Genomic DNA, 72,089 nt, shown 5'->3' with positions numbered 1-72,089 from the left:
TCTCTTTTAGAAGAGAGAGTAGATCGGACTTGTTCTACTCCATATTTCGCTTCATTCCAGTTACTGAAACATGATATTTTGCATATATGTCCATTCCATATTTTATCGAAATTGGCATCTGTGATACCACCCCGCTCTTCTAAAAGTATATGGAACCCTTGCAGAAATCGGGCATCATAATACAACTCCAACCTCGCAGATTTATGTTCTTTTTCCTTTATTCCAAGTAGTGCGTTGGAAGAGACAAGAATTCTCCCCACGCCCTTTATTTTTGAACGGTTATTTTTTGTATTTGTTTCTTCTGGCTTTTAATCCGTGCATGCGAATTGCGATTATGAGGAAAATTACCTTATTTATTTAGCAATTAGTATCGATCATTAGGCATCGAATCGAAATTTATCGAGCCTCTGCAGAATTTAGTGTTTCACGTGAAACTTAACAATTCTCATGATATTTTTAAGCCTGCTTGAATATACTTATATACTACTGTTACTGGAATCCAGTGAAGATTGCTACATAAATATATAGCCTCTTTCATGTGATATGCAATATATAAAGGTAAATCCTTGGTCCGAGATGGCGTCACTTAGATTATTTAGTTCTCCACAATGAGAGTGGGTTTCTGTATAGTAAAAACAGAAGTAATAAAAATTGAATGAATAGAGGAGAATTTTCTTGATTTAAGGATTCATAGGAAATAATTAGCTTAATTTCTATTTCAGGACAAAGAAAATTGCGTAACTTGTGAGTCCAGCAGAGTCTCTGAATTGAAATGATAGTTGAAAGATATTTTCTGGCTTGCGTTTAGTCCATTGGTGTACTGCCATTTAATTAGAATTCGGTTATAGCAAAATCGCTGTGTGACTTTGTTAATCCGTCATTGCAAAATCCAATATGTTACGTACCTTGCGTAACTTCGCTTATATCAGTGAGTTGGATGAGGGAACTAAGATTTATAAATGGGCTTGTGCGGGTCTTCTTCTTGTACACTTCCTTTCCAAATTGCATTTTTTAAAAGTCTACCTATTTGTAACCAGACTGTACAAATGATTAAAGATAATGATATGCCAAAGAAGTCCAGTATACATAAAAAATAAGCGTTAAATTTCTTGTTTGAAAAGTGATAGATTAGTTGATATCAAATGAAAAGCGACTGATGTTTTCTCCTACAAAATAGGCACCATGTGTTGAGAACAGATTCTTTTACAAATATAGTAAATATCTACCATGCGGTGCAGCGAGTGTTAAAAACCAATACGAGCCCAGTCAAGATTAACACGCCAGTCTCAAAGGTGGTTGTGAAAACGTGAAGAGAGGTCAATAGTGTGACAAAATATTGTGTCTGCTTGAATAATGTATATTTGTCTTTGTTTCTTCCTTAATTCCCTCCCCCACCTTTTTTTAACAATGAAGTTTTTCTAATCTAAATTTTTTTTGTAATTTTTTGCACTTTTATACTTAAAGTGCTTGTAAAATTATAGAACGACTAACATAAATGTTTATTGTGTGCGTTTCTATTTACCTTTTGACTTCTCGAATATAAATTAAATTCATTATGTTAGATGTTTGCATAATACATCCTGTATGTAAATATCTTAAATATTTATATTTGCCAAGTAAATATTTGCTATATCCGAATGTGTTCCTTGTTTAGAGTGTGCATATGAAGCGTTTCGTTTATTTCATTTCAGTTTTAATGCTTTTTGCCTTCCTGAGATTAGCATTACAAACCAAACGAGTTTCTCGCGATAAGCAAAGCTGGTTAATTTGAAAAGAGTTTGTTTTCAGTTGCAGAGTGCGAAGCGGGATGTTACCACAACTGTTTTAAATTAAGGGAGAGAAAAAAGCTTAAAGTAATTTGAATAAAAGGGGATTGCTACTTTCTAGATAGTGAAAGAAACACCGCAACATCATGTTTGATCTCCATTATTATAAATTAAAGTTTAAACTGGATTTGTGCTTTCGAATTTAAAATGAGCCAACAAACAGTAACTTGATTTTATTCTCTAGAACACTTTGATCTGTACGTGTGGTTGCCTGACTAATGAGGAAACCGCCTACTACTCTGTCTTCCTATATTACATTATATTCTTGTGAAGAACTGGTGAGCTAAATTTGAAGAAAATATCATTCTATTTCCGATTAAATGTGGCAACGTGAGAATGGCTTGCATATACTAAAGGATCGAAGTCACTGCTGTCAATTAACCTAATTAAGATCGGTATATTGTAAGTCATTAAAATAATTTTCCAATTTTTAATCTTTATCAATAAATGTATTAAAATAATAATGAAAAAGCAAATTAGGAATTTAATTATTAATTGCTTAAAAATGGAAGTCCTGCGTCCTCTGTTTATTCTCTTACTTAACGACTTCCACAGTTCCCTTTGCGTAGTTAATGTTATTTTTTTACTGCTATGTCAGCTTCTCTCGTCCGAGCTATTTTATCTCTACGACTCAAATCCACTAAAGCAATATTTTCTTTGCCCCAAATGAGCCGTATACCCCATGTGGACATCTGTGAGCAGATATCCATTTATTGTAACTGATTATCGAAGCTGACTCAAGAAATCATTAGTGGGTCTCTTTCTTATCCCTTTTAATAAACTTGCTCTGAACACCCCACTGCAGTTTCTCAAGAAATATTTATCTTGTTCTGAGGAATAGGCCAGTTTTAATGAACGTATCGCTAAAGACTCTCGGACAGCTATTCATTTGTCACACGGTCAGTGCACAAGAGAGGGATCAGGGTTGCCACTAAAGGATTTGTCTGGGACTTTGTTTCTCGCAATAGTATCGGTTATCAGAGGAGGGGGAATTTCGGAGGTGATTAATTATAGAAGGTTGCTCTCCCTCTCTCTCTGTTTATAAATAGGCTAGACAGAGGAAGAGCACGGTAGCTGACTGAAGATAGTTGATGATACGTACGTCGGTTCACACGTAGTATAATGGATTATATCGAAATTACCATTATTTGGATAATGGTCTTATTTGTTCTAGTATAGCTAGCCATCTGGATTATAGCAGAATTACCTATCGGTGCCTTAATGCTCTTGGTATTACAACACCAACGAGCGATTTTTGGTCGCAAAATGGGGTCAGTGGAGAGAAAGTGCAAAGGAGCAAGTTTAGATGAATTTAAGATAGCTTATTTGAATATTTAGTGAGTTGTGTGCACTGTAATTCTATTTAATTTGGTTACTTAAATATTCATTGTGCATTTAATGCTATAAATCTACTTAAACGATGTCGTGTTTTTCAAATATATATATATTTACATAAATAAATTGCAATATTTCTTTTCATTCTACATAACGTAAGTGTGCGTGTTGAGTTTTTATAACGAGGATTTCTACGAATTGAGTTGATGAAGCCATTAAAGCCACGAATTGCCAAGCACTGTCAATTCGTGACTGAATAAGTTGAGTTGGTGGCAATTTGCTACAAACATCTACTACTTTAGCATTTACAGTGTTTACTCTGGTCACTAAAGTGTTGGTGATGTTTGTAAACATTTTAATCATAAAAAGCTTATTTTATTTTAAAACAACAATTGAAGATATAATTTACTTTCAAAAGTCATTTAGTAAATGTTGTATACTTTATATTTTCTTTAATATTGTATTTAACCTATAGGAATGTTCCAACAATAAGTACCAACACATCGCACGTCAAAATGTATTATTCTCTCGGAGAAGGAAGTGGAAGTAAATAAGCGAAGAGAGGGTTTGCGTCGTCTGTTTTATCATACGATCACGAGATGGCATCACATGAACACCGTACGGCCGCACTGTCAGTTGGTCAATAAACAACAGATAAAACGGTTGTACCTAGAGCTATGCATCACCATTCCACGTCTACATGTGAAGGGTGTCGCAGACGTAGCAATTTGTCGCCAGTTAGTAGAAGTAGGTGCATCTAACATATCACAGAATCGTGTTTGAGGCAGTGCCATTGTAACACCATGCCACAGTCACTCAGTGCGAGATCAATCTTGCATTCATGTTTCCGTCTTAAGGATAAAGAAGCGTTTGACTAGCAAGCAGTTTACAAATGACGACGTTGTGCAACACAATATTTTCTGGTTACAGAGACTTTTTTTTGGTAACCGCTACCTACGAACGGTTGAAAGTCTGTCGTCATTTTAGATAATTTGGAAATCCTACACCACAGACCGAATATGGTGCGTTTTTTTCCCCTACTATCAGCTTCCACTAACCAGGCGATGAAATTCGTTTACCACCAACAGGAAGCTGTTATTTTGGAAGTTATGCAGAAAAGAATGCCTAGTGTGTAGTCCCTTTCCTTATTGTTATGAAGAGAAATAGCTAGGATGTTTATTGACCTACAGACTCTGTCAAAATGTTTTTTTCTTAGGTCTCCTTCTCTATACAGCCTCCGTAATTTAGTCTGTTACGACGATGCCCTTTCGTCAGACTGTACCTGGGTTCCACCTTCGACTACGCCGCGAATAACCTTTATAAGTTTATTTATTTATTGAGTTTATTTTATCTCGCAAAACGGACAAACCAGCCAGAGGAACACACTCTAACAGACATAATACACTTGTCTCATAGCCCTAGCTTTTTTTATTAGTTTTTTATGTGACTTCCACCCACGAAAGATATATTTCTGAATCTACACTACATTTATGCGGTGATAGGTTAAGGATTTTTTATCTACTTTTTATTGATGTTCTTTTATTTTTTACCAGATGTGGAAACCCAGCTCTAGAGACCAAACATAGAACTTTTTTCAAGCTACGTCAGGCCTCCAATAAGCACCCTACTTATCGGAGGCCTGAAGTGACCGGTGGTCTCACACTAGCCGACGAAATCCAACTCCCACTTAAAATCCATCTACCACGTAGTTGCTTCGATCGTAATTCCAAACACACGTAACGCTTCTTTAAACTGGACATGGTAAGGAAGAGATTGAGGACTATCTGTTGAAGTACGTCATTACATCTTTTCTAAGTCTGGTTATCCTTTCACTTATTATTATTCCTGAAGGTCTCTGTTTTGTAATCCAACTTCGCACGAGGTTTCATGTTCCACCCCCATATACAGAATAATTATGATTATAATGTAATGAAAGTATCGTCCAAACCTTTGAACGAGTTTAAATACATCAGTTTGCAGTAGGAAGGATATTAGAACTCGGTCAAATATTTGGCTAAGGAGGGGAGAATAAAAATACTAAAGTCATATTATTCTATTTGTGATATTAATGAAGTTAATGCCTTGTTTCTAAAATATACTGCATTTGCTTATGATATTGCACACATCCTTTCCAATTTGCATTTTTAAAAGTCTACCTATTTGTAGCCAGACATACATATATATATGTACAGTATATACAGGGTGGCCATAAACTTTCTCTCTTTGGCAGTATCTGTAGCTAAAACTAATACACGGAATGAGACCACATTTTATATTGAGACTTTCGAAGGCATGGGGGAGATGAATTCCGCGAAAAAAAAAGATTTAGTACCAAAAGTCGCCGATAGGAGAACTTTTGGCGCTGGCGGAACCGAAAACAGTCAAATATTTGCAGTAAACGCAGGCAAAAAGGATTATTCAAATTTTACTGTGCCTACGTGACAGTAGCCCCACCAATTCCACTTAAAAAGGGATTGGGAACGTTCAGGCAGCTATTCGAATGACTGACGAATTGTGCTCAATATGCGTCTTACCTTGCCTCAGTGTGCTTTACTTGTTAAGTTGTTTTACCTTAAACAGTGCAATGCCGTAGCGGCCCTTCGGGAATTTAAAAAGCTTCATAACCTGCGTACAGGTCCTATGTCAGCTGTAGCACTGAGAGCTATGATTAAGAAGTTTGAAGAAACTGGATCAGTAGGAGTTAGACCTGGCAGAGGACGGAAAGCAGTGCAAGAAAGGTTAGCACATTGAAAATCGTATGTGGTCCAGAGGACCCTGATTCTGATGAATAAAACATTATTTTCTGTGAGTTCAATCACTACATTAATTTCTGTGTCTCTTACACCTTGAGTGTCGCTTACACCTTCGAAATGTTAATATTCCATTTTATCTGCCTTTAATGTAATTATCCGCGTGTTTTCGGCTCCGCCAGCGCCAAAATTTCCCTATCGGCGACTTTTGGTACTAAATCTTTTTTTCTCGCGGAAATCATCTCCACATGCCTTCAAAAGTCTGAATATAAAATTTGGTCTCATTCCGTTTACTGGTTTTAGCTACAGATGCCTCCAAAGAGGGAAAGTTATTTTATGGCCACTCATATATATACATGCACTGTGTGTGTGTGTGTGTGTGTGTGTGTGTATATATATATATATATATATATATATATATATATATATATAGAAATAGAAATATATAGAAATTCAGATATATGAAGTAACTTGAATTTATACAATGCATCAATAGTTTCACTCTTGATAGCACTTTTATAAGGTAAGTTATATAGTCAGTATAAAATAGCACGCTTAATTTGTGTTGGAACACCCCTGAGTACATGTGATTTGGTGATTAAAACTATTATGAAATTGCCTTATGTTGCATTAAATTAACAATAGATGACTTATTTTGAAATGTATTAAAAATACTAGATTCCAACAAACTCATCTATTTCGAAGTGACATGAAACTAAAATTTTCCAGAAGAAACGTTTCTGATTAAATGAAACACAATGAACTCAATGGAGTATTGTCAACATACAGAACTTTTGACGTTTACAGATCGATGGCGTGTCATACAATTCAATTGCGCTAACGCAACATACGTGAAGAAACACTAAAAAAAAGTCTTATCTTTTACCTGTGGGGATTTTCCCAGTAATTAATTAACTACCTTTCATGTGAAGTTGACACCAGAAATTACAGTTTAAAACTTTGAGAAGACGTCAAGTGATTGATTGATGATTGCATACTCTCAGAGATAGGTCCACCTACTTTAATGTCCGTACTAGATCATCGCTATTTTAACCGTCCACTACCTTGAACCCATTATCGGTAAATATGCTACTTACTACTCTAATTAGTTAATGGCTGGGAAGAGCTTTCGCTTCTTAGCAGTCTCCCGCGTGGGTTAGGAATATCATAACAGGTGTAACTCAGACAGTATATTTTGCTGTAGGATTTTTGTGTGTTTGTATAAGTTTGATTTTAGTACTTGTTCTTTAATGCAGTGTGTTAAGTTGTCTTCGTGTAATAAAAGTAAGCCTTTATAAGCAGAACTACAGTTCTTTATTTTTTCAAGGTTTCAGGTTTTTTAGGATTTTTTTTTTCATGGTTTCGTTTTTTTTTTCCACAGGTATTCCTTGCTTGCGCGATTGGTGCTTTCCCAAGATTGGTCACATACTGTTATCGGTGATTTTTTTTTCTCCTTGATAACAATAATGACTACTTTACAGATAGTCATTTCGAGGATTCCTTACTTGAACATTGCCCAAATTAATATCTATACGAATTTTCTCTTTTTTTTTTCTTCTTATTTTTATCTAATAAATATTTCCATGCTATGAAATAAAAAACATATAGAAAAGAATTAATCCATCTCCGTTTATTTTTGTTAGAATTCAGATTCGTTTTCTCTTACAAATGGTAAATCAAAAGATGATCAAAGCATTTGTTTTTATATAGATTGTTTCACATGTGAGGTTTTGAACTGTGATAAAGTGTTGGGTTTCGTCAACTTTTACAGAATTTATAGGCAGCTGATTTAAACATTCATCTTTTCTATTTTACTTGCCATTTTCGATCCACATTGAAATATATTTTATATTCTGTACTAATGGCATTAGCATTGAAAAATACATAATTTAAGAACTTTAATATTGGTATTTTATCCATTCACAAATATGAATATTAAAAAAAATTCATTATTCATTACAGTCCCATCCACGAAATGTTGGAAACTTGCAGCAAACCAGGAAATTTATTCTAGAGACCAAAACGGTCTTTATTCAAACCATTTCAGGATTCCATTTACTGAACTAGTTAGACAAAGTATCTATAGTTGAAGAAATCCTCCAGTTTCTTCGCTTGACTCTGGTCCAGTTGTGGTGAAATTTTCATGGAAACTTTTGTTGCAAATTTCATCGACATTGGATGAAAAGTGCGAAATATGAAGATACCCACTTATGATGATAAAGCAGAAGAGGACGTCTCTTGCATTTTCGCTATTTCAGTGCGTTAGTTCTTTCCTTCATTCCCTTTAACACTTCGATTCAACGAGCTGTATCTGGTTCAGTACTGTCGAATAAAAATGGCAGATTCACACTGATTCTGCAACTGTACCAGAGTTATTATAAGTCGAATTTAGACCTTAATTATTTAAGAAGATTAATTAGCGCATTCTTTGGCTCAAACTCTTGCCATGACTCTTGATGTAGTTCGTACAAAAACGAATTAATGTAATCATTTAAGGAAAATACCACACACACTTCACTTATTGCTGCATGCCGTTGAGGGTCGCTGTAAAATCAGTTAAATTATCGTTCCTGTTTCCAATTTTTTTCCACTCGCATAAATCAAAGTTTGCATTCGAATAGGGAGTTACGAGTGACTCCTTTTTATAGTTTTTCTTTTCTTTTCTCTTCTTTACTCAAGTTTAAACTTTCGTATGAAATAAAAACACGAAATGTTTCTTTTTATTTAAATGATTAAAAAGACTGTTATGAAGTAGACTATAAATGTTCGGGATTGGATTGAATTAGCATACATTTCAGGTATAGTTGGTAACGAGTAATATTCGTATCACTGCTAGTATTTTCAGGGGAGTGAGGTGAAATCTGCTGAATCCTTTACGATAAATGTAATCTTGTATTTTTGCACATTCTCTTATTTTGACATTAATTTTAAAAAGTCCACGGGGTATTTGTATATCTGAGCGTCGATCATATAGATGTGACCTTAGAATTGGAGGAAAAATTGTCGAATGGAGAACTGCATTTTTCTCGTTATGCAATGCTTTAATTATTTATAATTATTAATAATCATTGCAATCATTCAATAAGTAACGCAATGGATTTTGAAATATAACATTTATTTAACATTTTATTATTTTATTAATTTTCTGTTGTTTTTGGTGGTCATATCTTACCAACTTACATTTCCTCTCTAATACGTGCTGTAAAAGGTACTAATTGGTGATATTTGTACGCAGTTATTTCGGCAGCTGTTCCGAAATTATATTCTGAATTATATTCTTTACATTTGCAGTAAACGTAAAAAAATTTAAAATTGACTAAGTATAGTCTCTGGGAAAATTCCCATGTTACTCCTCTTAAACACTATTATTATAATTACGGCTATTTAGCCTGCTTTTGTTTAGGAGTGTCCCTTATTTAAATACATTGGCTATCAATACTCAAGAGGGGTATATATATTTAGGGCATTATTGGTGAGTATAGAAGGCAATTAAGATAGAATAAAAGAGGTGGAAAAATTTGGTACATACCTTTTTTGATTCTACGATGTCTTCCACTTCCATGATCTCGCTGAAGGTTGTTTACAAACGGGGAGGGGAGAAGAGGGAGGGAGCATAGTTTAGTCGCGGGAAAATAAGTTTGGATAACCCGGGTTAATATTAATAATATATATATAAATGTATACATATATTATTTTGAATTAGGGCGCATTTTTTTGGGGGGGAGGGTTAACGGGGTGTGGAACCGTTTAGGTCGTGTGACCGTCCTCGGAACTTTGTCGGAAATGAGTGTAGGGCTATGTCAGGGCAAAGTTGCAACTGCCAAAGAAGGGCATTAGTTGTCGCTACATGGCCGGAGGCGTGGCTTAGTTTGTAGGTTCTGGATCGTCCAACATTCGGAAATTAGGTAGGGGCGGTGGACGTTGATAGGATTTTCATCGCATTTTACGTCAATTTTAAAATTGACGATATAGAAACTGTTGGTAATAGAAATCGCTACATTCATCTCAAAAGTTAGTGTTGCAAAGTCCCCCCATCCCCAATCTTCCTAGAATGCCAAGAATATGTAAGTTGCGATACTATCATCTGTAAAACTTAACTATTTTAAATAAAATTTAAATTTCGTTTAAAGTTTTCGAATTTAAATTTGAAAAAATATTTCGAAAGCTAAATATTTTCAGCCGGAAAAGCAAACAATATCAAATCACGGGAGAAAATCGGACTAAATCAGTCAAATATTTAATCAATTTCAGTATAAAGTTAAATATGGCAATAGTAATTCCTATAGTAATGGCCACTGTCTCTGCATCCGTGGATCTGTGATATTACACGCCTCTTGAATTCATGGCCGAAGTCTTGCAGTTATGGACAGAGAATAAGGATGCCTTGTCCAACTGACGGAAGGAGACCAGTGACCAAGATGGCAGTTCTCTGGGTAATTAAACCTTTGCGGGGGTGTACATTAAGGTATGAGTTTTGCATAGAGGCAGTAAAGTTTGGGATTAAGACCTTTACCCCCCCCCCCTTTTTTTTTCTTCTTATATCTTATCAGATTACAGTACCTACATAGGGAAGTTCTATTATGGACAGGACAAAGTGAGTTCCATTCAGGATGTTAGAGAGAACTTTGTTTGAGATGCCTCCATTTAGAAGTTCTGTTGTGGGATGATGCTGAAAGTAGTAGTGCGTAGAGAAGTAGCGAGAGAGAGAGAAGAAAACAGGAAATGCTGAAATAAGCGAGGAAAAGGTAAATAAGCATCTATTGCAGTTTATATTATAAAGGTTCAGCATGGTCCGTAGCAAAGCTAACGAGCAGTTCTCTAATGTAGTAATGTTTTCGCATAGCTTCTTTCGTAATGTCTCGCTTTATTTGAAAATTTGTGGATGTCAGTGGTGCTAAATTTTGGCTATAGTTGCTTTGCTTACTGTATTTACTAATATGTGTGATTTCAGCTTTTTTGGGAGTAGATGATCAAAGAAAATTACATTTGACTTAATTATTTTTTGAAAATCATTAAGTCATTTTGAAGTAATTTCATGTACATTCTACATCTGCATTTTGTACAGGTTATTTTACGTATTCTATGCGAAATAGAGGCAAATCGAACACTTTTTTTCTCTTTACACGTGACTTTCACCTAACCCCATTAATTTGAGGAAATTGAAAAAATTAGGTATTTGAGGTTTGTTACAGAAATATATATTGCAATTTAATTTCAATGTTCCCATGATTGGATAATCTCAGATATTATTTTTACTGAATCATCCCTTGCAAATTAAGTAAGGGTGTATGTAGTTAGTAAGACATGAGGACTAGAATTTTTTCTTGCAGAGTGGTTAATAGGTGGAATGGATTGCCAGAGTCAGTTCTGAGTGCTTTATTGGTGAATTAATTCAAGGCTAAGGATAACAGTTATTTTGCTAATGACATTCAGCGTTTGGTGAAATGGATTCCATGGAGGTGCTCATATAATAATAATAATAATAATAATAATAATAATAATAATAATTTTAGAAATATACCTGTTAAAGTTTTCTTTTTAGATGCATTACACATCTAAAATTGAAATTTAGTGATGTATGTGTGGTGGACGGTAATACAGACTCCTTTTTAAAAAGATTTATACAATTTATATTCGTAGAGATTTATACCCGTACAACTGTTATACTGTATGTGTATTAAGAATGGTATTTTTGCAAAGTTCGGTAAACTTGACTTTTCTTTTCTTTTCTTTTTTTTTTTTTACGTGGAAAAATATATTTTCGTGTTACGTGTATGCACGGAAAAGGCACAGAAATTTTCGATATGCCATAAAGGAAAGATTGAAAAGGTGCTTTTTATTCCATCACCATATTTAATATTTTAACATCTTATTAAAATAGGAACATGACTGATTGAAAAATAAATAAGTTAAACCGTTAGTCTAATGGCTCACAATAAGCATCTTCAATTCTTTTGATCTGGCTAGTAGAATTAAACTGTAATCTGTCTTCCCGAGTTCCATGTCAAATGGATTTTTTTTTGCTTTCCCCACGAATAAGAAATAAGAAAAAAAAAATATAAAGGTTAAGACGCAATTTAAAATTAAAACCGAAAGGAGAAAACAGCAAGAAAATCAACGGTGGTAAAAATCTTAAAAGGTGTCGAATCGGTAACATGGCTCGAGATGCGAAAGACTACTTAATTTGCGTATCGAACAATTAAACTATAATCATCTCTCCGGCTCGTGCCATTATGTGGCCCAAAGTAATTCCTCCGTTTTTGGAATAGATTAGCGAAATTGGTCTGTAATCAGCGGACATTACGGCGTAATTATCACGGGACGATTCTTTTCTCTTTTTACGAGACGGTAAAACGATCTCTTATGGAACTGGCCTATAAAAACGGACTACGATACTGCGTCATTAGGATACAGTAGTAAAGGAAATCGATGTGCATCGTCAAGTGAGGATCTTCAAAGAAATTACAGCGAAGCACCGATGCCTTGCCTGGCCTCTTCATACAGTTGCCGTCTACTTAACGGTTATAATGTGCGCCACCTTCTTTTACTTTCGTGGCAGGGTAGTTTTACGTACCTTTATGGGTATCCGTTTAGATTCAGCTCCATGGCTGTGCCTTTCATGATTTATCTCCTTCATTTTCATTTAAGCTTCTGAGTAAAATATTATTTACGGAGTAAGTGTTTGCATTTATTCGAGGTTTGTTCGCCAAGTCTATTCTTTCTCTTTATGCAGTGATGCTAAAAATTATTTAGCCTCAGTGTTTCTTTCCGCTGGGAATTAAGTATTTATATATAAAATCATCAATACACAATCAGTAATGATTATATATCTCTGCTTCCTTTTCGCGTTAGGCTTGATGGCCTATGACGGCATGCAGTGGCGCACCCAGGGAGGGGGCCAAGGGGCCCTCCCCCCCCAAGAAAAAGGAAATAAACACTAGAAAAATTTTCAAAAACTTTTCTTAATTAAAATTGATTTTTTTAAATTTATGTTGTGTCTTCTATTTCTATACTATTTGTCATGTATTGGCGATGACTGCAGATGCTGAGTCATAGGCTATGCGTAGTGTGTATTCGTAATTCGTCTACTCAACTCGCCCCCCCCCCCCCAAGATTAAATCCTGAGTGTGCCACTGCGGCCATGTACAGTAACTTGACTTTGAAACCTGTTAATGCTTATGACAGGACGGCATTATGGCTTGTCTGCATTGTTTGCTGTAGTTTTAAATAGCATGTTTCTTCTGGCCAGTTAGCCTGTTTTGTGGGATGAAAACATCGAGTTTTCGGTAGGGAAAACCCTTGATCGGCAATGTAATAAAGTTCTTCATCTAGACGAGATTCAAACACGACCTTTCCATACCTATATTTCTATACCTACTGAGCTGTGTTACGTGATATATGTGATACGTGATATTATGTGTTGCGAGGCGCATGATATATAAATAAATATTCCCAGAGAAGTAATCATTAATTCCCACAAAACACCTAAGAATTATTTAATGAATAATCATTAATATTCTTAATGAATATTAATTATGAAATTTTAAATTAACATTTAATGAATAATCATTAATATTAATTTTTCTAGTTATTTATAGTAACTTGCCACATTACTGTAAAGCGATAGAACTTTATCATTTAAGTTTCATGTCTTAGTTGATATTCCATATTGGGTACATTGCCATGAAAGTAAACTCAAACTAACATTGGTGGAATATTAATGCAAATGTATGCGGAAGAAATTTGGGTTGAAAAAATACTTTCTTACGAATTCTTTCTACATTCATGAATACAAATTTGACCTACATTCATAAGCCAAAATATTATGACGGCCTAACTGGGCGGCCGAGATAATCGCTTGCACACTCGTCTTGGTATTGACTCCACTAGACCACAGAAGGTGTCCAAGGTATATTGGACCAACGAGACTGAATAACGTCCCAGAGGTTAGAGAGACCGAACAAGGCACTGATGTCAATCAACGAATGATGCTAGCCACATGATCTTACAAATGCCCAACAGTATTAAAATCAGGAGAATTACACGGCCAAAGAGCACAAGGAATGCTTGGATATGCACTTTGAACCATGCAGTCCGAAAAGTCTAGCATCTTGTCACATTGTCACCATGTAGGGCAATACTTGTCCCAAAACAATTTCTATGTAAGAATTAGGTCAAGATGTGTTCAATGATAATGAGATGAACCAGTGATGTCGATGAAAACAGTCTCCCGTACCAGGATACGGCCACCTCTGCCCTGTTTCCAGCGAACTCGTGCTTTCCACTTTTTATCACTTTTTACGTATTTACATGAGGGTAAACAGTGATTGATTCTTCGAGGTGACCAAGATTTGCGATTTAAGAATGATAAGAACTTAATTATTTAACTAAGCATCATACAGTAATGTTCATATGAAATTAAATAACATTTTTCCATGTCACTCTTAGGTTTTTTGGTATGCTTATAACACGAGATTTTGTTTTTTTTTAATCCCAATTATCAAAATGGATCCGTTAACGTTTTATGTCAGCGGATCTAAATCTAAATCTTGAATCTAAATAAAAAAATAAGCAGCTTAATATCGCTAGGTTGAGAATATCTGTATGTTGATCCCCACTCCTCTTCCCAAAATGTATACATGTATGCTAAATATCGTTCAAAGATGTATGATGGAAAAGTTAACCAGATGAATATGGAGACAATCTGTGACTGAGTGATTGCCTGGTTAGTGGGCTTAAAATAACTTTTTTTTTTAAAAAAAAAAAATCTTATAGACGCCTATTCGGACGAACATGTCTAATAGCAATGTAAATTTCCAGTGAATGCAATTGTGTGTGAATGTTTGTGGGAAACACTCGTTAATTTGAGTAAAGTTTTTCAAGAACGTTATCACACGTTCCGGAAAGATTATATAGAACAGACTTGGAGTTTGCGTATATGTTTCTCAATGAACTAAATGACCAGCTCATACTCTCGCATAGTTATTTATTTATTGTTTCTCAATTCGGAACCACGCACCAAGAGGAATCGCGTCAAAACCATTAAAATTAAAATTAGGCCAAACACAAATACATTAGGGAAAGAGGAAAGGTAACACACACACACACACACACACACACACACACACACACACACACACACACACACACACACACACGCGAGAGAGAGAGAGAGAGAGAATATTAACTAATAAAAAAATGAAGCCGAAAGAGCGCGTTGAAAAATGATTTCAAATAACATGACTCTGGTCTATATATACATACTGTAATAACTGCAGAAATATCGCTTGGACCAATAATTCTTACTTCCTTTAAGTTCATTCAGGATAGGCGTTTTTTATTTGTTGGTTTATTTTCTGTAAAGTCAAAGAAAACATGGAGTGGGATGTATTTGGCGTGTAAAATTGGATTTTCTGAGATCATCAATGCGCTAGTTCAAATAACATCCACTTTCTCTCTTTTGCAATTACCAACGGAACAGCAGTTACCCCCAATGACTTTAGCGGTTGTCGAGAAAGCACGATCATCATTTAGGCATGTAGCAAGTTTCTGACTTATGTCCTGCCTAAAATCAATTTTGGTTTTATCAAAAACTGGTTTTCAAGTGTGGCGAGTTGTAAGTAAGAAAGCATTGCGTAGATTTTTATGTAAGCCGATTGAGGTATCCTTTTTTTACAAGTCTCAGATGGCACATTTGTTGAAAAACCGAGGTTTAGATAAAAGGATGAGAGTTCAAAGTAGAAGGGGGGAATAAAGGTTTGCATTTCTGTGAAAATGATTTCAGTAAATATAAGATCAGAATAGAGGTTAGAAGACATTTCACAGAATACTCTCAAAAGAAAAAATAATGAAAAGATGACTGGTCCCGTTTTATGGGAAAAGAGATCACTAAGTTGTGAAACTTGGATACTGGAACATTCATGGAAGAAACTATTGCCGGGGAAAATACGAGTGTTTTTCGTTAGCAACAGGACGAGTGGATAGGATTGCCTTATATTTTTGGAGGCAACTGAGCATTTTTATATGTATTTTATAGACAATCAGAAAAAAATGCTTTCGGAGATATGAACGCTGATGGAAAAGAAAACGAACACAATGCTAGAGGAGAAAATGGAGAATTTTGGAAATGTCAAGTTTTCAGAATAATCTCTCTATAAAAATGTCAAGTTTTTATATAATTAGGCGAGTGAGTGCTTGACAGAATTGGGTACTATGATATGACCCAGAGAAGGAGCGAAAGGACTGAAATATTCAAAGCGAAGTTATAAAAAGAAATATTTTAGGATGAATGATTTTAGGAAGAGTGGGAGGAAAATAAAATGACTGGTATTGTGGTGGTCCCTTAGTTAATGAACAAGGATTGTGTGTATATGTGTTCGAATTAAGTTTGGAAAAATTACTTGCATCGAAATTTTCTAAAGCACTGAAATGAGTTCGTTAAGGATTCTTTTTACACTACTCCCTCAAATAGAAGAGACTCGAATCTGGCTGTTAGAGAGACCTGAACTTCGATTCGGAATTTTGATTCACTCAAAAAGCACTGTATTTCTGCATCACCCTTTATTTTATTTATTATTATAGTTGAAAATTACATCTTGCAATTTGCCGTTACAGATACATTTTCTTGAATGATGAGAAAGAAAAGCAAAGAGAGTCAGCTGAAAATTGCGAGAGGTGTGTGTAATCATGATTACAAAAAAAATAAAATAATAAAAAAATAATTGGGATTGGGCGCAATATAAAAAGTTTGGGAACTATTGATGTGAACTGTATCTGTAGTAAAATTAAAACATGAGATATGTTATTAAGATTCCTCTCCTAAAGTTTAATTTAGAACCTAGGCGGATGATGCCATAAATGATGTAGCTATTTGTTTGGAGACTTTTGAACACGACTTCTGTGATGTTATAGGGCCTAAGATCTTCCCTCCTCCATACGCTTAATATTTTGGTTTTTATTATGTAAAGATTAGGTTATTTCTTTAACTTGAATAATTACGTATAATCATTAATTTAATTAATACCAGGTCAATTAATTAATGCCAGCATAGTGTCTTGTTCTGCACTTATTGAAAACATGGACTGTATTTAAATATAAAGAGCCAACAGGCTTCATTTCGGCGATATGAACATTAATTAAATTAAGGGGATATTAGATCCCACATTGTTTTAAAACCGAATAAGAAACTCAAAGATTGGAATCAGAGAGTTTCGTGCCGAATATAGTATAAAAAACTATAAAAGTATCGGCGAATACTAGCGTGAGCTGAGTGCAAGTAGTCCTCAAACACGGGCAACTTGTTGCAAAGGTGGGGAAAGTTCTGATCACTATTCTTTAATTAATGTTTATATCGCCGAAATGAAGCCTGTTGGCTCTTTATATTTAAGTAACTTAATGGGTGCACCTTTTTGGACAACTCGTAGAGTATATAAGTTCTTTTCGCTATATCCTTTGGCATTAATAATTTGGTCTAGCTACTCACTGATGAAGCCTCAATAAAGGCTGAAACCGGTCTGGGTAGTGACCTCCCTACCATAATGTAATAACAGCATACATTTCCTAGGAAATATGTTTTTACATTATGGTAAATACCAAAGAATAGTGATCAGAACTTTCCCCACCTTTGCAACAAGTTGCCCGTGTTTGAGGACTACTTGCACTCAGCTCACGCTAGTATTCGCCGATACTTTTATAGTTTTTTATACTATATTTGGCATGAAACTCTCTGATTCCAATCTTTGAGTTTCTTATTCGGTTTTAAAACAATATGGGATCTAATATCCCCTTAATTTTTAATTAATACATGGACTGTGTATATCAGAAATAGCGAAACATTAGGACTACTGTACTTAGCAGTTTCAGTGCTGATATTAAAATACTGTTATTAAAATTAAATTACTATTAAAGTACTGTTATTAAAATCTTAAACTTCAGACACAATTTTAGCTTAGATTGGAACGGACCATATCGATATTTTATTATTAAATTCGGTACATGACTAATATTAAATATGAATAGAATGATACCTTGAATGAGAAGCTTACTTAATTATAAAAAATCATTAATTCTTTTTTTATATATTGTTTATATAGTTTCTAAACGTCTTTACCAGAAATAACATTTCTTGAACGCTGTTGAAAGAACCAAACTGATTGCCTGGTCTATATATTTTATTGCTTTCAGCAGCCCTAGTTATTCGTTCAGGTAGTTGATGATTTTTGAGATTTACTGACTAATAGCCCGCCAGCATGACTGTAAACAAACTAGTCATTTTGTTGCGACAGATAGTAAATACCCTTTATAAACTCTTTACTCAATTGTTATTATCCAGACGAGAGCTCGAGAGCTGTGCGAAATGATCAATAAGTCTTCGAGGATAGATCAAGCACAAAGAACTTTTGCAGACGTTAGGCTGTATTAATGTACAGTATATAATTCCAATAAATATATTGGGCGTCTCGTCTCGTCTGGACTTAGTTCGATTAAATTTCTGGGTGTTTGTTATGTTCCTGTAAACCCGTATGCTGTAAGAACAATTGCAGTTTCTTCAATGCAGTGGGAAAAAACGAAATATTGTGGAAATTGGTTTTGAAAAGGAGCACCAAGATCTTCCGTGGCAGAAAATTAATTGTTTTAATTCAAAAATAAATAAAATACTTGGAGGTAATCATAAAAAATATTTATATTGCTGCGATAATGCTATTCATTATCACTGCAATTGAACCTAGAGCAAATTTTGGCTTGTACACCATACAGTTTATTTATTATCATTTGTAACATAATTTTGTATTTCGAATCAGAAATAATAAGAACAAAATCTTCTCATTTTATATCTTCTGGGGAGTTAAATGTTTTTAATATTGTGAAATCTGTTACGAATTCTATGGAGATAAATGAAAGTATAGAAATATTAAAAACATGTGTACCCTATATACTGGAACTTGCTTTAGCTTTAATGCTGTATTTGGTTTATTGTCTTTGATAATCATAAATTGGTTGTTCTCAACCATTCAGAAACGAGCACTGGGTCAAGCGACCTTGTCACAGTTTTATTATTTCCATTTCTTTATTTACGATCAAGTATTCCTAACAATGTATACTACAAATGATGCCCTCTTTATGTATATATCCTAGGACAGGTCTCTCTTTCTTGGGAAAAGGGTGGGAGTACGGTTTCATCGAGGAACTTCATGGCTGTAATTGCGTGTTTCAAAGAGGCCACAAGGATACTACAGCCCACTCGTTAATCACAGTTTTGTGATATCTAATCTCTTGAATGTTAGCCTTTGTGTCTGTGAAGCGTACATTCTCCTTTTGAATAAATTAGGGCTCGGCTGACGAGTCCTGTTAAACGCAATTTGGCTTCATGCAGCGCTGTGAACGCGAGCTGAAAGACATTTTATAGAGAAACTTGTTTTGCAGTGACTATACTTGTATCTGGAGAAGTCTGTGGATCAGGTGACAGCTTCGTAGAGGCATGCGCGTAAAAGATGCTCTGAGGAACTTATATTCTCCAGCGTGGTTCTAATTTTTTCCCATATATATTACCAGTGACGTATTTAATTATTCCCATATTATTTAGTTGATTATTATTTGTGCTTATGCTCCATGACGATATTGTTTTGCCTCTTTTATTATACTCTATTTCAAAGAAAGTTGCAATCCATTTCTCTGAGTATATTACTTTTATATTTCTATTTGGTCATTTAAACTTATGGCGACATTCGAAAAATAAAATGGCTAAATTTTGAGATATTTTATGTCTTTTTCTAATTACTAACAAGGTTAGTGCCGTTATCTCTAGTAATAAAACATTTTATGGATCTATTTCCTTTGCCTAACACGGAAAAATTACATATATAGACTAGCATTAATAACTTTTAATACCCAAGTGCGAAGTAAAATTCCTCTTTCATGACGTCGTGATCTTTTTATGCTTCAGTAGGAGCCAATAGGAATAAATTGTAATTTAACAATAATTGTAAATACTACTCCAGAAGAGTGGGCAGGAAAACTGTTCTATGGACTGAGGACAGAAGCAACGGGGAGAGAAAGAGAGAGAGAGAGGAGGGGGAAGGAAGCGAGAGAGGGGGGGAGGAAGTGAGAGAGAGAGAAGAAGAGAGAGGTTATTTCAGTCTTCTTTCTCATTCTATTTTAGATGCCTTAGTTCATTGAAAAAATATTAATCTCTCAATTATCCACTGAGAAATCTGATCTGGTAATGTACATCATGATTGGAAAAGAATAATAAGACTTCAAACTATGCAACTAAGAAGCTATTTTAAAGACGCTATTTTAAATTTTGAAGTTATTGGTTATGAGAGCAATGAAGCAGTCATCACGTACACACTAGGATGCCAACTATATCAGAATCCTTATTATTGTACTACCCAGGTAGTCTTGCTGGTAACGACGAAGGTCCCGAATTTCATGAACCAAGCACTAATTTTTTTTTCATATTCTGGAAAATATTTTGTAAACTAAATCAGTAACAAGAGGCCTGTGTAGCTCAGTGGAATGGCGCTTGCATCCTCTGCGCTAGGTCGCTCGAAGTTAGACTGGTTAGTTTAGTCGCCCACTGGAAGAACTTTTTCTAAGCCATTTCTTCGACCGTTTCCCGAGATAGTCGATCTCTGTCACGGGAAAATGGGTTTTTTTTTCTCCCGGAAACTCAGGTTTTTCGTCCCTTAAACTCAAAAAAAAAATCGACAGTAGAACCCACATTATTTCAGACAGTAACATATCCTGTTAGGGTTAAGAACCAAGAGATGGCAGCACTTGTTTGATGGTCTCTTCATCGGTGCTTACAATTGGTAATTAGCCATGGGCCAGCTATCTCTGATTTGCTGGCTACCTGTGGAGATTGAACTGCCTACTCAGTCTCCAAAAGCTAGATAGGGTTAAAAAACCTCGCCTATTTCCTATAAGGGAATAAAAGGCATTAACTGATTTATTTATTATTTTATTTTATAACCAGTAACAAAGTTGTGAATAAAGGATTAATGCCTGTTTTGAGCCATAGTTGGAACTTTCAGTTTATTACGTTTCAGCAATGGACAGAATTCTTACGAAAGTACAATCGCCTCATTCAATCATCTTTGGTTCTACAGCAGACCGATCGAATGAGTCACGATTACACATTCTTAATTTAAGATCGTAAGATATTACATTTTTTAATAAATAAAATTTTAAATAAACAAGTAATGTCAAGTGATGATGCAGAACCAGGCTGTAGCATATCGACTCCGCCAAAAATAAAATAAAAAAGAGTATGCGTTCAGCGAAAAATGGAGAGCATCTTTTCGGTGGTTGCGAAGTGTTCAAAACTCAAAATATTGGGATATCTGTACCGTCAGAAAATTTGGTTTGTCATTGCAGTCAGAACGACGTGAAATCAAACATGAAAAGCACACATGCGTAGTTTCTTCGCCAGATGCATGTCATGGTATATTAAAACCTTTTTTCCTTGGTCAAAGGATTCAAATACTAAGTCGAAAGAAGCATGTGTAAAATCAGTTTTCGCTTACTATTGAGCATTCGATTTCCTGCAAAGCTTTTGACTGTTCCTTTGAGTTATGTGGCTCAATTTTCAGTGAATCTGAGATAGTCAACAAAAGTGTCGTGCGGAAAGTTAAAGGCTAAAACTTTGGTAATAAATGTTTTTTTTTTTTTTTATTATAAACACACAGTGTCCAACTGATAATGCCTGATATTTAAACAAAAAATTGTTTGCTGCAGTTTCTTCTGACGCATGTTTTTCTGATCATAAAACGCTTCATTTTGTCGTCAGATATTTTAGTAAAGAAAAGGAAACTTGTCATCGTCTTTTAGATTTTACGAAAATTTTGACGAGAGTGCAAACTCAATCAAATAAAAAACCGTGAACATTTTAAAATGAAACCATAGAAATCTTGACTGCCTCTCGGCATACATAGCAGACAAGTTTAATTTCAGTTTTGGCAACGTTAGTTATGTTTATAAATTTCTATTAGATGTGAAGGATAAAATCTTCCCTGCCGGGTGACCTGCCTACATAATTCATGATGCAACAAACAAAACAAGAATTACGATTCAGTGTGTTGTCGAAACATTTATACTCAAGGTATTTGGACATTTTTCTGTGTCTGCTGAACGGGTGGCAGCTATTAAAGAATTATTGGAATTTCTTGAAATTGAAGCAACTACTCTCTTGCGACATGTACCAACAAGATGGCTTTCGTTATTGCCTGCTGTTGATATAATACTTGAATGCTGGACGGCAGTAACATCGAGCTTCCTGCATTCGCTCACTAAAGACAAATGTCTCGGACTTATTTGGAAGTTGACGTTTTAGCGATACTTGTGACATAGGGATGAGACAGTGTTAGACATAGACAAAAAGGATTCAAGTAAAATTATTTAGTGTGTAGTTTCAGATATGCCAACCTGAATATTATAGGTTATTATCAGTGGCTGTTCAGCTAATAAATACAAGGCAGAACGTTAGAGTGCTAATAATGGATTCGTTACAACATACGAGCTGCGCGATAGCATAAGGAACAGTACGATATGGAAGAGATGTGGTAATTTAAAAAAAAAAAAAAAAACCATTGGTGACTGATGACAACAGACTTTCCCATACTTTGGACAAGGATAATCAGTCGTTATTATACAGGTTAAGACAATGGAGCAGGGCTTTGTAACTCTAGAAGATTCTGCTATTGGTGTCGATCCATGTTATGCTAGACCTGATTTCTCAGATTTCTTTAACCATGCAAGATTGATGTTCTTGTAATATTTTCTCCACAGAACGTCCATTTTATCCGAAAAAGGAGAGGTGGCGATCACATGGAACTTTATAGACGCTAGGAAGTGAGAGTGCAGATCTTATCTTTAGAAAAAATGAAACTAAATGGAGAGCTTGTTGAATGGAACAAATGTCGGTAATAGATTATATTTCTTGACGAGTCTCTCGATTAGTTCAAAACTAACTGAAATGTATGGAATTGGGACTCTCCGTAGTGCTTTTAGGATTGTTGGAGGCAGGCGTTTAAGACTCAACAATCCTGAAACAGCACGAAAATTCCCAACAGCCACTGATGATGATGATGACCTGTAATATTCAGGTTGAAATATCCGGAAATAAATAATTTTACTATAATATTTGTGTCTACTGGTATTATTGCCTTATTTGGAAGTTCATTGATGACCAAACCAGAGACATTGATTATTCCAATAAAAAGGACGTGATTTTTTTTCAAAATGTTCTAAATGTCTTCGAAAATGTCAAGAAGATAGAGACGAATAATCTTCTGTGCTTGAAATATTTGGTGCCGGAACAAATTCGTGATAAATTGATGCAGAGGAATATAGATTCGTATTATGTATACTTAACTAGTTGCCAAGAATTAAAAAATTCCCGAAGCTAACGAAATGAAAAATGATTTTACTTCTCTACAGCAGAGGAATTTCTTATTTGGAAGATAATTTTGATTTGAATAATTCTTTTGTTGTTGTTGTTGTTGTTTTGTTTTATAAACTCTTTACTTTAAGTGATTGACGTGTAAAGTACAATGATGATTTGCAGGCTTCTATTGAAATACAGGAAGGCCTCATTTTACGTTTCATGTATTTATGAAGATTCAAACTAATGAACATTTTCAAAAACAGCAGCAAAAATCCAAAACATGAACAAAACAAATCAAAAGTATAAACGCCTCACGTCGGCAGCGTTTGCATTTTCTTTTGTTTTATATTCTATTGTATTGTCAGTAGAGATTACAAAACAGTTTTCGTTTTGGACCACCGTGAACTTTGTAAGGACTGACAAAAAGTGAAAGTTTTACTAATTACTTAAGCAATAAAATAAAAAATATCATCTAATGTAGAGCCGATTTAACGTCTTCCTTAGCTTTAAAAAAAAAATAATTAAAAAAAAAAAAAAACCCGTTAAGGAAATAATGGAAGTGATTCGACGCATCGAATCGGGTGAGCGTCTTTCTGATACGTGTAAAATATTAAAATTAACGCTTTGTACATTTTCAACAATACTAACCAATGCAGAAAAGTGTTCACGTGAAGGAACTGTTACTACAAGTGTCAAAAACGTCATATTCAAGGAGTGAAGTAAAGTAGAAAATAGAAAAATATTAGTGCTGTAGATTGACGATATAAATCAAAACAACATTCCTGTAACTGAAGCGGTGCAGTAATCATGGACAAGGCAAAATTCTTGTTTAATGAAAGAAATTCAGAAGCTGGGAGAAAAGAGTCATTTCTGGAAATCATTCGTACTGAAGGAACTAATCTTATTTAAATACATTATAATTTTACCTCAATTTACGAACGATTCACTTTACGAATAGCGGACTGGAACCTAATCCCTTCATTAAATGACGTCTTTCTGTAATCAAAATTTCAAATATGGACAAACTGTATGAGAAAATGCGTGGATTCTAGGAACTTTGTGGAAAACGAAGTAAGCTTAGATAGCGCAGGAGAGCAAAAGTGGTCAGTCTGAAGCTCTTACTAAAGCAAACATTCAGCGCACGTCTCTTCTTAAAATTGTGGTATATATTATTAGCATTCCATGCCGCAATGCATTTGTTGAACTTATATTCAGTATTATGACAGAATCCTGTACAGATAAGCGAAATAGATGCAGCGTAAGGCTTATCGAATCTGAGCTTCAGCTAAAAATAAGTTTTAATTTAACTTTTTTTTTTTAAATATTTTTATGTTGCTCCCACTTACTAAAGGTTATTTGCAAACCTATAGTACATTTGTTATCGTTGTTGAGCTCCGAGTTTTATAAATACCCTAAAGCAAAAGGAGATATATTAAAATCTACCTATTGAAAGAAAAATAAGCAGCAATTGATTTATTTATTGATGATTTACTGAAGAATTATTGAATCCACTAAGTAATAATACCAGTGCAATTGGCATGTACGCTTTTAATCAAATGTCCATAATGTGTCTAAAATGCTTGGTTTGATAAAGTAGCTTATAAAGCTATATACCAAATTTACGTATGGAATTTTTAATTTGAGTCATTAATTAACAAATTAACGTACAAAGCAACAGGATGCGAGTTGAAATCCCGTCGTAGATATGGATATTCGAGATTGTCTTTAGGTAGGAGATGAATTGCATCTCCCATTGTGAGACCATCGCTCCGTTTAATGGAGACCCGAAGTGTCTTGAAAAAAGTTCCATGTTCGATCTCTAGAGTAGTTTTCGAACCAAGTAAAAATAAAATTAAAAATGCCATATTATATATATATATATATATATATATATATATATATTTTTTTTTTTATTTTATTTATTTTTATTTTTTATTTTTTATTTATTTATTTTTAAATAGAAAAAAATCCTTGGGATAATCTGTAAATTTATAGATCTATCCTTGGCGTATAAATTTACAGAAAAACTTTTCCTGGGTGGGAGTTACATTATATAAAAAAAAAGTGTTTGACATTATTAAAAATGATATTCTAAATATTTAATTATGCTTAAGTCGTTCTTCTTCATTAGAATGTAACAGGACTATAGTTATTAATTATTAATACAAATGTAAACTATATAATAATATACATTTTATTTAGTTAAACAATACATATATGCTAAAAGAATCGATAAAGTTCTAAATAGCCATTCAGCCCGGATATATAGTTGGCGCAAACAAACAAACAAACAAACATAGTTTAATATGATTAATAGGCTATGGGTTAGCCAATTCGGAAACTCTACTCTAGAGATTAATTATTGAACTTTTCAAGCCATTTTTGGCTTGCAAATAAGTAGGGTGAGAGGCCTCACGCCTAATTTATCTGTCACTTAAAAATAGTTCACAAACATCCATGCTATGCCCTTGGCTGGATTCGAAACCACAGTATTGGATTGAGAGTGGCTTATAAATAATTTTAGTTTATTTTTTATAATGACTTATTTGGAAAAATTCGTTGTTGTATTTGTATTGTTTAGTAAAACAAATAATTATAATTCAAATACGTGCGATGAAAAATCTTAAATTCTAGACCTAGATCTTATTTCGGAATGGATTTTTTTGTTATGTTTACTATTAACTTAGGAAAAAAAAAAATGTAAAAAACAAACAAACTTAGATATATAATTGCTTTTTTTATATTTCAAAAAGTATGTGCATTTCATTTTATTATTTGTAACTTGAATTATTTGTTTTCTTCTGGGGAATAAGGATAAATATTAGTAATGATGTAATTTATTTCACCGCTGTTTCATGCGTAATATTTGCTACATGCTCTTCAAATTTTCAACATCTCTCATGGCTTGCTTGTATTAATACGAAGAATGCCTTGCGGGATTCTTGAATGTCATTTTGCCGACGTTTAATTTCCGTCTCAACTTAAGTGACTATCGTGTAGTCACTTAATTCTTATCAGATTTCTTTTGACATGTATGTTACGCTCTATGGCCAAATGCTTTGGTCAGTACAGACCTAAATCAGGGTCTTGATTGGACTGGTAATCCATAGTCTGTTTCAATTGTGTGTATTATCGTCTCTGTTTTGTGTGATGAAAAATAATGTTTTGGGAAGAAAAAACTCTTCCACCGCCGTGTGAGACTGGATAACTCACCTTCATTTGAAAAGCCATTATCCAAATGTTTTCGATCAAAGAGCATTGTCGCTACAGAACTGAACTGCAAACTAAAGCTAAGGTATTATTGTCAGTGCATTTATTTTCCATTCATGTTCCTCAGTTTCTCGTTCCTAAAATATGGGATGGGAAGGACTGGAGCAGAACCTGCAGGAACAAAGTAAGTAAACAAAAATGAGTTGAAGAGTGGCTTATATAAAACAGCAGCCCTTATTTATCATTTATTTATTAGTAAGTAAATTTGAGAGTTTTGTACCTAAATTTAAGTTCATATAGGCTCCATGTATTAATCGTTAGTGTAAACTCATTAACAAACTCATAAATAATTAGTTCTGCGAATCATGGGCAGTTATTTGCAAACACATGCAGAAAAAATGCGTCAAAAGTTTTAACTCCAAAGAATTATGGAAACATATTCGAATCTAAAAGATACGTTTTTCGAATACCGATGTAAATTGTAAAATTTGAGCCAATACTGAAATAATCATGAAAAATTGAGCAAAAAATTTCGAACACCAAATTTCATCAACATCTGTCCAAACTAGAGAAACTGTTTTTAACAAAATATGCGCATATTTCGTTTAGTTTGATTCCTCCAAAGACTGGATAGTGTATTTTTGTTTGAAACCTGTTGCTGGAGTCCGAATATCTCCTCTAAGACAAAGCCGTGCCCATATGAAATGAAGCTGCCATCTTCGGATGAAATGTCATAACGATCATAACGGTTAGAGTATTTTCGAAGTGGAACACTCGTTTACACAAAGACAGACAGAAAAAGATTTTAATAGGTGCATATTCATTTCACGAAACGCACTTAAACCGTATAAAATTGCATTGTCACAGTGAACAAATGAACTTTCAATGAAATCCTACTTACTAATGGTAAATGTTTCATTCGTGTAAAACTGCACTTTGTATAATTATGTTCCTCAAGAATGACGTTTTCAGTTCTTCAGTTGTTGTTGTTTTTTTTTAAAAAAAAATCAGTATTAAGAGGGAGAGGGTTTCTCAGCATTTCTTGCAACAGATAATGCTCCCGTGTATTTTATTTTATTTATTTTTGCTGGTATGGTATATTCGCTAATCCGAACTAATAAAAACTTGCTCGTTAGGATAATGGTACATCAATTTAATTCTGTAAATAAATGAACTGATAGAAAAAAGCTACTTTACCGTAGTGTAAAACTTAAAAAATAATATAGTACACAAGTTTATTTTAGTAAAAAATTTAGTGTGTGTGTACATGTATTGTTGAGGATTCTGATTTAATACGTCAGTACATAACTTAATTTGCGTAAAAAATATCACTTTCTTCTACACAACACAAAAAAAAATTCACAAATTAACACACAAAAAAGTTTTTTTTTATTTATTTGTAAAAAAAAGTCACTGATTTTCTTTTGCTTCTTGGAAGTTGAGCTTTTTTCGAATGCTTCTTCTCGGAGCTGCATTAGCAATAAAATTTTGTGGAATGGCGTATCATTCTGTTTAGCTCATTCTATACACATATTAAAACTGTCAACTGCCTCTTCATGTTTTACTTTTTCTTTGAGTTTTTTATCGTCAGCATCGTCTTCTAATTCATTCTGTAGCGTCATATTTATAATTTCAGCATCTGATTTGATTTCGAATTCACTTTCGGTTCTACCTGTAATCCATTCCGTGACATTTGTTTGTGAAATTTCATCTGGATTTATATTTTTAACCAAATTATGCACGTTTTGAATTTCCTCTTTTTGTGTATCACCGTTGTTATACTGTATTGTAATAATAATAAAATAAATAATAATAGTTAAAATAATAATTATTAAATAAAAATAATAGTACGCAAAATAATACGTAATAAATAAAACTTTTTTTTCTTTCAAACCACAGTTCGGATTACTGGAGGCTCGAACTAAAGAGGTTCGGATTAGCGAGATACCACTGTATATATAGGTTTACACTCTTAGTGAATGGAATAATTTTCCCAAAAAACCCAACAGAATACGTGTCGGTGGTCCTCCATTAAGTGGGAGCTTAATGATCTGATAAGATCTGGTTGTTGTATCCCTTCAATTTAAGAAAATAGACTTCTGTAAATTCTGTAATTATGTATTTTCAGTCTTAAAACTGTGTATGAAAAAAAAGTGGATAATTATTTTCTTTCAATGTTTTTATATTGTTTGTTTAAATAACGATAGCAAAAATTTCATTGAAAGGTTTAAATTATTCCCGTGACAATGAAGATCTCTTGTTATCATTTACGATATCTCAGCAGCAAATATACACGTTGCCGTGCAGCAGAGCACCATCACAATTTTAAACAAAGCTGTATGAGTAAGTTTTGTGCCATACTTTACCATTACTCATTTCCATCATGCGCTGTCAACTAAAGTGCGAAAGTAGAACACTTGTTTACACAGAGATATTTGCAGCAGCATAACTCGGACAAAGTGTAGCTTTTGTTGATCGACGGAAGCTGAGAACGCGAGTAGAAAGTAGACAAGCAAGGAAGTGAGAACTGAAGAGAAGGTGCCAAGGCATGCAGCCATGAAAAGTAGGACGCCTAAAGTCACGCTATAGCCACGCGGCTTGTTGTAATATGGTGCTGAAATTATCCTGCAAATGTGTTGCCTGGAGTTTTTTCCCCGACAGTTTTTGTTATAAATGCATTTTTATGTCTTTTTTTTTTTTATGTCTTTTTTTTTCTCTATGATTCTTCCCCGTTCATTCTAAGCAAGATGCATGACCAAAAAAAAAAAAAAAAAAAAAGGAACTTCTTTGAATTGTATGACTGACTGATTGTTTCATTTTCAACGCAGGGCTTCTTAGTGACCTATCTCTGATTTATATTTCTGTGGGATAGATCTTGATTATGGATTTTTGTAATCAGAACGGAATAAAATTTCTGTAAATGATTTATCCAAGTAACTTATTATGAATTTAGCATAACTTAAATGAATTTTATCGGCCGTTGTGAGACCATCACCTTGATTATTGGAGATCTGCAATGGCTTGAAAACGTTCCATGATTGTTTGTGGCTTATCCAATCCTTTGCACGATATAGTATTAATGCGTTCTAAGTTTCACAAACTTTCACGGACAAGATTCATATACAAATATATATAAATAAATAAATCCTGACGGAGCAGTGGTTAATAAAACGGCAAGCAAAAGAGAAACAGCACGAACGGCTCTTTACTCCTATAATCTTCTATCCAAGATGTGATAGCGCATGATATTCTTGCAAACATCACTTTTTTGATGCTGTGATTTCGAAGACTTTGATATAATCGCTTGCCATCCTCGCTAATTAGGAACACGTGTATCTTGTACTAGATATCGAGCTAGTCATTTCAAACACATGTTGAATCAAAGTAATCCTTTCTCTAAATAAAGATTTAGCACTGCTCAGTATATGTACACTTATATGCCGGTTCCAAATAACAGTTACCCCAGTCTTTTGTAATACGTTATTTACATTTCAAAAAAATTAATGCTCGCTTCTGTTTACTTCATTATGACAATCGGGCCCACAAAATGTCAACTTAAACCACATGATCATCCTGGATGACATTATGAGTTAGATAATCTGGAAATCTACGTATTTATTATTATATTTTTTATTACATTAGTAGAGCCTTCATAGCTCACTCGGTTTCGACGAACCCGTTTGGTTTGAAAGACCTGAGTTGGAATCCCGTCTATGATGTAAAGAACTTTCATCAGGGCTTCTCAATCGAAGATGAGTTAGCCTACCAAATACGGAGTTTTACTTATGCCTGAAACTCCGATTGTTCATACCTCAAAGGAGGCAAACTTGACCCATGAAGGGCAAGGGAAACCATTGTTCTATAATCACTGTTTCCCAGTGAAATAGCATTGCTACTCCTAACTGTCAACCCGAAGATTGGTTGGTTGGTCTCATCAAAATAAATAAAAATGTTATATTGTAGGGTGATAGGCTACTGATTAGATAATCCAATTATCTTGCTCTAGAGACAGAACATAATATATAGGCAAGCCTATTATTAGAAGGGCTGTAGTCTCATAGTGGGAAGCGAAACCCTGTGCTGTTTAAAAACTTTTTCCATACCTGAGTGGGATTCTAACTCGCAACATTTTATGGTTGGAGAGGTCTCTTTCAGCCTTGCCGCCCTACATGTCTTCATAGCTGATTTGCCTGTTTTTGCGAGCGAAAAACTGGAGTTTGAGGGAAAAATCCTGCAACTTCCGATGACCATCTCGTGTATATTTGAATATTTCTTATAAACGTTCCTCTTCCCAGATATCTTTCCAACCGTTTCCAGCCAAAGAAAAATGTCATGGCGGGATAGTAAGCGAGTTTTCTGTTACTAAATTTTCTTTCAACGTTCTGGTACTAGTGTATTTTCTTTTTTCTGTAATGACGCCGCTAATTTTAGGATGCTCCTTATTTAGGTGCATTAAAAACGTATTTGGAGTGTTTGGGCCATGGAGCCAAATGACACATCATCTACATAACGTAGTTAGATGGAAGATTTTAATGGTATTGCGTGTACTGCTTTCTGTTCCAAAATATTACATGAAGACGATAGCTAGCCAGAAGGGAGAAGGGGAGAGTCCATATCAGTGTCTTCTGTTTGTCCATATAGACAAAAAATAATAAAATAAATAAATACATTGACCTTGCTAGAAAAAAAAGTAAATCAATCTTACCTTGAAAAAGCCAACCTCTCATAAAATATGTATATAAAAATACATCGCTTATTAAAAAAAAGTCCATATTTCTCCTCTAGGAGCAGAGAGCTCTTGGATTGTTCAATCCTTAGTCTGTTAGTCTATAAACAGAATAGCAGGATTGCCAGGCAAAAAAAAAAAAAAAAAAAAAAAAAAAAAATCCAGCCATTCCAAAGCGATTGGGTTGTGTGCATATGCGTACGTAGTACACTTTCGCATTTGGCTATAGTTATTAAGTTTTATAATTTTATAAAGCATCCCAGTGAAGCAAGCAGGAACAGTGCCTTAGTCATGAAGCAGTTTTAATGTATACCCCCCCTGAAAATAGTTTCCGGAAATTTAGGGCAACAACTTAGGGATTTAAGTGGTGCCTTGAGAATCCATATATTCAATAGTAATCTGAATATTGCTTTATATCATTTTAAAATACTTACAATTGAAATCTTATTTCATGTGCATTTTCATTTATGATTTTGCCAGTGGCAATCAAATATGTGGATGTTTTAAAATTTTCATAATCCTCTTTCAGTGATGTCTTCACTAGTTCCGAGACATGCATATTGTTTTTTCGTTTCAAAAATTATATGAAGCATTTAGAAAATGCTTTTCTTCATATAGAGAACGAGCGAGCGAGCCATAGCTTTAATATATAATTCAGCATAAAAATATGCAAGAAATTCCGCTGAATAAAATCGTCTGCATTTGAAACATATATGCCAATATTACCCTTGTGGTTGTACGTGCTGTTTGTGGTATACGTGATCCCCCCAGTTCAACGTAATCTGTTTGCTTCTCGGAAGTAGTTTTATACACACGTCGTTCAACTTTAATGTTGAAAACCCTTCTAGACGTTAACCTAACGTAAGTTTTATCCGCTGTGTACTACACTTTGAGCACAACTTTATATGTAACATCGTAACTGACCTTTAAGAATAGAAGTCTGGTTTATCTAGCATTGGAGAGATCCTCTCTCTCTTGTGATTACCACTAAATAATACACACAATTTCAATAATGCTCTATTCTATTCGTTTTCTGTAATATCCAAAGACATACAAATTTTGGATCGAGAAATAAAACAGCAAATTTATATCAAATTTATACGGTGCCATGAAAATTCACTGTAGTTGTAAGGGGAAAAAAATCAGCATTTTGTCTTTTTATTCGTAGTCAAAATTTCAACTTAGTTTAAAGCATTTTTTTAAATTTTATATTTGAAAAAGACAGTCTGAATGTAGCAAAGAGCATTAAAATTTTAATTTATGGTTCATTTCATTCTTTTCTTCTTTATTTTTTTCTCTCATAAGTTTGGGCAACTTAGACAATTTTGACAGTGATTAATTGCAGATCTAAAATCCAGCTGTTAGCAACGTTTTATTAATTAAAGCATATCGATAGAAGACTACGGTAAAAACAGTGGCATCAACAGACATCATTATTTCATTAAAGAAATGACCTATCATATTTTGTAAAAGTTACCCTTTCCACTCCTTTAAGTTTGCGAATATCTTGCAATAAATATCTACATTAATTTTTATAGCTTTAGTCACGTGTGTGTGTTTTTTTTCTTTTGTTATTAAAGTCGTTTCAGCGTTGTCGACTTTTGAGAATATTGCGTAAGTTTATTTTTCGGAAAGAATTGCGAGACTTTTCTGAATCTTAATCATTTTGAATTAAATTATGAACTTCGACTGTGTAAAAATTAAGTAATATAATGGTAATTTTTTTCCCGATTTGCAATTCGCAGGTTTCCACTAATCAGATATTTACATTATCCTTTCTTTGTGTGTAATCATTGAAAAACTTCGTAATTACTTCTACATCGAGAGATTTTTGTCATTTTTACGTGTTTTCCAATTGAATTGATATCTAGTGAGCACTAAATCAGAAAGCTTAATTTCGATAGACAGATGAAAATGCGCGTTTTTATAGTAATATATGTAAATCAGGATAGAGGAAGCTCCTTTCAGGAAATAAAAACATTAAATTCCAGCTGTTCATTTATATTGCTCAATATTTTTAAGAAGTTCCAGTTTAATCAGTTTTTCGAAGATTATTTACACATAATTGCTCTGGTATTTGTGTTTGGCATTTTAATTTTCTCAAAGTCATTACATGACTTCTCTGTTTTGATGTGGCTGTTGGGAAATTATTGAGTGACTATTTGGCAGAAAGAAATTCAGTTCATTAGAGAATTTATTAAGAAAGGTGATAAAGAAGTTTTCATTCCGAGTTTGTTTCTTGAATGTGAGCATGCAGACCTTGCGTTTTTTTTTTTTTTTTATTTGTTGCTACAAGAGATTATATTAGCAAGTAATCTCTGACGCAGCCCGATAGGCAGTTTATTTGCTTTGACTGCGTTGGAGGATAGTTATGATAATCATTTAAACAACAGATGTTTTGAGCACTTTCTTTCTCAAAGAATACATCGCTATTGGGAAAAAAAGGTTGCTGATAATACTTTCTCGTAAGCTTTCTTTGATTTTTTTCCCCTTTTCATTTTGTATCACCCATTCTTCTGTTGTAAATTGATGTCTTTAAAAGGTCTTTTCAAAATATCGTAAGCATAAATCAAAAGAGAGACTTTTTTCCCCTTTTTGAAACGAGAAAGCAAACATTTAGTAAGTTATATTTTCATACGTAAAATAAATGCTAAATCGTCAAACGGTAATGAAAGGATAATATAAACTTCACGAGACTCATTGTTTGAAAAGCTATAGAGAAAAGTTTACAAACTGACGAGTGTAATAATAAAGTACCTTTGTTGCTCGTGTGTCCATTTGTCACATGTAATTATGTGCATTTCTAAGCGTTTCTGATAACTAGACTTTTTTTTTTCTTTCATCGTTTGGAATGCCACAAGTTGGGTTTTATGAAAGATAAGCATGAATATTTATCAGAATGAAAAACATAGTCGAACTTTGGTTATCTGTATAATTATTAGCTTCTGGCAGCTGGGTGTTATTATTTTGAACTTAGCTAATGCGGTAGTCAGTTGCAGTAACAGATAATTGTGTTAACGACTGTGGAGGCATCATACTTCTGCGGCGTAATTACATTTTCGTTCAAGAACATTGAGTTCCTAATTGTGTGTGGAATAGAAGTCGCAAAAAAATTAATGCGTTTTACATTAGGTTACTTGTCTTCTATTTGGCTTCTCTGCTGTTATCGCACAAAAAAAATTATTTTTACTTTTAGTTTCTCTCTCTGCTGTTTTTTTAACAAATTTAAATTTAAACTTTCTTTGAGAAAGTATTTAACGACGTTAACGAGATGATATGTTCATTTTTTCATTTTTTTTTAATTTGAGTCTCTCTAGTTTAATTGTTTAGAAATACTTTCAGAATAATTTGTCACTTTTTTTTTTTATAAAGAATCGTTTTGTTTGATAACCTGGGATGTGATTCATTTGTCAACTTCCTTAATTAGAAGCCAGCGATTGGTCTCGGGATAGCGAACTATAAAGTGCGGTTGGAACTGTTTTACGCCAAACCAGGAAAACAAATGAGTTTTATACATAAAATAAATGAAATTTCACTTGCAGTGTAGATGAAATTTTAATGTCCAATTAGATATCGTGATTTTAACAAAAAAAAAAAAAACCTAATATGAAGAGTTTAAATTGTGTTTTAAAATTTAACGAAAATTATGTATGAGCAAATAAAAATCCAGATAGCAAAAAGTACTTTTGCTTATCTGGATTTTATTGTATATTACTGAAAAATCAATTTTATTCACACAGGCAAAGCGATTTATCAGATAGCTTTAGCTTGACACTGGTATGCACCGTCTAAAATATTGATCCAATAATTCAGTTCAATTAATTTCGAAATTGTGTTATCGGCGTCGAGAGTGGACATCCTGCCTTGCTGCTTTGTTGTATGAGACATGCGTCGCTATCGTTTGTAGAATAGAACACATAGACTGAGTTACACTTTGAAATATGATACCATTACGATATACGTCATATTGTTTACAAATTTCCGAGTCTACCCAGTATGTAGCGTAATTATTAACTACACATCTGAATTACATACAATGTAAATTTAGTCCGCCTACTGTGTAATATAAGTATTAATTACGCATCTAAATTATATGATATATAAATTTAACAGATATTTATAACCATGCTATAAATGTCATTTCTTAGTGAAGCAATTTAATTTACCTGGCTGAAAAAAATGAATTTTTATTTTTTTTTAATCTTATATTGCTCTAGCGAGTTTGAGATACCCCCCCCCCCTTCTCCCAAGACAGAGGAAAAAATACCCTTTTTACAAGACCCCAATACCAGAACATTTCATACGGAAGGTCATACACGTTCGAAAAGCTATCATTTCCGGAAACCTCAGTTTCTTAATGCAAGCAGTCGTTTGTCTGTTTGGCTAGAAAACTTTTTTTTTCTCGTAGGGAGGAGTCAGAATAGTTGGTGACAAATTTTGGCTGAAGTTTTTAACAAGCAGAGTAAACCGACGTACTTGTGAATGCAAGCTCATATGATGTGCCAATGAAAGTGCTTGCAGAAAAAGCAACAGCGATAGTGCAAAATTTTGAGAATGTGCGTAGTGGTCGGTAGAAAATGGTGAGGAGCATAACATTAGTCTGGGATATGCAAATCGTGGTTTAAATAAGCAATGACATCATTAAAAATCATGTAGCTTGAAGTATTATGCTTAGTTGTCGATTTCTTTCGAACATCTTTCAATATCGCACTCATATCTAAATAGAATTGCGATTGGGAAAATAATTCCTCCTGATTTGCATTGTTGCCTATAATATATGAAAGGGAAGTGAGATTATAAAATGAACAGGAATTGTGTGAATATATTTGTTAAAACATTTTCACTCTATTTACATAATTCTATCGTATATTTTCGTCATACTCAAAACAAGTCAGCGCACAGATTTTATTCCAAATATAATCTGGGAATAAATTTTTCGATAAAAAGGGGTTCTGGTTTTCGCATGAAGGAATACCAATTCCTGTTTGTGAATATTGGTAGAACCTTTTAGAGAAATTCCAAGGAACATTGTCATATAGTCTGTGGGATGTAAGAAATTCATCCAGCCACGTAGCGGAATTGTAGACCCAAAGTGTAAACAGGGGAAAAAAAAAAAAGAAGTTTTTTGTGTGCCTTTTTTGCATCATGAAAGGCAATTTTTTTTATATATTATTTTTTTAGCGAAGCGTTTTCAGCGAATTTGAGGCATCTTCAGAATAAAATATTAATAGATCGCAAATCTCACACGCCTCTTGATATTACTTGTGCTGCTGATTCACTTCAGCAGCTGTGGAATTCGATACGCATTCACTCGGGAGATCATCCACTTCCTGACAAGCTAGAAGCGACGGAAGATAAAAAACAATCTAATATAGGTGTTGGAGTTCTCTTATGAGCATAGGCAAACTTTTATTTGAAATAAGGCGAGGATTTCCATTTAGCCAAGACTCATTACAGTGAAACGTGGAATGACTTATTCTCGTAAAACTACTTCTAATGATTTGTAAGGAATTTCTCGATGAAAGCACACAGTATAAATCATGAAATAAATATTCATATAATTCTGGTTTGAGCTATTTATAATAATCACCTGATATCCAGTGTTCCCCGTCTTGGACCGAGGATTGCGTTTATAGCTGGCTTATTCGTCCAGTAGAAAGATAATTATATATAAAATGATAAGCCTTTTTTTGTAACGTTTTTGTGTTACGTTTCGAGTCATCTGAATTCAAGGAGAACTGGCCTACCGGTCCGGAACTCTGGGGGGTTGGGCGCCGTAGGCGCCAGGGGGGGGATACCCCCTTTCGAGTTTTCAAAATTCGAGTCATCAGAATTCAGGGAGAACCGGCCTACCAGTCCGGAACTCGGGGGATTGGGCGCCAGGGGTGGCGGAACTCCCCTTTCGAGTCTTCAAAATTCGGGTCATCAGAATTCAAGGAGAACCGACCTACCAGTCCGGAACTCGGGGGGGGGGGGTGTAGGCGTCAGGGGGGAGGAACCTCCTAGTATAATATAATATAATAACACAAACTACATTACACAAGATAAGTTTTGTATATTATTATTCTAGTTATTATTGTTCTGGGGTTTACTTTCAAGACATCATCAGAAATATTTGGGTGGTCTGAAAAGTTCTCGGCCTAACAATGAAAAAACGAATTTATAATTTCAAATTTATTTTTATCTTTCAACATAATCTCCCTTAAGACTGATACATTTATTCCAGCGATGCTCCAGCTCCATTATCACGTCCCTGTAGTGGTTCTCAGTAAGATCTGCAAAATATCCCTCTACAGCTGCAAACACCTCTTGATTCGAAGAAAAACACTGAAAAACTAAAACTCTTCCTCCAAGCGAGGGAGAGTCTTAGTTTTGGGAAGAGATAGAAGTCAGAGGGAGCCAAATCTGGGGAATAGGGTGGATGTTCCAGCAATTCATAGTGCAGATCCCTTAATATCACGTAATCAGATTTGTCTGGTGTATTTGTTGGCTTTATTCTCTGTATGCTCCATAATTATTTATTACGTTTTTCTTTGTCTAGATTCTGCTCGGAAACTTGAAATTTCTCATGCGCATTTGGAATATGCTTGCTTTCTCCTTTGATCACATGGCGCGAAACAGTGGAGTAATTAGTCACAGTATTCTGTGTTCATTGCTTCCATGTAGATATCACTAGCTAGATACTAGCGAAAGAGATCAACACATGCAAAACTGGTGCTTCTCGACGATGTTTTTATTTTATTTTATTTTATTTTTTCTTAAGTATTGTTTGCGGTTCGATTTACACTGGGCATGAATATCTTTATTTTGTTAAGGAGAATTGTATATGAATTTGTGTTTCTTCATTCAAAATATGTATGCCAACAAATTATATTTACAGCTCATTTTGCATTTAATTTGTTAACGATAATGATGGAGGTAATTCTTTCTGCTAATAAAAAACAAAACTGATATAAGATATCTTTAAGATTCACTGCAGTATCTTTAAGAGAAAGTTATCATAAAAAATAACGCTTTTATTGGGAAATACTTAATACGATTTATGGTAAGTTATCTTATGACAAACATAATCTGTCAATTTTGCTATTTAGTTTCCTCGAAAATACAGAACGAATAAGCGCAACACTTTCGTAATGAATGTTAAATTTCACTATTCTACTTTTTACTTTTTTTAATCGTTCTAATTGTTGCAATTAGTGTATTTAATGAACGTGCCTCTGAGGATCTGTAATGAATTAGCAGCATCGGAAATTAACTGGGTGGAATGAATAAATTAGTAATGGTAGTGAGTTTTTAAAAATGATTGGGCATAAATAAAGTTTTTAATAACGATATTCAAGTAATTGTACATTATTCATAAATGTCATAGAGGGTAGAAAATTTAGGAAGGCACGCATTACGAATGGGTACGTAATAGTTACATATTAATGGAATAGCCATTAAATATTATGATATCAAAGATATATATATATATATTAAAAAAGTTAATGCATTCTATTTCCATACTTACTGGCATAATTTTTTTAAATTTCTCTTCATAATTGCAATTAATATATCCTTCCTGTGTATGTTCGGGAGGAGGGGGATGAAATGTGCATAAATTACCCTGGCAACACAAATCATTTACAGGTAGCTCTCGTTATACACGGGGATTGCGTTCTCGAGAATCGCGTATATCGAAAACGCGTAAAACAAATTTATGTATTATTGTTAACCCCAGTCGAAATGACACTAAAACTATAGGTTGGAAACCTGTATGCGGTTAGTACTCCGCATCTACTCTGCTGAAAGTAGATTCACAGTAGTTGTGCTTCCTTTTGGGTTTAAATGCATTAGTATCATTGGCGAGACTGGGGTTAGATAATTATAATTCAATCTTTTCAAAATCTTTTTCAAACTACCGGTGGTCGCTTGAATTACTGAGCAAAGTAAGAGCTGTGGAGCTTGTTTATCTGTGAATTGCGTTGTTTACTTGTTTTGCCGTGTTTCTGGGAATAAAAGCCTTTCCTTCTGCATATGAGACTGATTAACTGACCTTCATTCGAAAAGGCCTTTTAAAAGTTCTTCACGTGGAAGACTGGATTGGAACCCAGATATTTCCAGCCAAAGGGCATCATCATTACTGATTGAACTACGGATGCTTCCTTTACCTCTGCTAAGCAAGGTACTGATATTACACCAAACGACGATCGTACACCTGCTAAAGACTTTCAAACTCCGTGCTATTTTCGGGTTCGAATTCACACAGTAAAGCTGACATGCAGTATTAAAACAATTGTTGGAACGATTTCAAAATTAATTATTTATGAAATTCGCGATAATAGATTGACACTAAGTATATTGTTGTTATATTTGGGTTTTATTTATACAGCCATCTCCTGCAGTTTTCTATTTGTTTAAAAGGTAGGTCTAGTTCTCCTTAGTCATCTATAAGTAATAAACAGTCTTCTACTTTATCAATCGATGTTGATGCTTTTGTCTATCATGCATTTTGTTTTCGTTAGTATCAGAATTATAAAGATAGTTTTCCCTGAAAAGTTTAAAGCATCCTTAAATGTAGAGAGAGATTTTTAAAAGTTGAAGATTAATTCATAAGGATCAAATTTGAGACGTTTGTCTTTGTTATTCATATTCTTGCTAAAGACCTCTTGCAAAAACTTTCCAGTTGTTCCCCTGGAAGGTTTGACATTTCCACCACCTTGTTCGTCGAACCTTATCCTAATGATTACCACTTCTTTTGGTCTCTAGAAGACATTCAAGTGGTCTGCGATTTAATTCAGATACTGATATTATGCATGAAATTCGTTTATAACTACGAAGCTGAGTAGGCATTGTTATCTTAGGTGAACAGTATATTTGCATAAACTTTTAAGAGGCATCTATCGAATATTGAGATCTATGCTTCTTTTCTCTCATAGATGTTATCAGCGAAAATAACAACAGAAAAGGAAACTTCAATATTTTGTTTTCCTTACTTGTCTAACAAATCTTATCTGTAATGCAGTAAATCATTGCCTGAGTGATGAATCTGTTTTATTATAATGCGGTGAAAAAGGAAGCTCCTAGAAATAAAACTTATACCAACTGCAACCATAAAGTGATAAACGGCGTTGGAAAACAACGGTATAAAAAAAGAAAGGATTCCACAGCGCATTCTAATTCAAATGTCAAATCGGGTAATCGAAGGCGAAGGAGACCTCGAGGGTTTTTATGCACACGTGTAGGTTAATATAAAATAATAAGTAGAGTGTCTCATTATTAATATAATCTGAGGTTACGAAAGGCGGTGTTATTTTTCCATTGGTGCCCAGCATTGGAAAGAATTTCATGAAATGCGAAACATAAGAAGAAAACCATCGGGGCACATTACCATTCATCACAATGCCTAGAGATAATTAAAGATGAAAGAGATGCTTCGCATTCTTTCGTTGTTCTACATAGCAAAAACAAATTTGACGAAGAGATTTCATTTAAATTAAAAGTGGATTATTATTAAAGCATTCTTAATAACTTTCTCCGAACTTTTTTTTATTAAATAATTTTAGACTCCCGAGCAATTCGGTTACAGTTACACAATTCAAATAGCAGATATAACTCTAATTATTAAACCGTTGTGTTTTGGTAAAGTATGAACGTGTCTCGTATTGGTGGTGCACACAATGCTAATGAAATAACTTTCATATTAAAACTTTGTTTCACAGACATTCTTTATCAGCGATCAGTATACGATTGTATTAATTAGTTTTATGAATTCTTTTGTGTTGTGTGATGTATGTCATAGCGAACGGCCTCTTTGACTATGCAGAATGCAAAGACGCAAAAATAAATTTTCTATTTTTTGTACTTAAATCAATCAAAGATTTCAACGCTTCACCGATGTTCATTGTTTCCATTTGACCATTCAGCGTTCCTTCGCCCTTCATGTTCCAAAGTTTTCATTTTATCACTTTCTCTACTTCGTATGTTTGTGTGCTGTAGCATGAGGCCGTTCTTGCGATACACAGCCTCCTTTCTATACTTCCACCTTTGGCAAAAGCTGGGCGAAGGGATCCCCCGCTGTTATAAAATCGTATTGATAATTTTATATACGTCGCTGCCTAAACATTAGATACACTGAAACATCATTTCTCAGGGCATAAATGTGGCAGAATCAGACCTCACTATTTTATTACAGGTTATAAAACATTTGTGAGGTTCCGCTGGGTAGCCCTGCTACACGTAAATCTTAAGCGCATGTCGTAAAATATTACTTTCATTTCACGGCTCGCGGCCATGTCACGTTTGCAAAGGGCACCGTACATCATGGCTGTCGGGTGTCCGTTTCAACCCTGGGGGTAGCACCTGTCATAAATACAGAGATATAGGCATCCTGCCCACCAGAAACTTCAGCCGCATGGTAAATGGAGTGTGTGCCTAATTTCCTCTGTCAGATATGGAGGGCAGGGAACTTTGGTGATTATCACATATTCGGGGGTCGTGTGCAGGGGGTTTCGCTTTTGTGTTTCCTTTCAAAGCTGATATGGTGAACCACTGTAGTAATAAAAGTGTACTTTTTTCCCCTATCCTCATGTTATTTTATATGTGAAGTTCACCATAACGTGTTTTGATGAATCTTTGATGTCCTGTAAATCATCCAGCAGGGATTTCTTTTACTAAGTTTTTGTACAGTTTCATTATTTTTGTTATTTAAATCTTTCATTAAGGAAAAATCGAAGCTAAATTCAATATTTCAAAAGTTACTGAGTAGAATTCTTTACTACTTTGATCATCTGCAAATCTTTAATGGGTGGTTTCAGTTTAAGAACCTTTAATTAAACTGACCTCATCTCTTAAAACAAGCGTACTTTATTCTTTATGAAAATTGCTATCGGCCAATTTTATATTACGAGAAAAAAAATTGGCGTTTTCGCTATTTATTTTACTATTCAGCATCTGAAAGTGATTGTGCCAATCTTGTTATTTCTGTATAAAATATCCGGCATCTGCTCATAAAGCATGATAGCAGATATATGTTTGATTTCCTCTGGGTATTCTGATTGATACACCTGCTTAAATGTCTAGAGAAGATCTTTAGAAAACGAGCTTAACTCTTCATGCTTGACTGAGTAATGCATTTAAACAGAATAGGATATGTGTACTCTAGTTTTCAACAGCTAAGCAAACAGACGTTTTCACAGAAATGAAACAAAGACATTTCTTGTGAAAGTTCTCATATTAGCAATGACTGACTCAATGAGATTTCCTGTCATTTCATCACAGATCAAACGAATGCTTTCATATTTATTTTTGTGTTTACCGTACGCATCCTAAATGTTTATATTATGATGTTATGACATTTTCAAGTATCTAGAATAAGCAGACCCGGTATGAGGGAATCAGCTGAATAAATGTATGTGGAATAAGAGAAATTAGTCAAAATACTAAACTAGCTGTGTACAAGAGAATGTTTAAACCAATTTTATTATTATTATTATTATTATTATTATGTGACACCAAGGAATTCAAGGGCTCAGCGTGGGAGGCCACACTACTCTACATCGCTAAATACATCTCATCCTCTCTAGTACTTAATTCTCCAACTACGACACTATTACAATCAACGCCATCTACCGTCCATCATCACCAACGACAGTATTTTTTGTCTGTAAATTGCGTGTGTTCTGAAGGCAGATTTGCCTGTACGCGGGATGAAAAACCCCTGCTATCACCGCATGAGATCGGCTAACTCACCTTCAACTGAAAAAGCCCATATAAGGATTCCTCTCGTCACGACGAGAATCAAACCTAGGTCTTTTCCAATCGAAGAGCGCAATGTTCCGCTATTCTTCCTATTGTGTTACGGCGGCTTCAACTTATGGATCTGAGAACCGGGCAGAGAAAACAGTTGCTCGGACTTCAAATATGAGAATTCTACGAAAAGTTAGGGGAGTGGAAAATTGGCAACAGTGACAGAATCATATTAAAAGTAAAGATATCAGGAAGGAACTTGACATTGCTAGTATTCGGGAATGTGTTAGCAGAGCTCATCTATAGCGGTATGGTTATTAAACAGGATGGTAGGAAGAAGACCCAGAGGAAGATCAAGAACCTGTGTGAATTCATGAGCTAGAAGTGCCTTTAGAAGAAGAAGAAATCTCTGACAATTGGAAGTTAATGTTATAATGATGATGGTTATAATGACTGTCATTGTTCGAATAACTGAATAGGGATCTACCAAGGTAACAACTGTGCCAGATATATGTTTGTTCAGTTTAAAGTTTAAGATTTGCCCTGTATTATATTCAATACCCAACAAGTTCATATAAGTCTACTTCATGTAAACCTATAAAGGAAAGTTTGAATTTATCCAGGACTCTTTTGTACGCGTCAATATTCCTTTAATTTATCTGTTTAATAAATTTTACTTTAGACTAAGCTGGGCAGCTAATTTATATTTATTTTATATTTTTTTATTAATTGTTTATTAAATTTTACTACTAATAGCTATTTATGCAGATTTGGTGTATACTTTGTAATGGCATAAATGGATTTTTACAACGATTTAACTTCGTTCTATGTGAAACTGAACTGTTTTTAAATTTCCTTTGAAAATTGTTTAATTTTATCGATAATTTAGTTTTTAAGACAATGGAAATACTAGATGAAATCTCTTCCGTGAAATGAATTGCAATTGAAAAGAAAAACAAGATGACTGGATCAGAATGAAATCTATGTACAACTCTCGCAATTAAGCTTTTTCTATCTTTTTAGCCGCATTAACAAATGCAGTCTGCATACTAGATTATTGTATGAGACATTGTTTCCACGACATTTCGTGATAATATTAAATATAGTTTTTCAACTATGCTTTCACCCAACGAAAAGTCTCCTTGAGCGCAGAATTTGCGGCCGTTACGACCAAATCTCTTTCTTCCCATTCGAAAATCGATGGAATTTCGTACGAAATTCATGAGATAGATTTCATTACAAGTTCATTTTGAAAGGTCGTTAATCAAAATGCGCTCGGGAGTGCCTCGTTTCGGTTAAGATTTGCATTCTGTTCCTACCAAACAAGGTGCCTGCTTGGTTTCTTTATCTGTCATATTTTCAAGGGAAAAAATCTCTGTAGGATTTTTTTTATTTCCTTCAATAACCTGAAATCGTTCATGACCAAGTGCTGTACGTATTCTCATTTGCAGCGGAACACTTCAGATATCGAAAGTGGCACCGAGAAATTTCATATTATCGTTACCTCACCGTTGGCAAATAGGTTGCTTTTATGCCGCTGAATACATAATTCGATTCGCACTGCATGTGCTTAGCTTAAAATTACACTTTACTAAATTGCATTCCCTAACGTTTTTCATTTTGCTTCCCATTCTCATGACAGAACTTCGCATTCTATAGTAGAACGACTAAAGTGCTAGTATTTGTTCGAAAAGAAATTCACGTAATATTCACCTTTATTCAAAAAAGTGTCTTTTTTTTTTTTGAATGTTATGTATGATATACAGCATTTAAACGTAACAAAATTGAAGGATTTAAATTTATTCGCATGCTACTTCTTAAGTGTATTGTTCCGCTTATATTCCCGAAATAAGAACCAGACGAAATGTGCCGTTTTGGCAGTTGCTTTTCTACCAACTGTTTATTTTGGCTTTCAGTGAAAGAGAGAGAAAGCTGCAAGACGGAATTTTGAAATATTCTCAAGTGTGCACGAATACTCAGTCAAGATTCGCGCACGTATGCACTCTCGATTCTCCGCTTGACGCAAGTCTAACGACAAACCGATATAAAGGATTCGCAAATGGGAATGATAAACGCGTCAGATTATGGCCGTCTCAGAAATTTTAGTCCCACGCGGGAGTTTTATCCTAACCTGTATTCGAAAGATGGGAAATCAAGTTTTTACTTTGTTGCGTGCTTGCTTGTATATACATTGGTAAATGCTTATTCGTTCGTTCCTTCTGTTTTTCCTCAGGCATTGTGTCAGCAATTTTACCGAACTGACAGCTTCTTCATCGTATTTTGTTGTCTAGATGCATTGGAAGCACCCGTCTATAACCGAATACTAAATTTCTATTTCTGGAAAGGTAACGAAAAAATGGTCTCACTTAAAAAAAATACATTTATACGTTTGCATTACAATTCCTGATAAGACTTCTTTGATACTACTAGGAGAGGGGGAAAAGAATGGGAAAAGTAGGAAAATTGTTTTTTTTTTTTAAAGTTTTTATTTAATGTTTATATCCAAGTGTATCGTTTATATACAAAGAACAACTTGTGATAATTTAAATATAGGAAGATGCTGTAAGTGCTTAAAATACACTGTACACTGTACAAAGACAATGTACTGTACGTACATTGCCCTTTTTTGTTTCTATGTATTTTTGATTGCACTTAAATTAAGCTCTTTGGATTGATCTTTCTTGTTTCAAATATATATATAAGATACCAAGCTTATATATATATATATATATATATATACACACAGGTAACCCTCGTACAACGCGGTTTCGATATAACGCGGTCTACGAATTGTAGTAATCCTTGTTCAAAGAGGTACTTATACAACGCGGTTTCGATAAAAACACGGTCAAAAAACAAAAAATTGTAGAAACCGCGTTGTATAAGTACCGCTTTGAACAAGGATTACTACAATTCGTAGACCGTGTTATATCGAAAAACCGCGTTGTACGAGGGTTACCTGTGTGTGTGTGTGTATGTGTGTGTATGTATATATATATGTATATATATATTCATGAGCATTGACTCGGTTACTGTGATACATTTAAAAGTATATTTAATGACTAACAAACCGAGAATAAGTTAGAAAACTCTAATGATACAACTAGTTTCGGCTTATTATGGCCTTAATAGAAGGCCATAAAATATCCTTATTTATATATATATATATATATATATATATATATATATATATATATATTTTATATATATATATATATATATACAGATAACCCTATGTATATATTTGAAATGTGAATGATCACGTTTCAAATATATATGAAATATATATTTCATATATTTTTCAAAAACATTTTTCAAAAAATCAAATTTTATATTCGTTAAATTTGCGTCTGCCCGTATCGCTCGTGTAGTTATAAGTAGCGAATTTATATTAGGGGAAATACCCTTTAGCAGCATGTACGTCAATTGTTTATTGTTGAAATTGTCTTCGTTTTCTGCCAGGAAAGCGCATTAAAAATCATAAGTGTGTTCATCTCAAGCTGAGCACTTTATTTTCTGGTGAGTTACATATATATGTAATGCTTTTTTTTTATGTAAAAATTTTCTTTTTATAGTAATGGCCACTTAGAGGGCTTTTGCGATATGGTTGAAAATGAAATTAGTGAATTAATTGATGGGGGAAAAGATTTAAATGAGGAGGAACTGGTACAATTAATAGATGACGTCGAACCAAATGGCGGGGAAAGTTCTGCCGAAGATTCTGATTGTGTGATGAATCCGTTAAAGAATTCAGTTTAAAGAAATTAGCAGAAGGATTGGACTTGACAAGAAAGTTAGGAAGTTATTTTACGGATAATGATCCCTCAATGGAGCGCTCCGGAAAATTCACGAGACAATTGGATATTTGTTTAGCTCCATATTATGAACTTAATAATAAAAAAATTGCAGAATAGTGGTAAGCAAGGTCTTATTACTGACTTCTTGATAACTAAACCAGCCGAAGTATGCAAATGATTTGCAAGAGATTTCAAGTGATGACGACGTCCGGTCACTCGTAAATAAAGAACATCTACGAAATGTTAGTTTTGAAGAGAGTGATGACGATTAAAATATGCCCTTTATTTTATTTTGCCTAAAACATTTATGCATTATATGCAATGAAGTTTGCGTAAAATTTGTATTTTTATAAGTTTATGCTTTGTATTTTGTTTCATAATTTATATGTTTTCTTAACTTACATGAATTACCTGAATTAAAAAAAAATATTTTTTGTTGGATATGTCATTGTTGTTTATATAATTAAAAAAAAAAAACGATCTCGGAACATAACTCTGCTTTATCTGTGTGATCTGAGTCTCAGATAACGCGGCATTTCTGTGGAACCTAACATCCGCGTTATACGAGGGTTACTTGTATATATATATATATAAAGGTTCCCGTCTTTAACTAACATGAACACAGTTAAGCAATTGTAGAAGAAGATGGAACCATAACAAGCTGCGTTTAGTGATTAAATTACTTTTAAAGGACAATAAATATCCATTTAGGTAAAGTGCTCAGCGATCACTACACAAATTGATCTTTGTATACTTAAATAACAAGATTTTTTTATTTCTTTATTTGACCTCCGAGTATAATCAAAATATGTTTGAATTCATCGAATTCTTAATCAAAAGCAGTGACAAATATGATTATGTGACTCCTTAGCAATCACTGAAGCAACTCATGATGTGTGAGTGAGTCGTAATACTCACAAATTGTTGATCACTTTAGAAATTTTAGAAGTTTCTTAACACAACCATGATCTTGTCCACTTGGTAATTGGTTGCAAAAGCAGAAAAAGTCAGCCCCAGGAAGCTACTAAATTACGCGAATTTCTTATATTCTGGAGCTAAAACGATGCTATTTCCATATAGATCCGGTTAATCAGTTGAGAAGCAATTAAAACCTCTTGGCATCCCATCCCAGACGAATTCGAACTCGAGTATTTCCGAATAAAATACCTCGTATGAGGGGGTATACCCGAAAATAAATGGAATCGTCGAAAGATGATTGAGCAAGTTTCTGAAGAGACGAATTTTTCATGGAGTTCGTACCAGCGAATTTTAATAGATTTGCAAATGAAACGAACGTGTGTTTATGCTCAAAGAAGATCAAATTTTATTCAAGGGGAAAAAAAAAAAAAAAGAACGTGGAAGGACAACGATTCGTCGATGTGGACGAAGTGAAAGAAAAATCGCTCGAGGCTATAAACAGTATTCAAGTTTAATAGTTCCAGAACTCTTTCCAGCAGTGGAAAAAATGTAGGACAAGTGCATTGACTCACATGAAGAATACTTCGAAGGAGACTAGAATATAGTATTATAAACTTTAATAATTAAAAAATAATAATAATTCCGGTTATTTTGGGGTACCCCCTTGTATAGCGACTGCTCCGCTGCGAAGACGTTTCTACTCGGCAACATACAAATAATTTGCCTTCGCTTATTAACACTATAAGAATAATATAATAATCTGCATTTTTGATACTTCTTATTTCTATTTTTGATATCTCTATTAGATAAGAATCCGGTCACACTTTATTTTAGATTGTATAGCTTAAATAAAAATCTCACAACTAGAAATACTATTTCTAGTCAGTTGTCACAGTGCATTCTATCCCAGAATGATTCGATTTCGTTAGCAGTGACTCTTCCCCACCCTCTTTCTGTCTTTTCTTTTTAGGCTAGTAGATTCTATAGCTTATTATCGATAGTTTGGTATGAAATATATATAAGAAATCCATTTAAAAATGTCTGATGTGATTCTGTACATATAGATGTTCTAGTAACTGATCTTTGAGATGCGGATGAAAACATCATTATAATTTCACTAAATCATTAATTTATAGTTCAACTGTAAACTGAAAGCTATAGACCGGCAAACTCTGACTCGTTGTTGCTAACGGTATAAAAGTTTAGAATGTATCCAGCGTACCCTTTCCAATTCCAATTAAAACGAGACAATGTGATTAATTCGTTCAATTTGCAATTTTCCACTTTCGCATTTATGTTTCGACTGATCACTAGGGCACTTCCACTGTAACTTCTTTTGAATATTTTGAAATGTGGCAGCCGAGTGACAACTTGTCGTGTGCTCTGAAGGGCGAGGTAACACTGATGATAGATAACCAACGAAACAGCACTGCTATTAACACTTTGCCCCCTATCGAGACAGTTCCGACTTATTGTTATTGCGAGCACGTACTTTCAAGTTAACTTTAAGTCGATTTGTTCGCAAAATAGCTTACATTGGGTTGGCACTTGTTTCGCCTTGGGATGACGATATGCGTGATTTACACTTGCCAGCCGTGATAGAGAAAGCCACAAAATAACACTCATGTGTTTAATTTTAATTTCTGCGCCCTTTGTGACGTAGATCCCCCCCCCCCGGTTTTCTATTTTTGTTTTGCTCATCTACTACACGATTATAAGGATTAAACTGGTTCTTGTTCCAATTTGGTCTTCCACATATCTAGCGTAACATCTTGGCCAAAATATTTTCTGATATACTTTTTTGATTGTACGAGTATATTAGTAACTAACTGAATTTTTTCTTTTTGAATTGCTATATAAAATGACATAGAAATGTGTTTCTATTTCATTGTACCTGGAATTGCGATTGACGCTGAGGCTAAAGCTGAATTACTTTATGCTTATTAACAATGTTGGCAATATAAAATTCAGTGCCATGAGTAAGATCTCCTAGAAACTGAGTGGTCTTAATCGTAATATGATAAGAGAAATAGGGTCAAATTTCTTTAAACACTAAAATATTATTCAAGCTGTAGGGTTTTAAAATTGTGTAGTTTTTTGTTAGTATTAGGTAGTGTATGAAATACCGCTTAGCGATTGGAAGCAATGCTAACTTGAAAGTACATCTTATCCACAAAATAAAAGAAAACAACAATTAAAACACCGAACATGTCACATCACATCTCTGTGGCATGCTCGGAATCAGACTGTGTAGAATGTTGCCATTCAGTCCATATCACACTCTTATAAGCGGTTCTTGTATTTCTTTCTTTTCTTTCTTTCTTTCTTTCTTTTTTTTTTTTTTTGTGTCTCCTTATTGTTCTACTTATCAAACCAACAATGTTCCACAGGATTAAAGTTTTTCTTGTTAACATGTCATGGAAATATTCTTATATCTCTTCGGATAGTCATTACGGAAACGAAGAAGAGAAAAAATGTCAACTGCGAAAGTAGCATTCAATACCTTTCTTATTTCTGCAACGTTTTGCCCGTACACAGCCTTGTTGAACAGCCTCTCGTGTATGAGATGAAGATAAAAAAGATTAAAAAAAAACTAGTCAGAAATGTTAATATGAAACAAAGCTCACCTTGTTTTCACCTTGTCCTACAATCGAGTCTTCTTTATGGAAAATGTAAGGAACATTCGAAGTATCACAATAGAACTCTTCAACATTTTTGGTGAAACGCCTTATCAGGTGTATGCTTTGATCATTTAAAACGTGCAGCATCCATGATGGTCTTTTTGAGACGATGCACTTTCATGTCAACTAACTGACTTCTGACAGTAGTGCTACTTTTTTTTTGTCACTACCACATCAGTGTTTCTCTTAACGTTTCACTTAATCTTATGTAGGCTTACGATTATGTAGTAGTCCTACTCTTCTTAAATAGTCTCTTCTTTGCACTATCCTTTTTGCATCATCTGTTTCACATTCTTTTTCTTGTGGAGACGCAATACTCTCGAATTGGTAGTTCAATTTTTGCTCCTGTAAACGTCTGTTCTCTCGAAACATGCTCAATATGTCTTTTAGGTCGATGTTAAAGGCGTCATATTACAGGGCTAGTCGTATGGAAAACTGAACTCAATCTTTTCGTTCTTCGTCTCAAAAAGATGATTAGAGACTGATCTGAGTTTTAGGAGATGCATCTTACCCTGAATGGCTCAACATGAAGTGCTCGGCAATTTCACAACTACTTCGAGGTCTGTGCAGCCATTTTTGGATCTATAACAGAATGTTTGGGTTCAGTTCCATATGAATCACTCTTTAGGCACACTACAAGCAGTTACAGTTTTTTTTTTGTATAAAAGAATGTAATTGAGTTTGTAGATTGATATAATACTGGATGTATGAAATCACCTATTCTAATTGCACCACATTCTTAATAGTTTTTGTAAAATGTATTTTCCTTTTAAAAATGCTGATCCCCATTAAAAGCGAATTTTACAATTTTTATTTTTATTTTTTTAATAGTGCTATTGCATTTTATCTTATTAGATAATAGTTCAGTAACGCTAAGAAAGTTAGATCACTACACTTAAAAAAAATCTTCCAAAGAAAACTGGATGGAATGGATCTATTCTACGTACTTAGATCCCTACACGCTCTACATTTATGGCGTTCTGATATTACTCTCAGAATAGTTGTACATCCTAAATATAAAAATCTTAGTGTTTTCGGAATGAATTGTTTTATGCCGAAAATTAACGAATACATACTTTTCTTTAATTATTTTCTGTCAAAGATTTAGTTGAGTTCTATTTAAGAACATATTGATAATTTTCATTGTGCTTATTCATCTACAGAGAAGGAAATCCGATAAATCCTTATCCTCTGAATGACCTCATATCGAGGTGCGTGCCGTTAAAGAGCTGTTCGCTCGTTAACACTTGCATCAAGTGTCGCTAATGGAAAACTGAATGGCCATTAACATTTCAGGCAATATACTAACGTCATAGGATTAGTACCATTGAGCATATGCACAAGGAATTCAGAATTCATATACGAGTGCACGGCATCTAGAGAACAGCTACCACTCCTAATGGTAGTGGTTTATTCAGCAGCATGCTAATCTCGCTCTGTGCGCAACTGGGAATCCACAGAAGAATAAGTATTCGGTTCAAATGATGTTGAAATGGAAATAAAACGAGAAATCAAATTAGTTTTTTTTGTTATGCTTAAGGATGTTTGTAATTTATAATTATTATTGATCAGCAGAAATTGTTCAATTATGATAATTTCTCGTTTTTAATTCTCCTCTTTCCAAAATTATCCAAATCTCTTTAGAATTCTTCTTTAGCTCACCAGCTTTTACTCATGATAAATACATTCATGTGTTGTATTTTAGCAATGTATAAAATGTATTGGTTTTCTTTCTTAATCGGTAACATTTTTAAAATAAATTTCTTACAGATTCTTTTGTGCACAGTATTAAATCGGTATTAGGATTGATTCAACTTTAAATTACAGAGCACAGGTGAGTATTTGGTTCGAATTCTTTTAACACACGTTGTTTCTAGATATATTTTAATGCAAATATATGAGATTCACCTTACCATAAATAACAGGTTATTATATATATATATATATATATATATATATATTCACTTTCAGAATGCTTTTAAAGGAATGTTATTATTATTTTTTTTTTCATTCAACGATGATGAAATATATTTTTTCAGTTGTATACTCGTTGAGGAGTGGTAAAATGTTTTATAATAGAATCCCGGCACTTTGACTAGTGCCAGGATTATTGTTTAACTCGGGAAATTATGTTTCCCGAGTTAGCAGGAAACATAATTTAATATGATCTGTCAATTACTGGGCATGATCGGCACCTCAGTATCTGTTCATCTCATAGCTGAATTTAAGTTTTACTCATTTGCCGATCATGCACTATTTGAAAGATCAAGACACGATGATAAAATCCGAATTCTGACGCGAAGAATCTTGATGAGATCTTTCAAACGAAGACGAGTTAGCTGATCTCATACAAGGTAGCAAGTTTTTCATCCACAAAACAGACAAACCGCAGAAAACACGCCAATAACACACAATATATGTCTCGTAGCTGGCTAATTCCAACTAAGAAATTAGTTGGAATTAGCTTACGCACAACTTTGTATTAGTAACTCGTTTACCTGGCGCGACTTTTTTTTTTTTTATTAATGGAACCATTTCATAGAAATGAGTCTTCCACTTAGATCTCATTACTTCTTAAAAGTGCCAACAGATATGACCACAGGCCTCAAGATGAAACATGTTCGATATTCCCTTCGCTCCTTGAAATGTCTTAAAGTTAGATACACCTAAAAACAAGATTCTTTTTGTGAGACCAACTGCATTTTTGTTCAGTTACTGTGTTCCTTAACATTATATACCTAGATTCATAGATTTAACCTAGATTCGGTTAAAAGAATATCTGTTCTGAAGGTGAGAAGCGGCTTGGGAATGGTCTGTACCTCTCTTCGCTTCTTTCAAAAATTTCAAAAGATTTAATAAGATTAGTCTAAACGTAAAGTGAGTACAAAAGTGGACACAAGGAACTTTCATAGCAGTAGGTGTCACCCACGAGTAGTCATTATTGGTGACATGATGCCAGTTGGGTTCCAAAGAAGGATCTTCACTTCCCCGACGCGTTTATTTTTTAATGAGAATTCCTGCACATAGTAGAAATGTTTATAGTATGTTTTCCCGAAGTAAATAAGGATACATGTGAAGAAAACGAAAAGATTCCTTGAGAAGAAACATGTAGTTTATTACATCTAGTCAGATTTCTAAAACGAGATTCCTTTTCACGCGTTCTCAGCATGTATTCGTTCGAGTCTCTTCTTACAGGCTGAAGAGCGTAGTGGTATCTATTCGGTCATTGAAGTCGGAAATTACCCAGCTATATCCAGAATATCCTAATCTTCAGTTTTTATATCATATTTGTGATATTCTTTCTTTTAGCCCTAATCTTTTAGTATCTTCAAACTATTTTGCTATACTTTCGTGATTTTTATCCGCTATCTATGTGACGAAGCACGTACATTCCTATGATTTTTGGTTACCTGATTTTACAAGACTGTTTCTTTAACTTGCAATGCGCCATGAAGTTATCTTCAATTCTTTAAGGTGATTTCAGCATGAGTTTATCAACGTTTTCTTCGTTTCGTGTTCTGTGGTTACTAAAGTTTGGTTCTTGTTTTTATATAATACATAGAAATCGAAATGTTTTTGTAGGCACATTCATTAACAAAGACTTAATTTTTTCCCCTTGCACCGATACTTGATTCACAAGCCGGCTGCTAATTGTTACTAATTCTATTTTCTAATTCGTCTCCTCGTATTTTCATTGCTAATCGTAAAGCTTCTATTATTTTGTGTTCAGATTTTTTCTATTCTTTAATTAATTTCCTTCTTTTCCTCTTCTTCATATCCAAATTCACTTTCAGTAGTTCTTCGTAAATCCAAGTAGTCGTCATTATTCTTATTATCCAGCAGTTTGTAATAGTTTTGCTTTCTTTCCCCCCTTATTTCATTCTCCTATGATATTTATTTGTTCTCCTATCAATAAATATTTTATTCATTATAAAATCCCTTAGTTATTATTCTTTCAGCAGCAATTTACTGTTTGTAGGTTGGTTCACTTTTTACAGTTCGAGCACACGTTGGAATAGAATTGTGATATATTCCAACGTGTAATGTGCTCGTTTTTCAATATTCAGCACTCTTTCCTTTCTGTGTACAGATCCAATTAGGAATTTCCATCTAAATAACTAGAAAAGTTTGTAAATATGACGTTGAATATTTCTACAGCGTCAAAACGAAAACACAGAAAACATTAGATCACTAAAGATCACCTTTTAACTAGAGGTTCCAACTTCGCCTTAAAACCCGATTATATTCCAAAATTTAACATCATAGCACAAATAGATTACGAACAGATTACGACACCTTTCAAGAGATTCCGTAGACCTTATTCGTACTCAAACTTCATCCAAGTTAAGTAGAGTCAAAACACCGACAAACATCCCCACATTAAAATTAAAAGCTGTTTAAAGAATGACGACGCAACAAAAAAAATTGCTATCTTCAAAGTAAAAGAAAAGCAACGACAGTGGCGATGAACTCGGACGAATGCATGAAAAATGAACAACCTACTAGAAGAAGACATCACAGCGATAGAATGGGATCCCATGTGGCATACACATAATAAAACTAATGACTTAATTAAAAATTTACTCGGTTGGCCGGAAGATTTGAAGAAATCTCTAACATATAAAAATATCCTTTAGTCCCAAGAATTCATGGAGCGCCAAAAATCCATAAACCCGAAGTTCCATTGCGTTCTGTTGTGGACGCAAGAGATTCCTCAACCTGCAACTTAGAAATATCTTTCATGTCTGCTAGTTCAAGACAAATGGCATCATATATGAAAAATAGTTTGCATTTTGTTGAACAAATTTAAGGATTTAAAAATAGAAACTTCAGACATCCTGTCAAGTTTAGATGTGGCCAATCTGTTCTCCAGTGATGTTATGTACGACGCTGGATATTCTTCATAAATAATTTTTCCCTCTTGACACGATTAGGATATTCGGACAATGACAACCCATGGAAAACGTTTTTTCATTCCAGGATAAGGATTCACCATCCCCTCCTCCCATTTTTATGGACGACTTCGATTCGATAACAATGCTATTAACAAATATAATAAAAAAAACTCAAAAAACTACGTTATGTTGATGATGTGTTCATTATTCAGTAGGTAATAACAAAAGAATTAGAGCAATTTAAAGATTATCTAAACATCTTGCACCAAACATAAAATTCAGTCTGGAACTAGAATATCACAGAAACTTACTGTTCTTTGATTTCCTTCTCGAAATGTCCGAGGGAAAAAAAAAAGTTCATTTCAGTATACAGAAAACCAACCACAGCTGGAAGATTTTTACATACTGCTTAGGAAAAAGGAATGAAGCAGAACCTGAGAGCATGCGCTCTCACTGGGTATGAACTGAAGTCGATTAATAGAATATCAGATACACATCCGACAATTCCTTCTACCAGAGTTCAAAGAACTGTTCAAATGCAGTCATCTTATCTCATCAACAATGTTACTGATGAAGTTGCAGCGATGTTTCGTAGTTAGAGTGGCAATATGTGCTAGAAGCATTGGACTAGAAGCCACTCTAACAAAGTTAGAGTGGCTTCTAGTCCAATGTACAAGATTTAAGTTCTTACATCCACAAACTTCAAATCCCATCCATAAAAGAAATTTGGAGTTTATAAAATTCATTTCTGCTGTGGCGTTTTCTATGCAGGCCAGACTGGACGATCCAGAGAGATTTGCATGTCAAAACATGTAAAAGACGTGGCAAAGAAAAGGAAGCATACATTGGGACTAGCCTTTCATATAACAGATACAGGCCACCAAGTGGTTTGGCAAAAAAAAAAAAAAAAAAAAAAAAAAAAAAAAAAAAAAAAAATCCCTATACGAACTCGACGGTTTCATCCTCCATCAAATATGTTCTGCAAATATAAAAAAATTAACAACTGCGGAGCTGGGATATTCCACAGAACGTGACAGCAACAACTGGTTTTGTTCGAACGCTTGCACATTAATTAATCGAACGATTTTATATCACCCTGAGAGCCTGCGGGAAGTAAAGTCTGCGAATAACGTTTTACCTTAGCAACAGTTGTTATATTTTTATTATTTTTAAAATTTTAAATAACCCTCCACTTCAGTTCCTGGTTATTTTGTTCTACTGATATCTTAATGGTTTAATAGTTCTGTATCGCCTGCGTTTCCTGTAAACAGCTTCCGTGGAAAAAAAAAAAAAAAAAGGGTTCAAGGGTTCAAGGGTTTTCTTTTCCTCTTGAAAAAGTAGGAACTGAATCCAAGGTTTGTGAAGCTGAAAAAGAAAATCTAAGTCGCACATTTTGTTTTCATCTTCGCAAACATTGAATTTACCAGAAACCCATCCCACCAACCAACCAAGCTTATTTACCATCAGAAAATCTTCATTCTAGCGAATCTTTCGAGATTTCGCTTTGGCTGTTATAAATATCAAGGCTCAGTGTTTGGAACTGAGAGCTAAACATTTAGCTTTCACTCTGATTTCATTCTGCTTCGTTCATAATGATCCGCTATCAGTTTTCCCCCTACTTCGAAAGTCTCCTTATAGCACTTTTAGGCTGTAAGGTGATTAGTGTATACTAATCACCAGTGTGGCCGATACGCGTAACACACAATCATCATCTGATATTAGGGCTTGTGTATATTCACTCAGCTTATTCTTTCATCATTTTTTTGCAACTGTACTGGAGCATTCAAAATTGTTTCAGAGGAACTGTTATGTTTAACTCTTTTTTTTTTTTTTACATATCTATAACAGCTTTTTGAATTTCTCAGCATCTCCAACTACTGTAATTCAAAGTTTGCTTTACATACTATAATTAACGGTTTAGTTAATGCTAATTGCGCTTATGTTTATCATATTTAATTGTTTGATTTTTATCAACTCGATACTCTTTCCATACTTTTTTCGTATGATGTATTTATTTAAGAACTTCATTATTTATTCAGCTGACTCCAGAAATTTACTCCTAAGGATAAATTTAAGCATTAAATATTATTTCACCCTTGATGATCGCTGTCACAAAAGGGTTCAAAAATGATTGAGGTTAGCTACTACTCTGCTGATGATAATATTATCAAATCGAAGACCTATCCACTCTAGTAGGTTCCCGTACATGGTCTCAAATAACTATCACAGAGTTTCTCCAAAAATATATTACTTGTTGCATTATAATCTCTTTTATTCTACCGGTCAGCATTTCACGTATTAAAAATTCCCATTAATAGGAATTCACTTTTCCTTATTTCTTTAATTAACTAGCGCATATTACCGCTGCTTCCTTCACTTCGTAACATACTCCTACTCTGAGTTGTACAAACTGCATGCATATTATGCACCACTGTCTGAAATTCCTCCAGAATAGGGATTCAGTGTATCGTCGATATGTTAGTTGATATTTTCCGTAATAGGAAATATCACGTCCCCTTTCTCTTTTATCCATTCAGTCTCTTCTGAACGTAAACATAATGATCCTTACGCACTTCAATATCATGAACCATATCGTTAAGCGAAGTTTCAGAAATTACTTCATTTCGCCTACAGTTTACGACTTCATTTCTCCGATTAATAATTAAAAACAATTAGCTTATTATTTAAACTTCATTTGTTCGAATAGTTTCTTAGTGACATGACACACAAACCTCCATTTGTCAGCTAAATGTTTCGCCTTATATTGATGATACATTAATTAAATTAGTTAACTTTAAATCTTAATTCCACTGTTTTCTGGCCACTGTATTAATATTAGTATGATTGTAATGATATTTTAGACCTTCATAAAAATTATTATCCTCTACGGAGATACAACCGCTTTATTGCTTACAATACTTATCATACTTAACTTTAAACTCATTCTAGTCGGTATAACTCACCAACGTCATCAGTAATACATTCCACTATCACACTACTACTCTTCAACAAGGAATAGGCCGTGTTGCTACTTGCTTACACCGTTATGACTTCTGGGGACAACCTCTTGTTTTCTAGCAATCATTCACTGACTTGTGTAATATTTCTACCTCAATTTTTTAAGCAATCTTCCTTCTCTATCTACCATTTTATGCATTGCATGCTACACTCGTACTGTATACCCTTATACAGTACGAGTGTAGCATGCAGTTTGGTACTTACATCTGAACTCTCTCTTCCCCCCCCCCCCCTCCCTACCTCCTCGACGTTTCCTGGTCTCATAGATGTTCACTAAACGAAATCTACCCGGCCTAGCTAGATCATACGTTGAACAATATTGCATTCTTACTCCTACTTGTCCTGTAGAACCTTCTCAGTGCATGGGGCTCTTCTGGATCATTCCCAACTGTTGAGCTGTGATTAAACTTCAGCCCTTTATCTTCTACCGCTCCTAGCTTCCTTGTCTCTTCCTCTCTCTCTCCTAGAGTGTAACTCTATGACATGGACACGTGAGCTAATAAAGCGCATCCCATTTCCTCCAGCCAAGGCGCAGAGCTTGACACTGGGTAATATCAAACTGGGTCCCCACTCATCCATCCACAACACACCAGCCTATTCAAATCTTCCTGAAGTGACGCCACATCAGCATTCTGCTATTACTCACTGATGTCGCTTCGTGCAACAACTGAATACCTCCATTTAAGCCTTGAGCTATATATCGTTAATATATAAATTAGCCAACTGTGGTTACAGGAACGAGCTTTGTGGTATACTATCTATTAACTCTCTCTTCGACACTTTCTTCCTCCATATTCAACTTGCTGATATATATCAGCAACCGTCTCTGTATGCATACCCAATCTATCATCTATTCCATTCCCTTAATTTAGATATATATAGCAAAGAATGAACATATTCAGAAATTTGTAAACTTTCTTCATTGTTCTGCGTTACGGAATGTTATAGTATATTGTTCTTCTTTAGATTCGTTAATTGTTCAGTATTTCTTGAAAGAAAAAAAAAATCACACAGGTTTCCATGCTTCATCATGAACATCATTGCTATCAGATTTAATGTCTAATGGCGCATTAAATTATATTTACTTTCTTTTGAACGAAATAGAACAAGAAATAAATACTTTTTATGGGTCTAATACGGAGAGGCTATCCTAGCACTCTCTCTAGTAACGTCTCTATACATTAATATTCGGATGCGTTATCCCTCAGCTTGGAAACTAAGCCTACATTCAGCCCATCTTTAAGAAATGAGATTGAAGTGTATCATCAAATTGTCGGCGTATTTCCAACTTCTGAGTCTTCTTTCCAAAATAATGGAGAATGTTGTTAACAGTCAAATTTTTCATTTGGATATCTTTTGTGGATTTTAATCTAGATCCAAAGTAGATTTCCAAGCCTGTAACATCCACCTGTGAACACGTACCTTGGAGAAAACTGTGCAGTCACTCAAGACATTTCTACCTTGGAGAAAACTGTGCAGTCACTCAAGACATTTCTAGGACATGTAATTCTGGAATAGAGGCCTGCTGACAAAACTACGGTGGTGTCTTTTACCTTTTCTAATTAACTAGCCAGTTTTCTCTGCGGCTGTTTACTGTGTGTCATGAAGAACTCTTTCCTCTCTTCAGATTTCCCCAGTGCAGGAATGCCCTAAACGCTCTTTTCTGCTCTGTTCTGTCGTCCCCTCTCTCTCTCTCTCTCTCTCTCTCTCTCTCTTTTACTATCCATAAGTGGTTTGTTACTAATTTCAAATCCTATACATTGTTTTGCTGATGATGATATACTCCATTTTCGCCTTTTGATAAACATGCAATTCTTAACTCAAGAAACCAGAGTGCTTCTATACTACTGTTCTTCAGTGGGATAAGGACAATCTAGTCCCCAGTCGTTATTATTATTATTATTATTTATTTATTTATGTCAATCCCACCAATGGATAGTGAAAAGCTATAGCCAGTTTAGTACTTGGGTGGGGGGGGGGTAAGCGTTATATAATCTGCGAATCCTGCTTTATGATTTCCAGATTATTTAATCCTTAGATAATCTGGATTATCTAAGGATTAGAAAACCAGGTATAACTACCACGGTGCTTACTGGAAGACTTTTGAAGCTTCCCTTAAGCAGGGTGATCTACTGCTTAAAAAGACAATTATGCACCTTTCTGACAAAACAAAAAAAAAGAATAAACAAATAGCTTTCTCCTCCTCCAAACAGTTTCATTTTCTGCTTTCGATATCACTTTTCCTTGTCCAGCTATCAGCTCTACAGAAATCTCAAAACCTACCCAACCTTTGAATGTTTGAAAGCGATCTCTCTCTCGCTGACTCACCTCAACCACTCTTAAAGATGATCTGATTTCAATACTTACATAAACGCTGAATTTTTTACTGAACTGCCATTCATCATTCCTCTACTTTCGTTCCATCTGCAAACCCACCGATTCTGCTTCCTCCAGATCAGCCTTTCCTTATGTTCTATGACAGTCTTCAGTTGTTTAGAAAGAATATGACTAACTACTTTTCACAAAATTATGGTTACAAAGTCAGCCTGTGCAAGTGATGGAATTAAAGCCCTGCAAGTACCGCGGAATCCTATTTTCCCTTCACTTCTAAATACTGTTGATTTCCATTTATGGACTTTGTTCTGGCGATAATAGTTGAAAAATTAATATGAATAATATTCCACTAAATAATAATAATTATCCGACGTACTTATAGGCCTTTATGGTTTACGACCGACCCAGATTTGATTTCTTAACCATAATTTTTAGGATAAATCATCAATCTTACACATTCATGTGTGTAATCTGCCTTAAGGATGGTGATATTTCTGTATAATTTTTTTAAATTTTCTAAATGTTGGTTTTAATCTTCATTTGAGGGCCTGAAATTGCTGATTGTTCTCATTGCACTAAAAAGTCGCAGAACTCTCTGTACTTCGAAAGTGATTTCATACCCGCTCTCCAACCAACAGCTCAGTCGTTCGAGGCCCACATGGGCAGGGATAAACGTCAAAGCCTGCTCTGTCCGAGATTGTATAGCTCCTTGAGTTTGACACTTGTCTGTCTGTCTCTTTTTTTAATTATATGCTAAACTAAATTTGTCCATTTTTGAATATTCAAAGTTTATTGTCCTGTTAAAATGATCAAAGCAATATAACAAAAACAGCCCACTTACATTTGACAGCATACTTTCTTACGTTTTAGCTTACATCTGATTGCACTACTTCCTTTTTTTTTTCTCTTTCTCTCTTTCTTCACTTTTCGTGTGACCTTTAAGCATTTTTTATGTTCAAGTTGAGACACGCATTGAGACACGCATGATTAAATTTGGCTCCGCTCTCACGAGTTCTGTCTCAGTAGAATTAGCGAATTTTCATGACTGAACTTTTGACTTATGCTCCTAACGTTTCACGTTTGTATTAAAAAATTGCAATTGCTTTTGACACATGGTTAATTACATATCAAATCTATAACGAATTACATGAATGAAAGTGAGAAAAAATTATTCTTACAGAACACAAATACCTAATGATTCTAAACATAGTCTGAAAACACGCAATACTTATCTTACTGCCTTAAGGTTAGGGTTTAGTTCTGTTTGCACGAACATTGCCAAATAAGGCAGCCGATTGCTATAAATTATAACCTTTTTTTTTTACATTTTGAAGCTCATGTTTTTTACAAGAATATTTTACTTGAGTTACCGAACAGCTTGTTGTATAAAATATTCGCTGAAGAAAAACAAACACCCTTTTGTTTCATAGGATATCGGAAAACAGAACTACAAGATGCATGTTACACTTGAATTGGAGACGCTTTTCTTGTTCATTTTTTTGTTGGACCGATCAACGGTAGGAGAATTGTAATTCTGACTATTGATTCAGAAAAAAAAAATCTTTTTTTTTTTTTTTTTTTAAATCAATTTCCGGCTGTCGTTTAAAGTCTCGCAAAGAGTCGCATGAATTTCTCCGTGGCCTTTGTTAATTTTTGTGTTCTGGGTACTTGTAAATCATTAAATTTCTTTCTTGATTAACTGCACGTCCATCTGTTGTTGATTAAATGTTTTCTTTGGATTTATTTTTTAATATTTGCTTCAAGGCATGGTTTCACTTCATTAGAAAGCTTGTTACATATTCCGATTTTAGAGATATCTTGTGGATTTTTAAATGGATTAAGCCACCGTATTAGCAGTAACTTTTATTAAAGCTAATAATTCATTAACATTTCTTTTGTCCATACGTCAGGTATGTTGTCATCATCATAACACTAATTACGGATATAGACCATATTGGTCTGTTCCCATCTCATTATCCATCCACTATCCTTTTTTCAGGTCTACTCTCTGCCTTCTCTTTCCAATTGGCTTATATTTTAGTATTTGTTTAGAATATCGGGAGTTGGCCACTCGGTTTACATGTTGTGTTTTCATTTTTGTTTATAATTGTTTAGCTTTTCTTCTATTGATTTTGCTTTTAGTTCTTTTAAAATGTCTTCGTTCCTTTTTTGGTTTAATAATGTGTATTTTGCAGTTTTTCTCATAAATCTAATTTCACTTGTTTTTATTCTTTCTTTATCTTGTTTGTTTATTGCTCAAATTTCACTGCATAATAATGTGGGCACTGCTAAAGTATTGTGTATTTTCAAGCGTGTTTCAAGCGTGTACTATATTTGGATAGAGTGTTCTATTTATCAGGCCTATAATCTGTAAAAATTTTGAAGTTTTTAATTTTATGTCTTTTTCTCCTTCATATGATATTTCACATCCAAGATAACTAAAAGTATTTATCTGTTCTATTATTTTATTATTAATAAATATTTTACTTCTAACTGGAGTTTGTCCACAAAATGCTATTGTTTTAGTTTTATCTGTGGAAATTTTCATTCCAAACCTGTTTTACTATAACGTTTAAATTATATATTGCTTTTCTAAATTGTCTTCCTTATCTGATATTATTACCTGATCATCTGCAAATAATAGCATATTTCTTTTGTTATTCCGGGAAATTACTATACCTGGATTGTTTAAGGTATTCCACTGTATTAATATTTCATTAATGCAAATATTGAAAAGTGTTGGAGACAGAGGGCATCCCTCTGTTACTCCTTGGTTTATAGAGATCGTTTTTCAGACATTTTTTCATTTATTTATTTTTTTAATTTCGTTATTTTTGTATATATTCAATATTGAATTTAGTAAAATATTAGCTATATTTATTCTTTGTAATATATCAAACAGTATATATCTTTTTACTTTGTCAAATGCTTTTTCGTAATCTATAAACAAAAGATGAGTTCCTAAATTAAATTATCTTTTTTCTATAAATAGTTTTAAACAGAAATCTGCATGTTGTTGTTAGTAACACTATTTTAGTCTCAAAAACTATCCATATATTTTAGTGATTATTCTCCAATTAGTGGTAATTCTGAAGCTTCAAAGCATCTCACTAGTGAGCGCTATGTCTTTCTACCTACTTCCAGTTGTATGCTTTCTTTCTCTGCGCTTGTCATATTACTCCGTTTCAGCTTTACGCTCAGTTTTTTTCTTTGTTATACATCTATTCCTGATAAAGTAAGTACTTTAATTTGTTCTGTTTTTTCTTAGTTGTCACTTATTGATTTACTATTAATAATAGTTGACCATTATACTCTCCAATGAAGTGAAGGTAAAAATAAATTGGCGTGTTGTTTAAGGTAAAATAAAGGGATCTTTCACCCCAATCTAAATTGTGATCGCCACAATAAGGTTTTCTTCTTGGCATTATACATGGACTAAAGAATTCAATAAAAAAAAGAGCTGGTTCAGTTTTTATACTGGAACTTTGTCCTACATGTTGAAGTAGAAATGACTGGCAGATTTAATGATGCTCTCGTGATTTTTCATGAAGGAAGTTAAGATCAATGGTCATGAGCGATGTTGGAATTTAGAAGAATCAATAAACTGTAATCATGTATTAGAACCCATATAGAAAATTACCCACTGGCAGTGATGAAGATTAAAGAAAAGATGAATGTAGTGATCATAATGGTTCTCAACCAACGTATATCCTCTCAGTTGCAGGCGGTCAATAATTTTTGTGATTGAAGCTGTCGAACTACACCGCAAAGTAAAAGTAATTTCCAATTTCACTTGAGTATCACTGATCACTGCTATTACTAAAATATGTTCTATGCCTTTTATACGATGTATGTAACATGCTAGAGCGGAATGCTAGTATATATCTATTAGGAAGACTTCATTTACTTCTGACTGATAGTTGGGCACTATCTTGAATGTAATATCTTTTCAGAATATATTGCTAATCTCACGCGCAGTTTCACGAATACTAAAAGATAAATCTAAATATCAATGGAGGTTAATCGTCCTTATATTATAGTACGCCTCTATATTCTTCGAGTTGAATACGAGCCAAGATTGCACTGTCTGAAAAAAAAAGGAAGGAAGAATTAATGGCGTCCTTTATACTTCCCTAAAAGATATTTGTACCCACCATGCTCTGAATAAGTATTTTTGATTCCCACTTGTAGATTACGACAAAACATGTGGCAGAATATATGAGATAGAGGTAGCGAACAAATTAATTCCAAACAAGCCAAATTTTCGTCAAGATTTTGGCTTTTGTTTTAGTTCTGGTTTCGGTTTTAGTTCGCTATTTTGGTTTAGAGATGCGTTTTAACTGTCTCTACGATGTTTATTGATAGTGTTATGGGTTTACTAGCGTAAATAAGTTGACATTTGTAGTGTTTTATTCATTTTGTGAATAAAATAGATACATCTCTAAGAAAGAGTTCAAAAATCTGTACTCGTTCTCAGCACACATCCATGCCTCAAAGACAAATTGCCAATGGGTGTGGTGTTGGTTTGGGTACTGTTAATGCGATTTTAAAGAGCTTTAGAGAGACAGGTACCTCCTTTTCTCCTGAAAGAAAACGAAAACGTAAGCGAAAAAGGAAAATTACATTTACAATTACATGATTATCTGCTGTAGACTTAAATAGAGACTCTGACATGACAGTCAGTAGAAGATTGTTGGAAACAGGAAGGACTGCCCAACATACCAAAAACAAATGTCGAAAAATGCAGAAAAAGACGCACCAGTGGGAAAAAGTGTACAAATTGGACTGTCGAGAAGTGGAAAGTAATATTCTCAGATGAGAGCCATTTCTTTATCCAAGGAGAGCGAGTGCCCTATGTTTTCCAAATCAGCAGCTGAAAAGACTTCTCCCTCTCTCATCTTCAACAAGCTCCTAAATACCAGCTGAAAACATGTTCTGGGGTTGTTGATCACTTGCGCCTGTTGACTGTATGATGAAAGTGACCAATACATAAAAATATTGGATGAAAGAATGGTCCCACAAATTCAGAAAGACAAAGAATTCATCTTCAGGATCTCGCTCCATGCCACACTTCAAAAAAAGTGAAACAGTTCCTCAAAAATCATAATATCCAATTGCTTCAGTGGCCAGGTAACTCTCCTGACATTAACCCAATAGAAAATTTGTAGGCTATTTGAATTGTGCTACAAAGGATAACTTAATACAATCCATTATAAAAGTATGGTTTCGAGATACAGAAATAAGAAAAATGTGTTCTACGTTAGCAGAGTCCATGCCTAAGTGAATTACTGATCTTATTAGGAACAGAGGAACATATATAAATTATTAGGTAAACTTGGAGGTTTAATTTTTGTACTTATTTTCTTGCGAAATTAAAATGGTTCTTTAAAGTGTGAGTGTTCGGATTAATTTGTTCTGCTGTATATGACCTAAAAGTTTCTATAATAACCATCTAATGATATGTTGGTAAATCTTGTTAATTTTCTTTTATTGGAACATTTCTATTTGAAATAAAACTGACTGCATATCCATATTGGGTTTGTTTTGCAGCTGAATTGAAGGTAGTTTGAATTATCAAGATGGTTTTGAGGGTTCGGTACTATCTTTTTTTTTTAGTATAATAAAATATGTTACTGTATGTCTGCTATTTTCTTGCAGCTTCTGAAAGCTGTTTGACTTCATTCTCAAGCTCCTCCTTAAGCAATCTTGGTTGATTTAGTGAATAACTCTGTCCAGTGGCGCACCTAGAGAGGGGCCAAGGGACCCTTCCCCCAAAGAAAAGGAAAAACACTAGAAAATTTTCCAAAAATCTTTTCCTAATTAAAATTCATTTTTTTTATTTATGTTGTGTCGTGTCTTCTATTTCTATACTACTTATGAATTCGCGGTCATTGCAGATGCTCAGTCATAGGTCGTATGCGATGCGTAGTGTGTATTCTCAAATCATCTACTCAATTCCCCCCCCCCCTCCCAAGATTAAATCCTGAGTGCGCTACTGACTCTATCCATACTTGACTTTCTAACTCTTGTGAAATAGATGATAAATTTGTTCTTCGAGGCAGAGTCACAGTGAGATTGTTTCAGATGATTAAATATCTAGCTGACCGAACAGCTCAATTTCATCTGGTTAGTATTTTTCTTTCCTAATTATATATATATTTCATTTCTGTACTTTAACTTTTCTGGAAAGTTAAACAATTGCAGTGAATTATGACTTCAAAGAGAAGTTTTGCTATTATGCGATATTTGAACGCAGGAAAAGTTTACTATTTAAAATAACAAACTCCTGATTTTTGTAAAGCAAACAGTTTTGCGAATACTCTTTCTCTTATTATTTCCAACTATTTTCTCTTTAATAAGAACGGTTTTGTTTCCGAGTATCAGTTGCATTTTGTTTGCTTGCATTCGCCATTTTGACAATGGTTTATTGTCTCTTCAGAGCATGAGTCATTCCACCACTTCTTTATCCTTATGGGATTTCCTAAGTACTCTCTTTGTTGCAATGGTTGTTCTAAGAAAGCACTTACAGATTCCCACAGGAATAAAAGAGCGAAGAAATAATACGTGCCTACAAGGAGGATATAAACAATTGTTAGTACAAAGGATACACGAAAATGTAGTTATTCTGAAACGCATGAGAGAGAACGGTGTGATTTTCTAAAGTGGTAGCGCAATGCCCTGTTTTCCTTCTCTTGGTGCACGTATTAGAAATATTCGATTATCCAGATATGTGCGCAGTATGCCTTATTTAACTATTAAATTTCGTTTAGAGCGTGATATCTTAATCCTTGACAATCTTTCTATAATTCCAGATTTCTAATGCCGCTGGTTTTAAGCTCACTTCAGTCGGAGATAGCTCAGTTTCCAAACGTTGTTTTAGATATGCAAGCCGAAAAAATTTTGTTCCGTTTTAATTTTTCAGTTGCTGATCTAAGCAAAGTAAATATGATTGCGGTTATATTAAGTATAAAAATTACACACCAATTCTATACTGAACGCTAACTGAAAATAATTACAGTACAATTAAGAGGCGAGAGTTTTAAAGATATTCAAAAACTGCTAAAACCCGAATCGAATTTTAGCAGTTTTATTTCACACATTTTATTATGTAAAGAAAATAAGCACATCAGTTATCGTGTGTTTGGCTTCATTGTAATTAACATCTGGGAACGACTAAGATTTTAATTTTTCAGTTAAACCTAAGTGAGATTTGAGTGCTGTTCTTTATCTTTCTCTGAATTCTCTAATTGAGTGAAAGTTAAATAATCACTTAGAATATTCTTGAAAATGTACCATAAAAATAGAATGAATAGATTGGAGTGTTATATCCATTACTCAGTGTGATGTTATTATATAAAATCGGAATATGTCATGGCACCAGCATTCAAAAAGAACGGGATGAACTAGTGACGAACGCCAACACTGGTTCCAAATCTGACGTTGGTTTAACACTGAGTGTGGTGGAATGGAAGTCTCTGATTGTGCGAGAATAAAAACATACTTTTCATGAAGAAAAAAAAATTAAAAAACTTAAACACTGGCCATTAGTGATTTCCAAAAATTCGTTTATTTTAATGTTTTTTAAATTAATTTTCGATTTTCAGAGACTTCCTCGTGAGCGATTAGTTTCTCCACATGACACTTGTCTGAAAAAAGAGACCATACGACTGTATTTCAGATACGGCTAAATTAGCTATTCTTAGATGAAGAGGCAGCTCACCCCCCCCCCCATTCCTGGTAAGTAGATTTTTTTTAGTTCGCAAAATAGGCAATAATTCTCTGTCCTAGGGAACTAAATGAAAGATCGCGAATTTCACATTACATTTATTTATTTTGGCACCATCTTTCGAGAAAGACAGTCTTTTGTTGGGAACAGGCTAAGATTTTTCTTTTAGTTTTCTCATAAATATCGAAGTAGAGAGAGAGAGAGAGAGAGAGAGACTAGAAGTTGTGGGAAACTTTAGGTTTGCTAGATAGCTGAAGCACTGCTAAGCACTGAAGTAGAACATGGATACACTGCCGATAATCATGTTCTCGGTATACTGCAGTAGTGCCATGCTTTTATTGTTTCCACAAAATACCGAAGTAGCTTTTTACGGCATGAGGGATAACTTTTAAGAACCTACTTTGTTTAAAAGGAAAGAAACTTTTTACGAGAGTTTGTAGGCCAAGAAAACTATTCTCTGGAAAATATGAACATAGGAACACCCACGGAATTGATGTTCATGCTAGTATGATTTCGTGCCAATACTGAATGAAAGGCACTCAGTATATCCTTTGGGAAATGAATAATTTCACTGATCACTAATGAGAAAAGTGTACACTATTCCTCTACATTAAATGAAAGATCAATATTTATACATAAAGAATTATCGCTTATGTATTATTACCTTACATATTTTAATATCATACATGAAGTTTAAACTCTGATCCTGTTGAGGACGGGCAGATCCGTCCTCAATAGGACCAGATTACACATTACTGTGAGATGTTGGGTGCAAGCGGAAGTTAGCTCTTTGGTGTCAACACAGACGACTGCTTTGATAGCTGTTGTATGTTAAATGGTTCTGTTGTCCATGATGTGGGCCATTCCATAGAAAAATTCAAACGCTATGATTTCGAGCTCCTTTGACATCTACATTTCAATTAATACTTTCTTTTATGGGACTTATTTGATCCACTGAACTGCTTTGGAAAAATCGTCATTTTGCATGATCACGAAGTTCAGAAGGTGGTGAAAAGATAATTATCCATCAGTCGGGTTTTGTTTTCCTCTTGCTGGCAACACAGTTTTTTTAATAAACACATAGCACGATAGCTATGGCTCTCTTTCGCTTATACCTTTTCTTTTCACACCTTATAAATAAATGAATGATGATATTGAACAAATGTCCTTCTTCTATAATAGGTTGTAGCGTCATTAATATTTAATTTTCGAATAAAAAGAACTGGCGCTATCAGTGGATAACGAAACATATAAACATATTGCAAAATCAAGGGAGTGTTGAGTACTGCTTTCTTTTACTTTCTAGATAAACTATGTTATAACCAAACATAACTCATGAAAATAAATATATCTGATATTTGCCTCAAAGCACCCACTCGGTTTATGCAGACACGGATTTTTTTCGGCCTCTGCAATTTCCAAAATCTAAACATTATCCTCATCTTTTGCACAGTAGCTGTCTCGAATCATTTTAAGAATGGAGCAAACTTGCAAAATAGGATAAATTCATTGCTCATGTTCTGATGCCTTGACTTCAACAGTATATCAACAGATTTCGAGAAAAACTTGATATTCTACATCCAAATCCTGAGTATCATTATATTTAAAGTAACGTATATTTTTGGTGATTTATATGATATTCAAATTACATCACTCGATTGTATTGTAAATGATTTATTTATTTATGACTGTTTCTCCTCTCTTTTTCTGTCTTTGTTATATATCGAATTCTAGGAATGCTGTTCGTTTCATATTCTTTTAGTCATCTTACTTGAATATATATAGGAACTATTCTTCAGTATAGTTTATACTCGTATATTCAGTCTTACCTAATATTCGCGAAGACTTTCTGTAATCTATGGAAATATCATAAATCTGCGAATCAGAACAAAGAAACATAGTTTTCCTATTTCTTAGCTTCTTTTGCCTTTATGCAAAGACATAAATCTGGCAAATGACGCATAAATTTGCGTATTGTAATGGTTTTGGTTTTTCTGTTGAATCATTTGGATGATGTGCAGTATTTTTTAGGATGGCAACAACATGTTTCCTTAAGCCGTTCCCCCTCTTCCACCACTACAGTATTAAGCTTTGCAATGCTTTTTGCTATTTATTTCATGTTTACACTTGAATAATTCTTTTAATACTTAGTGCTTGGCATTTTGATTAGTACAGATCGACAATATCGTCGATCCCTTTGGTGCTATATCAATAGGTTGGACCCTTGACTGGATTATTTTTGTTGTATATCACTATCACATTTCATTTATTCATCCTGATCATGTTAATTTCCTAGATCACTAAAATTTCCAGTGTTTTTTTTATATTTATTGGTTGATTGATTCATATCCACGAATTTGACACCATGCGTTATATTCTTTATTGACTGAGGATGATGCCATGAAAAGAAATGAAAAGAACCAAAGAAACTGAAAAAAGGCTTATTAGCATTTGATTGATTACTTTATTCGATAATGGACTTATATGCTTTGTGTGTGTTACTAACAAAACTGAGGAGGGATTAGATGCAGTTCTGGCCCAACTATTTATTTATTTTTTTGTTAAGATTACCACCAATTTTGCACTTATTTTTAGCCTGTAATATAGATTTTTCTTATTCATTTCATGCAATAGAGAACAATTGAATTTAATTCCCAGGTAGATAGGTTTTGAATAAGCTCACATTTAATTCAGTATTACTCTAGTTGCTATCAGATGTGATGAACAATAAGTTTCGGCAAACGGGGGGGAGGTTGTTCTTTCGAATTTACTGAGATCTCCGCACTTCACTTGTTTAATTTAATATAGGTTTTTCTTAGATTGTATACGGAAAGTACATAATGTTTCTCACAGATTTGACGACTCCACCAAGGGATTCTATATTTTTTCAGTTTCAGACAGTTTTTAAGGTGTGGTTTTATTATATATCAGTGATATTATGAACCTCACTTTGCTTTACTTACATCTGGAATAAATTTTTTTTTCTACTTTAGTGTTAGAAAATTAATTTGATACTATAATCATGGAGAAAAATCAACTCATTCGGGAATAAGACACATTTTTACATGCAACTGGTTATTCCTCATGAGCATTTGGCTCTCTTGGCATATTTTTTCGGTGATCAATATACACAGTGTTGCAAAAATTATTCTGTGATCCCTCCCTTCATTTTTCACGAATATTGAGTATCAGTGACAATGACGTAACATCAAGGTTAAAAGAAAGTAGTTACGTTGAAACACACAGTTACGTGATTGTAACTGTGTGTTTAATTATACTGAAAATGGAACGGCTTCAGAGTTAATATTCTTCTAGTAAGGTGCTATCATATACTGAATGTTAATCATCACCCAGTTCATACTATTACAACAGACTCATGGCATTCAGGATCAACTGTGTGGGTGGCGTCATTAAAAAGGATGGTGGCTTTTCCAGCATATTTTCTGCTTAAGATATTTTTATCAAGCAGATATCAAGTTATTGTCGGTTTAAAAGAATAATGAGGTGATTGAAACATTGACATTTTATCATCTTCACGGTTTTTTTTTCCAGCACAAGGGTGCCCAAGAACTAATAACGCATCAGTTATTAGTTCTTGGGCACCCTAACAGCAGTTTCAACTTCCAGCTTCTTAACGAGCTGGAGGTTGAAATTGTTGGAAAACACATTATGAGGAAGGCTGTTACAGAAAGCATAGATAGATGAAATAAATGAGAAGGGGGGGGGGGAGAATCAGGTTCGATGTGTTTGTAGTTGTACT

Source organism: Typopeltis vanoorti, chromosome 14 (assembly GCF_054136105.1).
Source record: "Typopeltis vanoorti isolate ZY-2024b chromosome 14, IOZ_Tvanoo_1.0, whole genome shotgun sequence".
NCBI classification, from domain to species: domain Eukaryota; kingdom Metazoa; phylum Arthropoda; class Arachnida; order Uropygi; family Thelyphonidae; genus Typopeltis; species Typopeltis vanoorti.
The sequence above is the reverse complement of the archived record's forward strand: the minus strand, read 5'-3'. Positions refer to the sequence as shown.